Source organism: Capricornis sumatraensis, chromosome 2, assembly GCF_032405125.1.
Source record: "Capricornis sumatraensis isolate serow.1 chromosome 2, serow.2, whole genome shotgun sequence".
Classification (NCBI taxonomy): Eukaryota; Metazoa; Chordata; class Mammalia; order Artiodactyla; family Bovidae; genus Capricornis; species Capricornis sumatraensis.
This window is the reverse complement of record NC_091070.1, coordinates 159,801,158-159,862,411: the sequence shown is the minus strand read 5'-3', so window position 1 is coordinate 159,862,411 and position 61,254 is coordinate 159,801,158. Positions and strand designations below refer to the sequence as shown.

Here is a 61,254-nt window from a genome sequence, read left to right as displayed (position 1 = left end):
TCAAATAATATTTGATTATGCAGCTGAAGACATGTGTCCAGACAAAATGAATTTGATTATTCATTTTTAGAGGAAGTTACTCAAAGAATTAGGACTTCTCTGGTCGCTCAGTGGTAAAGAATCCACCTGCCAATGTAGGAGACATGCGTTTGATCCCTGGGGTGGGAAGATCCCCTGGGAAAGGAAATAGCAACCCACTCCAGTATTCTTGTCTGGAAAATTCCATGGATGGAAGAGCCTGGCAGGCTAGAGTCTATGGGGTCACAAAGAGTGACATGATTGATCAACTGAACAACAACAACTGCTCAAAGAATTGAGGGCGTAGGGGCAACATCAATAGAACATTTTTAAAAACCAAAGCAAATGATTTTGAGTCATTTTCTTGGGCTCTCGATGAGTCAACAGATATTACTGATAATACCATTATTTGAGGCATCAACAGCAACTGTTTTTTAAAACTTTTATTTTGTATTGGAGTGCAGTTGACTAACAATGCTGTGTTAATTTCAGGTGTACAGAAAAGTAACTCAGTTGTACATATACATGTAGCTGTTCTTTTTCAAATTCTTTTCCCATGTAGGCTATTACAGAGTATTGAACAGAGTTCCCTGTGCTATACAGTAGGTTCTTGTTGATTATCTGTTTTAAATATAGCAGTGTGGACATGTCAGTCCCAAACACTCAAGCAAGTTTGCAGTGATGGAAGAATTAGCCTTTGAATAGGTGGCATGGAACAATTACAGGTGAGAATATTTTCAGAGACATTGAGAAAACACTAATTCAGGACAATGTGAAACAGAATCTAAAAACACAAGTGATGGTAACGTGTGGAGCAGCAGCTATTTTGCAGAAGGATGTGAATCTATTCGAATTTATTATGCAATGACACTACAGCTGTGTATTATTGAACCAGTGGTCCCAGTGGTGAATTTCCTTCATTCACATGGTTGCCAATTCTGTGAATTTTTGTCAGCAATAGGAGTTGAATAGTTCAACTTTCCTGGCCAGATAGCAGTCTGGTGGCTTAGCAAGCATAAGTTTCATTGTGATTATTTGAGCACAGGATCAATATTGGAGTTTTTCAAGTCACCTTCATCCACTGTTATTGAATACTGGATGGCTTTGTAAATTCACTTTTGCTGAAGACATTGATGTTTCTTAATGAATTCAACCTCCTTACCTGAACTTCCTTGAAACTCTCTTCCTAGAGACGGTTGATAACTTCTTGCTATTTACTCTCAAAATGCTGGCTCTGGTGCTTACACATTTGCCTTTTAGATGCCAGTGATACCCAAGTCTTTACCTTCTGCCTGTCATTCTTTCTCCTCTTTGACTCCATCTACACCTATAGCTGGGCTTGCCCAGTGGCTCAGTGGTAAAGAATCCAGCTGCACTGCAGGAGACACAGGAGACAAGAGTTAGATTCCTGAGTCGGGAAGATGCCCTGGAGAAGGGAATGGCAACCCACTCCAGTCTTCTTGCCTGGAGAATCCCATGGAATGAGGAACCTGGTGGGCTACAGTCCATAGGGTCACAATCAGACATGACTAAAGCGACTGAGCATGCACACATGCCTATAGCTGCAACAGTCCCATATGTGCCTATTCTCAGAATTCAATGGTGGCTCAGTGGTTAAAGTGTCTGCCTGGAATGCGGGAGACCTGGGTTCAATCCCTGGGTCGGGAAGATCCCCTGGAGAAGGAAATGGCAACCCACTCCAGTATTCTTGCCTGGAGAATCCCATGGAGGGAGGAGCCTGGTAGGCTACAGTGCATGGGGTCACAGAGTTGGACACGACTAAGCGACTTCACTTTCACTTTTTCACTTTTCAGAATTCAATATCTAGCCCAGACCTCTGTTGATTTCCAAACCCATATTTCCAGTTGCCTACTGGACACATTAACTTGGATATTTCAGACGCCTTAAATTTAACATGTCCAGAGCAATTCAGGGATCCCCAAGACCATTCAGGGTTGATGATTCACTAGGACTTATAACCTAAGAAAAGCTGTTACCTTCATGGCTATGATTTATTACAGCTAAAGGATACAGACTGAAAGCAACAGAGTGGAAAACTGTAAGAAACCGGTGCAGGCAGGAGTACTAATGGTCAGACCAAATAAAGATAAGGGTAATCAAACCAGATAAAAACCAGGACCAGCTGAGGTTCTTGCTGAGGGCGAAGGGAATACACCTGGGTAATGAAGAGAAGGCAGTTATAAATACCAGCGAGTAAAGATGGCTGGCTTCAAAACATATATTTGGTTGTTATCAGTATTTGTTTATTCTGTTTTGAATAAGTCAGTGTACATATACTGCATACATGTATGTGACTAGTGATATAGACAGAGCATAATTCAAATGTGGGGCCCTTTTGGTTGACTATCATTGCATTTAAACAAAAGCCCAAAAAGGCAAAAAAAAAAAAAAAAGAAAGAGAGGATATTTTGTTCAGCATAGGGAAAGACAGCCCTTATTTTGTAATAACTTTAAATGGAGTATAATCTATAAAAATAGAGTCAAAAAATAAAGAAAATGAAAAAAAGTTAAATGTACATTATGTAAGGAATGTAAAACTCAAAGACCATGATTATGTATGTTCTGTAAAGTACTTCAATGAAATACTGTCAGTGCTCAATACATTTTAAATAGTAAAAAGTGAAGTTACAAAAAAAAGAAATCAACAGAGCAATAAGGCACATGGGCAAAACCCATGGCCCGGGAGAAACCAAGCTCAGGCTTCCAGGCATCCTCTCCCAGGAGAGTCACAACAGTGTGTGGCAACACCTGTGAAGTGTTGCCAACCGAGGAAGCTCACCCAGGCCTTGGCATCCTGGGGTTTCATTGGGAGTCAGTCACGTAGGCGTGTGGCACCCATGTGAATGATCTCATCTATTCAGATGCCAGCAGAAGCAGGCATTCACCATGAGTCACATTGTACGTGTCGTTGCTTCAGTCGGGCCTGACTCTGTGCGACCCTATGGACTGTAGCCTGCCAGGCTCCGCTATCCATGGGATTCTCCAGGCAAGGATACTGGAGTGGGTTGCCATGCCCTCCTCTAGTGAATCTTCCTGATCCAGGGATCGAACCCATGTCTCTCACATCTCCTGCATTGGCAGTCAGGTTCTTTACCACTAGCACCACCTGGGAAGCCCACTATAAACTTATGTGATCAACTTATTGGTCACACTGGTACAGCATAGCCCGAGGCTTCATGCATATGTTGTTCAGTCACTCAGCTGTGTCCAACTCTTTGCAACCTCATGGACTGCAGCACGCCAGGCTTCCCTGTTCTTCACTATCTCCCAGAGTTGGATCAAACTCGTCCATTGAATTGATGATGCCATCCAACCATCTCATCCTCTGTTGTCCCCTTCTCCTCATGCCCTCAATCTTTCCCAGCATCAAGGTCTTTTCCAATGAGTTGGCTCTTTGAATCAGGTGGCCAAAGTATTGGAGCTTCAGCTTCATCATTAGTCCTTCCAATGAATATTCAAGGTTAATTTCTTTTAGGATTGACTGGTTTGATGTCCTTGATGTCCAAGGGACTCTCAAGAGTCTTCTCCAGTATATAAAAATATTCTTATAGGGCAGAATATTCCAAGAGCTCAGAGGTTATTTCTTAGGAGTCAGCTGAGGGCCAGCCCTGAAGGCAGAACTTTCTAGGAAGTAATGTGCAGGTAACCCAGGGCTACAGAGTTAACTCTTTTCTGCACAACTTCCTAGAGCTATTCTTCCTTAACTGTGTCATCTCCCATTACCCGAGGAATCAGCGTAGAGTGCTTTGCTTAACCCCAGCATCCAATCAGATCTGCCTGTAAGTCCATTCCCTTTCCCAAATCACTTCTTACACAGATTATGGCAGACTGGACTCATCTCCAGTTTGCTTTCCTTCCAGCAGTTCTCCCTATTGCTTCTATCTGGAAATCAGGACCATGACAACTGCTGCGACAGAAGTATGCACAATCTAGGCATTGGTAATAAACGCTGTGATAGAGGAATGCTGGTGATGCTGTGACAAGAAACGGAGGGAACAGTCTGCTTGTGCCATGCTCCTGCTCGACGTACAGCGTCACCGAGAGGATAAATTCAAAAATCCCCTGTATCCAAGACCTCTTAGCCTGGCCCCTGCCTATCTTCCCACTGGTTTCCTAGGTCTTTGACTCTGTGCAAACAGAACCACTTAGAGTTTCAATAAAGTTCATGTGGTTTTGAAACCATTCACCTCAGATTGGGACTTGAACCGGCCAAAACACAGTCTTCCAACTGAGGTCACACACACGGTTTCAGGACCTAATGAAACTCAGGTTCTTGATATCTCATCACAGAAAGAATTCCTTGAGAGATAAAAGTGACAGGTAAGAGGTGGATTTATTTAGAGGGAAACATTCCACAGAATGTGGGTCATCTCAGAAGGCAAAAGCAGCCCCGAAGTGTGCTACGGTTCACTTCTACTGGCTGGGCAATTTCATAGGTTAATGAGTAGGAGGATTATTCCAACTGTTTTGGGGAAGGGGAGGAGATTTTCAGGAATTGGGCCACTGCCCACTTTCTGGTCTTTGAAGGTCAACTTTGGAACTATCATAGCACCTGTGAGTGCATCATTTAAGTTGCTGGTGTGGTATAATAAGCATATACTGAGGCTTAAGATCTAGTGGAAGTTGCCTTGTTCACCATCTTGGACCCATTTGGTTCTATCAGTTTGTGTTTCAAAAGTTGTGCTCTGCCCCTTTCCCTCCTGTTTCAATTTGACCTTGACTGTTCTGTTTCCTTTACCTGGAATGTCTACTCTTCAATATTTAGCTCAAACATCCTCTCTGATTTCCTACCTCCTAGTCAAAGATGCTGCCCTCCCTCCACCCTGCTTCTCTGATCCTCAGAGCATTCTGAAGCCTCTGCTGTATTAATTTTCCAACTGCCTTCAATGGTTCATTCGTTGCCCCTTGGAAGATTGTTAGTTTCTGACAACAATCAAGTTATCTTCAAGGCCACAGCCCTTGCACCTAGCGCTACAATCCTAATAGCTCAATAAACATTTGCTGTGAGAATAAAAGAAAGTTAAATTCTGAAAGAAGAGAGGTGACCGCCTGCTTATAGAAGGAGGGGAAGTTGTGTAGACACAAGAACTTTTGAGTTTCTATTAAAGGAAAATAGACGTTATCAGATTGAGAGAAAATGCCATAAAATAAATTTATTTTGATTCCTATGCTCCATTATATATTAGCTGTGTGGCACTGGGCAAAATTCTCTCTCCTTGGTTCAGTTTTCTCATCTGTCAAGTGAGGATAACTATTGCTCCTACCTATACAAGTTGTTAGAAGTAAGAGAAATTGCTTATTATGGCTTAGTGTCCTGTCTGGAACACAACAAGGGATATTTGAAATTAGATGTTTCTGCCCACAAAGATCAGTTTGTGTTACAGATGTACAGATCAAGGGAAGCTGGCATGGAATTTTGAGAGGCTCCCCAGCAGCCTCAACTATAAACGGTTCACTAGAAGGTTGCTCTTTTCTATCAGATCTGCTCTCACATAACACACTCCTGAGACCAACATCTGCAAAACTGCACCGTAATAAACACAGGGTGTTTGGGGAAAATAGGATTATGGGCACAACACTCAAAAAACTTCATCAGTGACCCAAAAAACAAAAGTCCTAATAAAATCAACAGCAGTGTTTTATACAGTTTAAGGGGTTAAGAAACACATAAACACTACAATAAATATGGAACTTTAACCTTGGGAAAGACTGGAAGTTTGCTTGAGGAAGGGGTGTTGGAAATGTCGTTACAGCTTGTGAGTTATTGTAAAGTGGTGGCAGAAGGTTGTCTGAAATGGAAGGGGAAATTATAATGCTAAATAGGAGCAGGCATTGCTGTAACACACATGATAAACTGAGGCTGCTGGTGGATATTTAAGGTGTCTGTGTGTTTTTTCCTCCCTACCCAGATCAGTTCGGCTGGGGGTAGTTTTTGGCATTCATCTACAGTGTTTCTCGTACATAAGCAAATGCAAATTTTGCTCTGTGATTAAATCATTCCCAAATATATCAATTACACTGAGACAAATTTGGTTGTGTGTTGTTTGTAAACCAAGTATTTAAGGAGAACTGCTCAGTAAGATAGACTATAACTCAATTCTATCTTTTGGAAACCATATCTGAGGAATGAACTAAAGGGAGCAGTTTTGAAGGGATTAGGATTCAACAATCGAAACTCAAGTCAGAGTTCTGGTTACTTAGAGGAGCCTTCAGCCACACACACTTCATCCCGCTTCACACCTCTGGTGTGGACCTCATTACAAACAGCTCCCTGTTCATTTCTGAAAATTCTGTTTGGACAGTAATTTATAGATTTTAAATTAAAAGCATGAATTGGTTTCCTCAGATCTTTGCCTTTGATAAAAATGAGCAATCGTGTGTCACAAAAGGATCAAAGCTGAACTATTTCCAATTAAAATTTTCCATGGTTTTTAAAATCAAAATAGTTTCTTAGAACATATGCCACAGTTTTCTGTGATCTGTTTTTCTTTAGGGCATTAAGTCTAGAACAAGTAACTGTTTGGAAAAGTTTGCTTTCACTAAATAATTTATAGAGATTTTCACTATGTAATATTTTTCACTTAAAATTTAAGAAATGAAACTATCAAAAATAATCTATCAACTAGTTACTTTTCCAGGTAAAAGCGACTGATTAAGGGAAAAGCCTAAAAGAGTTTAAGCTGATACTTCACAAAGCATTACACTCCTGGGCAGCTCTGAAAGGGCTGTTTCATTGAACATTTTTGTGAATATAAAATTAGAGGAGGGGAGGTTATTTTGAAAGTCAGAGTTACAAGTATTTGGGGTAAATTAATTATGACATTATAATCTGATAATAACCTCAGAGGCTGACAGGATGAGGGGCAGATACTTGTTAGGGCTGAGGACCAGCAGGGTCTTATCCCGCCCCTGGCTGGACAGTTTCCACCTCAGCTTAGACAGCAGGTACTTTAGAGAATTGGGTCCAGAGAACTGGAATGGAGGCAGGTTCTAGAAAGTCTGAGGGCTTAGGGAACATGCAAAATCTGCTTTTTTTTCTAATCAGTGCACTGGGTTGGGGCAAGGTTTGCTTTAATGGAGCTCTGTAACCAGAAAACTGCCTTAACAGACAGAAACCAGAAAACTAAACATCTAAATGCAGACACGGCAGGAGAACTAGAAAAGCTCCAGCTGCTCTGCAACCAGCTGTTCTTTTTCAACTAAGTCAAATATTCATACAAATTACTTCATTCTACTACTGTAACGTTCATTTTTCATGGCGACATCCGAGAAAGGTTAATGGTCCATTGGACCAAACAATCTTTTGGCCACTGTGACTATAGTCACAGAGCGACATGGTGCACATACTAAGAACAAGAAACCTGGCAGAAAGAGAGGCTGTCTAGGTATGTCTTAGCATTACTTGGTGGCCTTTCGTTATATTATTTTCTATTATAATATTTAGCTACTTCAATTAGATCCTTAACATCCTAAACTTGAAATGGTAGATTCAGCTCGTGGTCCCCATTCAGAGAAACAAGGGTGAATCTTGTCTATGGACCAAGTGGTCAGTACCTTTGGTGTTGAAGATGACAGCATGGTGGATTATGTGTTGAGAACTGTACAGTTTCATTTAAAAAGTCATATATAAGGTACTACAGCAGTCTGGAATAAGCTGAAATTTAGGGATTGGAAGATCTGGGGTTTTTTGATTTTGTCACTTGTTATGTGACCTTGCATTTGTCCCTTGAAATCTGGGTCTGTTACCAAGTCTCTAAAAATAGGAAGGTTAACCAGAAGTGAAAGAGACACATGTACCCCAATGTTCATTTCAGCACTATTTATAATAGCCAGGACATGGAAGCAACCTAGACGTCCATCAGCAGATGAATGGATAAGAAAGCTGTGGTACATATACACAATGGAGTATTACTCAGCCATTAAAAACAGTACATTTGGATCAGTTCTAATGAGGTGGATGAAACTGGAGCCTATTATACAGAGTGAAGTAAGCCAGAAAGAAAAACACCAATACAGTATACTAACGCATATATATGGAATTTAGAAAGATGGTAACGATAACCCTGTATGAGAGACAGGAAACGAGACACAGATGTATAGAACAGTCTTTCAGACTCTGTGGGAGAGGGAGAGGGTGCGATGATTTGGGAGAATAGCATTGAAACATGTATGTCATATAAGAAACGAATTGCCAGTCCAGGTTTGATGCAGGATACAGGATGCTTGGGGCTGGTGCACTGGGAAGACCTGGAGGGATGGTATGGGGAGAGAGATGGGAGGGGGGTTCAGGATGGGGAACACATGTACACCCATGGCGGATTCATGTTGATGTATGGCAAACCAATACAATATTGTAAAGTAATTAGCCTCCAATTAAATAAATTCAAATTTTTAAAAAGTACATAGTACACAGATATATTGTACAGCACAGGGTCAGTTCAGTTCAGTTCAGTCGCTCAGTCGTGTCCGACTCTTTGCGACCCCATGAATCGCAGAACACCAGGCCTCCCTGTCCATCACCAACTCCTGGAGTTCACTCAGACTCACGTCCATCGACTCAGTGATGCCATCCAGCCATCTCATCCTCTGTCGATATCTTCTCCTCCTGCCCCCGATCCCTCCCAGCACCAGAGTCTTTTCCAATGAGGCAACTGAGGTGGCCAAAGTACTGGAGTTTCAGCTTCAGCGTCATTCCCTCCAAAGAAATCCCAGGGCTGATCTCCTTGCAGTCCAAGAGACTCTCAAGAGTCTTCTCCAACATCACAGTTCAAAAGCATCAATTCTCAGCTTTCTTCACAGTCCAACTCTCACATCTATTCATGACCACTGGAAAAAACATAGCCTTGACTAGATGGACCTTTGTTAGCAAAATCATGTCTCTGCTTTTCAATATGCTATCTAGGTTGGTCATAACTTTTCTTCCAAGGAGTAAGCGTCTTTTAATTTCATGGCTGCAGTCACCATCTGCAGTGATTTTGGAGCCCCCCAAAATAAAGTCTGACACTGTTTCCACTGTTTCCCCATCTATTTCCCATGAAGTGATGGGACCGGATGCCATCATCTTCGTTTTCTGAATGTTGAGCTTTAAGCCAACTTTTTCACTCTCCTCTTTCACTTTCATCAAGAGGCTTTTTAGTTCCTCTTCACTTTCTGCCATAAGGGTGGTGTCATCTGCATATCTGAGGTGATTGATATTTCTCCCAGCAATCTTGATTCCAGCTTGTGCTTCTTCCAGCCCAGCGTTTCTCATGATGTACTCCGCATATGTTAAATAAGCAGGGTGACAATATACAGCCTTGACGTACTCCTTTTCCTATTTGGAACCAATCTGTTGTGCCATGGCCAGTTCTAACTGTTGCTTCCTGACCTGCATACAGATTTCTCAAGAGGCAGGTCAGGTGGTCTGGTATTTCCATCTCTTTCAGAATTTTCCACAGTTTGTTGTGATCCACACAGTCAAAGGCTTTGGCATAGTCAATAAAGCAGAAATAGATGTTTTTCTGGAACTCTCCTGCTTTTTCAATGATCCAGCGGATGTTGGCAATTTGATCTCTGGTTCCTCTGCCTTCTCTAAATCCAGTTTGAACATCTGGAAGTTCACAGTTCACATACTGTTGAAGCCTGGCTTGGAGAATTTTGAGCATTACTTTGCTAGCGTGTGAGATGAGTGCAATTGTAGTCTGAGCATTCTTTGGCATTGCCTTTCTTTGGGATTGGAATGAAAACTTACCTCTCCCAGTCCTGTGGCCACTGCTGAGTTCTCCAAATTTGCTAGCATATTGAATGCAGCACTTTCACAGCATCATCCTTCAGGATTTGAAATAGCTCAACTGGAATTCCATCACTTCCACTAGCTTTTAGTGATGCTTTCTAAGGCCCACTTGACTTCACATTCCCGGATGTCTGGCTCTAGGTGAGTGATCACACCATCGTGATTATCTTGGTTGTGAAGATCGCTTTTGTACAGTTCTGTGTATTCTTGCCACCTCTTCTTAATATCTTCTGTTTCTGTTAGGTCCATACCATTTCTGTCCTTTATCAAGCCCATCTTTGCATGAAATGTTCCCTTGGTGTCTCTAATTTCTTGAAGTGTAGTTAGCCAATAGTTTATTGTAACTCTTAAGTGAAGCATAACCTTTGAAAATTGTGAACCAGTAAGTTATATACCTGAAACACATAATATTGTCCATCAACTATACCTCAATAAAATTTTTAATAAAAATTTAAAAAATAAATAATAAATAAAAATAGGAAGGTTAATATTCTTTTTCACAGGGTTGTTGAATCAACAGAAAATACATGTTATGTACACTATGTTTTAGTAAATGTATAAAACTACCATTTAAACTTTTAAAAACTTCATATTATGGAAAGGTTAGAGACTTAAAATATATCCCTTCCATAAATTAAGGCTATTTGAATCTTTAATAATTAATCAGCAATAAATGCTGTGCACAGAGAAGTGTGTTTTGCCGATTTTAAAAAAAATAATTTACGTGTGGGGTCTTGGTTGCTGTGCAGGCTTTTCTCTAGCTGCGGAGAGCAGGGGCTACCTTCTAGCTGCAGTGCGCAGGCTTCTGTTCGTCGTGGCTTCTTGTTGTGGAGCATGGCCTCTAAGGCACATGGCCTCAGTAGTTGCAGTTTCTTGACACTACAGCACAGGCTCCATAGTTGTGATGCACGGGCTTAGTTCCTCCATGGCGTGTGAGACCTTCCTGGATGAGGGATCAAACTCTCCAGCATGTCTGCTGCATTGGCAGGCAGATTCTTCACCATGAAACCACCAGGGAAGTAAGTCCCTGGCTGTTTACTTTTTCAATAACTCACCAAACATATTATGTAGCCAAGTAAGCTCTCAGTGCTCACCAAATAGCTACATTTCCTGTGTCTTCCAGTCTTTGTTGTTAGGCTGGGGCTGTAGGCCTAGGTTCTGGATGAAGTAATGTGTAGAAAGCATGTCTCTTTCAGATCTGGTTCTTAATAGCCAACATCACCAACCGGTCTGCTTTTTCCCAGATGTGACAACACTGTGGGCCATATGATCCAGATGGCATGAAGATGGAGGCAGACTGCCCGGTCCGCACTGGTCATTTCACAAGCAAGAATTCAGTCTTTGTGCACAGCCATACCAGTTAGGTATTTTTCACTGTAGAATGGCTTACTCTATTCCAATGCCCTGTGTGAGGAATCAAACTACATCAGGTTGGAAATCAACCCAAAAAGGTGCCTATCACTATTGAGAAAGAAGAGTTTCAGGATTCTGACCTGAATTTAGTCCATTCATGCCAATGAAGCAATGTGTTTCATTATACAAGTATAAATACTAGGTTCATTAGTATTTCACACCTTTCATTAACAAATATCCCATGCTCACTATGCATTAAGCATCTTACAAGGTACAGGTATTTCTGGATGTAAAATATGAGTATGGAAGGATCTCTACCAGGATCTTTATATATTACTGGCATTACAGTACTTTCTGAGACCTCTGAAATGAGGTATTTATAAATGTTAAAAAAAAAAAAACACTCAAGTAAAATATTTTTATATAAATCAAATAATTTAATTAGTTCCATTTCACTTTCATCTACAACCAACCTGAAAAAAATGCATCCTATTTAGAGAAATGACCAAGATAATCTATCTCATTATCCTTATCTACATGGCCCAAATCTTTGCAAATTCTTTCTCTATAAGATAATAATACATGTTCTTGTGGGCAGTAATTCTTAATGCTGCTTTGCAGGTATTTTGATTGTAGAAACAAAACCCAACACCCAACAAAAACAAAATAATATATTAGTTACATAGTTCTTCCCATAGGAAATAACGCAAAGACTCTAACTAGAAGCTTGCCACAGCATTGTTATGAGATGGATATACAGTCCTGGAATAGAACAATCAGTCCAGGGTTATCACCAGACTGAACATCTGAAAAGCATTTCCCATCGCATACGACAATTTAGGTTTTTATAGCTGGTCTTTCACTCAACCCAGAGATTCTCAGTGGCAGAAAGCATTAGTTGTCTTTCTCTCCCTAGTGACTGACTAGAAGGTATTAATAAGGCCTGACACAGCAGGTACTTTATTTGCTTATGAAAAGACTTTTTAAAATTAAGGATAAACATAGGGAAAAAATATATTTAGTACACTCCCATGACTCACACGTATATTTTAAATACAATCTAGAAATAAGAACATGATTTACATCAGGCAACAAGGCATTCAAGACTTTTAGAACAGGGAATCACACAGGGGCTTGCTAGCTCACAGTCTGCAAAACCTCTCCCTGCATCCCACGTGTTTTCAAATGCTCCATTAGGGTGAGTCAAGACTGGATTCTAGGGTGCTTTCCTTCTCACCATGCACCGTGAAATATGTTTTCCCAGAAAACCTGTTACATCACAAGCCTAAGAACAAGCCTGGTCAGCAAAGGTAGGAAAAATGGAACTTTTAAGTAACAATAGTATTTTAATTATACTATGAAGGAAACAATTTGCTGTGGACTGGTCTGTGAATCTAAACATTTAATGCATTGCTTCTATAAGAAAATACTTATTTATTATGTTTAATTTTTATCTTAATTTTCTGGTAGGATTATTCTTCTATTAAATTTCTCATCATATCCTGAAGATATAAAAATTTAAGAGTAGGAAATAAAATTTTTCTCTATTTCCTTTGCCACTTCTATGCTTCAAAAATTCAAAATGGGCATGTCAGGTAAAAACAAATAAGGCACAAAATATTTCAGATTTGCATCCTGATAAACAAGAAGATTGCCGGGAGAAATCTCAATAACCTCAGATATGCAGAGGACACCACCCTTATGGCAGAAAGTGAAGAGGAACTAAAAAGCCTCTCGATGAAAGTGAAAGAGGAGAGTGAAAAAGTTGGCTTCAAGCTCAACATTCAGAAAATGAAGATCATGGCATCTGGTCCCATCACTTCATGGGAAATAGATGGGGAAACAGTGTCAGACTTTGTTTTTGGGGGGCTCCAAAATCACTGCAGATGCTGACTGCAGCCATGAAATTAAAAGATGCTTACTCCTTGGAAGGAAAGTTATGACCAACCTAGATAGCATATTGAAAAGCAGAGACATTACTTTGCCAACTAAGGTCCATCTAGTCAAGGCTATGGTTTTTCCAGTGGTCATGAATGGATGTGAGAGTTGGATTGGGAAGAAAGCTGAGCACCGAAGAATTGATGCTTTTGAACTGTGGTGTTGGAGAAGACTCTTGAGAGTCCCTTGGACTGCAAGGAGATCCAACCAGTCCATTCTGAAGGAGATCAGCCCTGGGTATTCCTTGGAAGGAATGATGCTAAAGCTGAAACTCTAGTACTTTGGCCACCTCATGCGAAAAGTTGACTCATTGGGAAAGACTCTGATGCTGGAAGGGACTGGGTACAGGAGGAAACGGGGACGACAGAGGATGAGATGGCTGGATGGCATCACCGACTCAATCGATATGAGTTTGAGTGAACTCCGGGAGTTGGTGATAGACAGGGAGGCCTGGCGTGCTGCAATTCACGGCATCGCAAAGAGTCGGACACGACTGAGCGACTGAACTGAACTGAACTGAAACAAGAAGACATTTAGGACGGTCAGGAGGACTTCCAAGCAAAAGTGAACATGGTGCTCTCATGCACCATCATGGCTAAATGCAAGACTGCCACATGGCTCAACTACTAGAACACAGCAAATACCTATAGAAGGAAGGGAAACAAACTCTAGTAGGAGTTTTATATGTGGAGTCAGGAGTTATCCAGCATGGAAACCTTTTTAACATTTTGGGAAGCTTTGTGAAACTAGGAACCATTGTTGGAGCTGAAACGTAACTGACACTGTTAAGTAAAACACATGACTTCTGGCAGATCTATGCACACTTTTTTCAAAAGTATGATGACCCTGGCTTTCATTTTGTCTCTTTCACACCTGAGATTTCAAAGTAAGTCTCAAGGGAATTTTTCTTTTCAATAAGAGAATTCAACCAACTCCAAATGGAAAAAAAAAAAACATGCTGCTTTGTAGAAATTCATCACCATGAAATGCAACATTCCCTAAAATAAGATCTAATTTAAAAACTAGAACAAGTTTCTAGCCAAGTATATCATGGAAACCCCTGAAAAAAACACCCAATTCTTGACAAATATATCACTATTTAGAAAATTTGCTTTTCTTTGATATCATTATTGCTCAGTTCAGTTCAGTCGCTTAGTCACGTCCGACTCTTTGCAAGTAGCCAAAGAATTATACCACCAGCTGTTTCTTCCTTTGGAATATGGTACTATTTCTGAAATTCTGCATAATTTCTAATATTTTAAATGGTAAAGAAAAGGCATGCACCAAGATGAATGTAGTGAGTGACTAATTTGCTTTTACTCAAGAGCCAGCTTTTTGAGACTGTAACTGCGGTACTTTCACTAATGTCTTATAAGATACTCAATGATATGCTATTAGCCCTGAAAAAGTTTTCTATACAGTGAGTGGGTGACAAAAGTACTATTTAACACGACAAATTTCAATGGGACAGCCACAACCAGGTGAGTGAATATAAATGGTTAAAACTGCTAGAAAATGGGAAGGCAGATGGGCCTCAACTACAATACCTGCAGCTAGGACTGGGTATGTGTAGGTTTCTACATGCAGAGATAAATAAGGGTTAGGTACTTAAAGCTTTCTGATGAAAACCCTGGAAAGGGCTTGGGCCCACACTTACATTATTCTTACTATAAATAACAACAATAACAACCATGAAGAAACATGCAATTAGTCTGGAAAATAAAATAAGTCTGTCCAGAGTATCATAGTATCTGGACTATAAAGTCTGATAATTTATGTTGTCAGATTCCCTTATTACTAAATATCTCATTGAAAAATTATTAAAGAATTATTGGCAATTATACAAAGCCTTTGCTGGTACAGGCGTTACAGTATGAGTACCCATCTGGTAAAGAAAATATCACCATCCAAACATCTTAAATATCAGTATCTTCTAACATCGAAGTATCCTAAGCCAATACTCTTAAACTGTTTTATCCAAAGGTACTCTAGTCATCTTACCTCTATTACCCTAAAATCAACAGTCCTTTGAAAATTGTAATATCCTTCATATTAAAAAAATCCAATGCTATAGAAATCTCAAAAATGGAATGTTAGTAATGTTAATTATCTAAAGAACTTGGCTTCATGGAATAGCTTTTGAGTATTTATTGCTCAGATGGGTTCAAAAACTTCTTAAACATAATGCTGCAATGGCTTTCATACATCTGTAACAGAATATCACTAATAAAAATTTACTGGCATGAAATACTATAACTATGGATGTGTAAAATCTTTAAATCTTAAAGCCTCTTAACATAATCATGTATATCTATGTACAAAACATACATAAACTTCACTTTATTTAAAACATATGAAAGAGGGAATTTCAAATCACATTAAACATAATAAATATAGAACTTGCTTTGTTAAAAATCTACAGTATACATTCAAGGAAAGGCTAAACTTCCAATGCCAACTATGTATGAGACAAAATTAAACATTTACAATAATCAGTTTCCTAAAAGTGCTATTTTTAAGATCTATAATAGGAAACTCATTCGAGTGCTTTGTTTTCATCCAAACATGTATACATTCCTTTATTCACAGAACCAGATGCTTCTGTTACTAAAAATACATATCCAAAGTTTTTATATCCTTTTAAATAGATTTAACATTTTAGCTCTTTGGGGAGGAACAGGGAAATCCAAACAAACAACACAGACCACCTTAAATTATTAAGAGATCACTGACTTTATAACATGCCCTGTTTCAACTCAGATGTGAAATCTGATGACCATGTTAATGAAAAAAAACTCCCTGTTCATATATCTAAGGTAAGTCATCCTTCTCTACATGAGAATTTGTGTAGGCCAAGGAGCATCCACTATAGCAACCTTCCTGTGACCCAGGCCTTGACGACATGCTCCACTTCTGATTTGTACATTCTCTTCCAACCTGATTTGGCTTAGTTTCTTCAGGGGTGATATTCAGTACATTGATTGAACTGCTGGGGAAAGAAAGGCAGATCTTAATTATTATCTCCTCCCTTCATACCTTAGATATGCCTGAATGTCTAAAATCTGATTTCTCCCTTGCCCCATGCTAAACAAAAATTTTGAGGACACACTGGTCAAGAACATACAAGTGCTTTAACATGGTCTAGTCTAATTTATCACTTTGATCTATCCACCTATTTATTTATCTGTTCAGTCTACTCTGAAGGATGCTACCCAACCAGAGCCTAAGGCAGACAGATAACATGTGAATTTTGAAAGCTAATGTCTCCCATACCACAATGTCCTAGTCTTTTTATGCTTTCTTTCCTCACTCATTGATTTGTTCATGCACGCTTGCATCCTCCATCCATTCAGCCATGCAGACATTTAATGAGGGCCTACAAAGTAGTGAAGAGTCTAGGCCCGAACAGATGGTTTAGGTTCACATCCCAGCTGGACCACTTAGTGCATCATTTCTGGCAAGTTAAGCCCTGCTGTTCTTCAGCTTCCTCAGCTGTAAAGTGGAAATAATAATAGAACCCATAACTCATAGGCTTGAGGTGGAAACTAAATGAGTTAACACACACTAAGCACGTGTGATGCTGCTCAATTAACTTTAAGTGTCAGACAACAATTTAAGTGTCTGAACACTGATACAGCCCCCTAACTTCAGAGATACTGTCTGAGGTATACTCTGCAACCAGCCTCAAAGCAAGGAAATTTAGTTAAATGACTACTTGCAAATCATGAGCTGAGCCAATGAACAATATATTTTTATCAACTAAATAGCTTAATTTTTTCCATAAAACTTATTTTCCCTAAATATTCATTTTTTGATGTGACTTTGGTTAATAACTCAACCTTATAATGTGGCAATCCTTAAAAAAAATTAAGTTGCTTCAATTCTAAAACTCTAAACCAAAAACACTGACAATTTTATACTTATTTGCTTTAAAAAAAAAAAAGGCACTTGCTTATAAATCAGATTCAGAATCCCTGCCATCTCAGATGAGATTAGATCAATGGTGAACTAAGTTTCCTACATAACTTAGTATGTGAGTTACTTTGCTGTTACTTTGCTGTAATGTGAGTTACAGCTGATATGTAAAATTCCACTCTACAGTGAAGGAGGAATGAGGATGTGCTATAGAAATTAGGCATAAATACTCCTAATTATTTTGCCATAATCTTATTACAAACCCAGATCCAAAGTGCTTGAAGAGCAGGAATTCAAATACACCAAATAATTAAAAATTTCAAGGCCGATGTCAAGCTGCACAGCTTCTTGCTTGATAACTAGTCACGTGACTCTTATTTTATCCTCAGAGGAATAGCTTAACGAAATTTTCTTAAGCTCCAAAATTCTGTTTCTATGCCACTGATACTGTTCAGTGTAGCTCTTGGGATACAAGAAACATTTTTATAATCCATTTATGCTTACATATATTTTTATATGCTGCTACTGAAGGTTTACAAAGGACCAAGTACTGTTTTAAGTGCTTTACATATACTGGCACTGAATCTCACACAGTACCCTTAATGTAGGTACTAAATGTTGGCCTTTTTATTAAACACAGAGTCTTCAAGGAGTTATAACTAAAAATAATTATGTAAAAAAGTAAAAATTCTAAATATATAAATATAATTGAGGCAACTATGCTACATTCTCCTTTAGGTACAGAATGCATTATAAGCATACTTCATTTTATTGCATTTCAACTTACTGTATACTTTGCAGACATTGTGTTTTTTACAAACTGAGGGTTTATGGCAATCTTGGGTTGTTTCCTAGTGATAAAGTATTTTTTAATTATGGTAGGCACACTGTTCTTTAAATACACTGCTACTGCACACTCAATCGATAACAATACAGTGTAAACATAACTTTTACATGCACTGGGAAGCCGGCAAGTCTGAGTGACATGCTTTGTTGTGATATCCCCTTTTATCTCAATGGTCTGGAGCTGAGTCTGCAACATCTCTGAGGGCTGCCTGCATTTGTAAATTGTGACTAGAATGTGTATCTAAATCTATACACAGAGTTTTGATTGGTCAGTTTGGGGGTTTCAATAACATTCTACACATATACTCTGAGCTTACATTATCTTTTGATTATAAATTAAACAACTTTACCTTCCCACATTTAACCCATCAGTCAACCCACTGGCTCTAACTGCAGAATACAGCCTAAATCTAAGCATAGTCCTATCTTCAGGTTATGACCCCAGAGTCCAGATGACTACGTCTCTCATGTCCACTCCACTGACGTCTTCTAACTGGGTCTCCTGGCTTACACTACTGGCTTCTACAATCTGTTTATCGCATAATAAAATGAAGTAATCTTTTTAGAACTTAGATTTTTAAAAAATCATTCTCTCACTTATAAGGTCTCCAATTGTTTTCCAATGCCTTAGAACAATCCTACTTACAAGTACAGACTAACATAGTTTACAAATGAAATCTTAAGTGCATCATGGGGGGGAGGTGTCAAGCACAGCAGGGTTGTATACAAACATATTAGTCATGCGTTGATAACTAATGAACCTGGGTGATGGGTACATAGGGACCCTGACCGTATTCTCTTTATATCTGTATATATTTGAACTTTTACATAAAATATTACCTCTCACCTTCATACCACTTGGTTTTGCTTGCACAAACACACCTGTGTCCTACTTCAGGGTCCCTACACTTGCCTGGAGGGCTCATCCCCCAGTCTTTTTTGCCCCTCCATATTTAATACTTAGAGCTCTAATCCTTTCAAAAGTCAACTATAAAATAGAGTGTCTTGTCCTTTTCTAAAACTTCACATTTTCGTTTAAAAATTCTTAAATTTTGTTTCAAAACTGGACAATTATTGGTTCAAGCGCTCTTTGGCCTCTTCAGCACTGGGCTCCATGCCAGTCTGTCACTGGACAGGCCAAGTGTACGCCAGCCCCAGCTCCTGCGTTCTGAGATGCCTGGCCAGGTCCAAGTGCCACTATCTCCTACTTTAACGAAGAGGAACGAGATCATGCCGCACATTGCAACATAGCCCTTTGCTCTTTTCTATTCTTCTCTATCTCCCTAGGAATGTTCCATCTGCTTAGTTCAAAATTAATCTTGAAATAGGCTCTAAGGTAGTGTTGATATTATACCTTAGAAAATGATTTAACAACTTAAGACCAAGGAAAATACTGAAATGCAGCAGTTAAAAGCAGTTATCTGGCTTTCCTGGGGGGTGTGGAGCAACTCTGCCTGTCCTGTCACCCTTGGACACAGATCCTCGTCACCAGTGAAGGGAAGGTAGCTTTTCTCAGGTCTTTGTCCTTCCACATCCATAACATGGGCATACCACATGAGATGCTTAAAGAGGTACTCTACAGAAACTATCAATGCAATATCCTTCTATTCAATACAATTAAAATATTAAGTAACTCCTGAGATAAGATTGTACTTTAAGTTGTATTTTACCCGTGAAATAAAAAGAATCACATATATATATGACTCCGCTCCCAGAAGACAGGGACCAGAGCTACCTTGCTCACCACTGTATTCCCCACATTAATAGGCATCTCTATGTAATGGGTACCCAATAAATATGTGTACAATGAATGAGTCAATCTACTCAGTTCCTCTTCAGAGCCTTTACTAGTCCTCATCCTAGACAGGCCAACTCTTCCTTCACAACGCCTCTCTAGCACTGTAACAAGTGTGTGAGGAGATCACCTACAGGCCAGTACCTATGTTCAGATGCACAGGAACGTGTCTGGCAAAAGTCTGAAGTAGAAGGAGAAGCAGGAAGAGACTTAGTCAGTTTAGACGTGCAAACTGGAGACCCGCTAGGCACACCGTGAGGCTTCTTTTGCCGTGACCTCGAGTGTAATGTAGGGGTGTCCCGATCAGAACCTGTTAAAAAAAAGAAGAAAAAGAAGGAAGAAAAGAAGGCAGTACATATGAGGAAGCATTAGTAATAAATACTCTGAAGGTAATCAACTAGGATCCTAGACTAGGTTCCTTTGCAGCTCTAAGGGAGGTGTGAGAACAATCTGAATATCTTCTGTACGTATGAGTGTAGTTTAGCTAATCTGGTGAACTTTGCTACGTTCAGTCCACAAACATTTAGGAGGATCTAGTTTAAAAAATATTTCTAGATTGTGGATTTTCAAAACTTGACATTACACCCACAAAAGTTGTCTTCGGTATGCAAAATCCTCCTGTCATTTCTATTTTGGTTACAGTAAATTAAAATATCAAAGTTGACTTTTATTCCAATTCGAGAGTTCTTACTGGTGACTGCTAAAGTTATATATTAATAACCTACAGCACTTTATTTACATGTATTTTCAGATTAAAAAGCTTATGAAGTACTCACTTCCTGAGAAGGCACTGAAAAGTTTCACATTTTCTGAGTTCTGGTGGTCAAAGGTAGTCATATTTAAAAACTGTTGCTTTAACCAACTGGCTCTTTCTTCTTCAAATGCCTTTCTCTACCGTAACAAGCAAACCAAAGAAACAATGATCAGTATTTCAACATTCACACAGTTGCCATTTCGCACGATTTCTCTAGGTATTTGTGCTTGCTCTCTGACTATCTCTATATATTAAGTCAAAGGAATTAACCCTAGAAAACTAAAATTAAATCTCATTTAAGAAAGCTGTTAAAAATAAAAATTCACCTGTTTCTCCTAACAAGTCAACTACTATTTTCACATCAATTCTGAATAAATTTTCAAGAGTATAACACAGAAAAATAAGCACATTAGCATAACTTTAAACATACAGAATATCAGCATAACTTTTGAACATACAAAACATGGTAAATATAAGATTACAAACAACAGAAAAATACCCCATTGTAAACTAATCACTTGGAGAAGAAAAAGGCTTCACTGAGCACCGCTCTCTTCCTCAAGCCACGGCCCAGGGCCTAGCAGCCCTCATCACTTAGGACCACAAGAGGGCGTATGGGAGACCTCCCCCTTCTGAAGGCGCAGGGGATGGATCCTAAATTCTCCCTCACCTCTCAGGTCTCCGTTTCAGGGAGATGCTGAAGCAGAGAATGGGGACGGGTATGCAAAGTAACAACAGTATCTCTTGGACTGGCATGGAGAGAGGTGAGGGATATGAGCTCAGAAACAGAGGTGACCCCGTAAGATAGGAGAAAATGCTGGCACAAACTGTCCGTTTCCTGAGGAAGATAACAGCTATAGATAACACAGAATTTCGTAATGAAGGAGGAAGGCGTCAGCTACTTAAGATAACATACAGTCTTTCATTCATAAACATTAATACAAAATCATGGATCACCAGACATTTGAAGAAAAGTAATAGCATAAAAGAAAAATGCCAGGAGAAATAAAGAGAACTGGCCATGGGTAAAGCTCAAGGCAAGTTTTTTTAAGATGACACAAATTATCAGACAGACTTACAGACATCTGTAAAATATAATACGAGACACAAAACAAAAGATACACTATAAAACTTAAAAGATAAATTGTGAAGTAAAAACTCAGTGGATGAAGTGAAAAATCAAACTGACCTTGCTGAATACCAGGTTGGTGATGCACAAGATAAAAGAGAAAATATTCCAGAATTCGGAACATAAAGTCAATCTATAGATGTAGTCAGAAGGGCCAAATATTTGTCTAGCAGAAGTTCCAGAATGCAAGACAAGTCAGAGAAGGAAAAAATACAGAATTGAAGAAAATATCCCTAAACTGAAGAAACAGAGCATCTTCAGGTTAAAAGGAGCTACCCAGACCTACCCTGGTAAAATTTCAGAACTCTTAATTTAAGAACATAAAATTTCAAAAGCTTCCACAGAGGGGGAAAAACAGCACAGCTGTCTAAAATTAACCCAGGTTATTTTATAACCAGGCTGCTCATGAGCAAAATCAAACAATGGAAGAATCAGAATAACTCACAGTTTTGAAAGGAAAAGTTGGAAAACAATTCTATATCCAGGCAAACCAATCACGTATGAATATATTTTTGGATAGTCCAGAATTCAGAATATTTTTCACTCACACACACTTGTGAAAAATTTACTCAAGAAGGTAATACAACAGATTGGAAAAGGAACCCAAGAAAGAGAATATGAGATAGAAGTTGAACCTGATTCAGAAATCATAAAGCAAGCACACACAAAAACGTCAACGAATTTACTACAGATTCTCTTCTGTGTGACAGTTTTAACAACAAAGAATACTATATAAAAGTGTCCAAACATATTACTTGGCTATAGAATGAATATTTATATAATCACAGTGTTATCAATGTTCTTTCTGGTTTTCCATTCTTAAATCTCAATCTTGGACAAGTACTTACACTTGAATTTGTATTAAAAATCAGAATATAAATGTGGTAACACTTGACAGTGAAAAACAGCATCACTGACAAAAACTGAGGAGTCGAGGGGTAAGAGCAGTGCAACAAGGGTAACTACAAGGATGCCCTCACCTTCCATTTCAGGGATAAACTCATCCTGTCTAACGTTGAGCAAACATGGAATGCAAGCATTAAACAAATTTACTTAGAGTAAAAAAATCAACCAGGAGAAACAGTTCTTTAAAAATTAGCTTAAAAAAGTAACAATATTATGAAGAAATCATATGTATATGAGAAATAGTGTAGATGGGAGGTATGGTAAGGGCACTAAACTCCTTGTGTTTCATAGTGGGGAGTCAATAGGCTGACTCTAAGAAAAAAAGGCTGAATTTTATTCAAGCTAAAATAGTTTCTCCCAGAAGAATCATAAACCTTCAATAGTGGTACCTCTGAGGAATGAAACTAAGAGGAAGGAAGGATACTCTCACACCTTGTTGCTTTTTGGAATGAGTTTATTTTTTTAAATCATGTCCAGACATTACTTCTCTAAGTTTTGATAGGGAAATAAGGCATGTAATACACTACTAAATAAAAAAGCGAGCTGCTGAAGTGCACACACACACAGTTCATCCCTGGGTAAGGCAATGGCGATATACTGTACTCTCCTTTCCCTTAAAAAAAACCCCCAAGACACTCTCTCGGTTGAACTCTTTCCTGACTTTACACCTACTAACAGTGGAGAGATGACAGATGCCCAGAAGAAACCTCCTATGTGAAGTGAAACTCTGAACAGCAGAAAGCTACCCAGAAGGCATGACAAACGCCTAGTTTTTTTAATATAAAATTTTTTTCAATTCCCAAATCTGAAGGCAAAATGATATACCTCCATTACAGCTTCCGTTTCAAGCTATTTTGTGAAATCACTGGTAAAATACTTAAGGCAATGTACAGCAAAGAAACAAAAAATAAGAACTTCAATGCATTCTAGTGAGGCTTCTCCAGGACCTTCAAACATTCTACAAGGAAGGCCAATTGCTTAAAATACCTCCAATCCTAGGCGAATAGCTGCTTCTGTAAAGCTTCGTCTTTCCTTCTCGAAATTCTTTTTCTGCTCTTTAAATAGGGACCACTCTTCTTTGAGGCGTTCCTTTTCTTCCAACAAGTAACAGTCTCGTAGCAGTGAAGTGGTGTCATCATCACATGCAGTAGCGAGCTGCTGCTATTAAATTTTAACACATAGTAAGTTCCAGAGGGTCCCTGCAACACTCCAACAAGTTGAAATGAAAGCAAGCAAAAAAAGCAGGCCTAACTGCAGGGGAAGGAGAGAGATGATAAAAGAATCAGAAAGTCAATGGAAATGAGAAGCCTCATTTCCCAAATGCTTCTACTCTAAAAGGCAAAGCATCGACTAATGATGCTTTGTGGTCTACCTGCTAGCAAGCAGAGAACTTAGACTGTAAAACATACCTTACCAAATAAAGGAGCAAAAATCTAGTAAGATTCAATAAAATCCTGACCCTTCACAGGGAAGAACAGCTTTAAAAGGTGTCCTGCGTTTACCTGTAAAAGTTGCTGCTGAGTTTTAATCATCTCTTTACACTGCTGAATTTCCAACTCGAGTTTTTCAGTTTCTTGTTCATGGTCTTGTCGTGAGATTACATCTTCGTCATTAAAACCTTCTAAGTGTACCTTTGAAACTAATACAAAACCAATAATTTGACATAAACCTTATAGTCTCCATTTTAGTTTATGGCATTTGGGGACATATATTTAAAAATCCAGAAATAAATTTAAAAATCAGAAAGGTTTTCCCTTTCTGGAATCTCAAAGGTTTTCTAAAAGGTAGTTATTTCTTTTGTCCTTTAAAAACTCCACTAGCTATAATAAAATAGAATAAAAGGTATATTATTTAACACTAAAATATTTTTTTAAGTAAGCAACTGTAATGAGTTCGTGGTAACTATAAATTCATGCTATTTCTGGATTAAATGATATCCTTACTTACAAAATTCTATTTCCAACATTTAACCTGTAATTTGTATTCATTCAAGATGATGTCCTAATTAGAAATGCAAACCTATGTTCCCAGAAAAATTAACATTCATAAACTATACTCTTTTGATACTTCCTCAAAGATCAGTGCAAGATTACAAATCTTGCTGTTATTAAATCTGACAAATATCAGGTCCAAAAATACTTGCTATTTACTAATAGACAGTGATAAATGAAATCAACAAAACCTCATGTAAATTAATTTTGATACTTTAATTGTTCTGACTTCACTTTTTAAGACAATTAGCACTGAGATTGTCATTTCTGACCATTTAGAATAAATTTTCTTTAAGTAGACTGCACTTACTTAACAGACGTCTTAATTTTCTTGATTTAAAAACATGAAAGCTTGAACAAATATAAAATGTTAAGGATATACTCATCAACATCAATCTACTATGTATCTATAATGACAGGAAGTGGTTATCTAAAAATAATACACTGTTGAGTGAAAAAAGAACAGTGTAGAAAAAAACAAGTAATATTCAATTTATGGTTTGTAGACATTTAAAATAAGTATTTTGCAAATGCAGAAAGGTCTAGAAAGGTATGCACAAAGCTGTTAAGTGTTACACATAGGAAACAGAGACCTGACTGTTCTCTTGGGTTAGCCAAAAAGTTTATTTGGATTCTTCAATAAGATCTTTTTTTTTTTTTGATGTGAACATTTTATTTCATTTTTATTTTTTTTTAATTTTAAAATCTTTAATTCTTACATGTGTTCCGAAACATGAACCCCCCTCCCACCTCCCTCCCCATAACATCTCTGTGGGTCATCCCCATGCACCAGCCCCAAGCATGCTGTATCCTGCGTCAGACATAGACTGGCGATTCAATTCTTACATGATAGTATACATGATAGAATGCCGTTCTCCCAAATCATCCCACCCTCTCCCTCTCCCTCTGAGTCCAAAAGTCCGTTATACACCGCTGTGTCTTTTTTCCTGTCTTGCATACAGGGTCGTCAGTGCTATCTTTCTAAATTCCATATATATGTGTTAGTATACTGTATTGGTGTTTTTCTTTCGGGCTTACTTCACTCTGTATAATCGGCTCCAGTTTCATCCATCTCATCAGAACTGATTCAAATGTATTCTTTTTAACGGCTGAGTAATACTCCATTGTGTACATGTACCAAAGCTTTCTTATCCATTCATCTGCTGATGGACATCTAGGTTGTTTCCATGTCCTGGCTATTATAAACAGTGCTGCGATAAACATTGGGGTACATGTGTCTCTTTCAATTCTGGTTTCCTCGGTGTGTATGCCCAGCAGTGGGATTGCTGGGTCATAAGGTAGTTCTATTTGCAATTTTTTAAGGAATCTCCACACTGTTCTCCATAGTGGCTGTACTAGTTTGCATTCCCACCAACAGTGTAGGAGGGTTCCCTTTTCTCCACACCCTCTCCAGCATTTATTGCTTGCAGATTTTTGGATCGCAGCCATTCTGACTGGTGTGAAGTGGTACCTCATTGTGGTTTTGATTTGCATTTCTCTGATAATGAGTGATGTTGAGCATCTTTTCATGTGTTTGTTAGCCATCCGTATGTCTTCTTTGGAGAAATGTCTGTTTAGTTCTTTGGCCCATTTTTTGATTGGGTCGTTTATTTTTCTGGAATTGAGCTGCATACGTTGCTTGTATATTTTTGAGATTAGTTGTTTGTCAGTTGCTTCATTTGCTATTATTTTCTCCCATTCAGAAGGCTGTCTTTTCACCTTGTGTATATTTTCCTTTGTTGTGCAGAAGCTTTTAATTTTAATTAGATCCCATTTGTTTATTTTTGCTTTTATTTCCAGAATTCTGGGAGGTGGATCATAGAGGATCCTGCTGTGATTTATGTCTGAGAGTGTTTTGCCTATGTTCTCCTCTAGGAGTTTTATAGTTTCTGGTCTTACGTTTAGATCTTTAATCCATTTTGAGTTTATTTTTGTGTGCGGTGTTAGAAAGTGATCTAGTTTCATTCTTTTACAAGTGGTTGACCAGTTTTCCCAGCACCACTTGTTAAAGAGATTGTCTTTACTCCATTGTATATTCTTGCCTCCTTTGTCAAAGATAAGGTGTCCATATGTGTGTGGATTTATCTCTGGGCTTTCTATTTTGTTCCGTTGATCTATATGTCTGTCTTTGTGCCAGTACCATACTGTTTTGATGACTGTGGCTTTGTAGTAGAGCCTGAAGTCAGGCAAGTTGATTCCTCCAGTTCCATTCTTCTTTCTCAAGATTGCTTTGGCAATTCGAGGTTTTTTATATTTCCATACAAATCTTGAAATTATTTGTTCTAGTTCTGTGAAAAATATGGCTGGTAGCTTGATAGGGATTGCATTGAATTTGTAAATTGCTTTGGGTAGTATACTCATTTTCACTATATTGATTCTTCCGACCCATGAACATGGTATATTTCTCCATCTATTAGTGTCCTCTTTGATTTCTTTCATCAGTGTTTTATAGTTTTCTATATATAGGTCTTTAGTTTCTTTGGGTAGATATATTCCTAAGTATTTTATTCTTTTCGTTGCAATGGTGAATGGAATTGTTTCCTTAATTTCTTTTTCTACTTTCTCATTATTAGTGTATAGGAATGCAAGGGATTTCTGTGTGTTGATTTTATATCCTGCAACTTTACTATATTCATTGATTAGCTCTAGTAATTTTCTGGTGGAGTCTTTAGGGTTTTCCATGTAGAGGATCATGTCATCTGCAAACAGTGAGAGTTTTACTTCTTCTTTTCCAATTTGGATTCCTTTTATTTCTTTTTCTGCTCTGATTGCTGTGGCCAAAACTTCCAGAACTATGTTGAATAGTAGCGGTGAAAGTGGACACCCTTGTCTTGTTCCTGACTTTAGGGGAAATGCTTTCAATTTTTTACCATTGAGGATAATGTTTGCTGTGGGTTTGTCATATATAGCTTTTATTATGTTGAGGTATGTTCCTTCTATTCCTGCTTTCTGGAGAGTTTTTATCATAAATGGATGTTGAATTTTGTCAAAGGCCTTCTCTGCATCTATTGAGATAATCATATGGTTTTTATTTTTCAATTTGTTAATGTGGTGAATTACATTGATTGATTTGCGGATATTGAAGATGGATTCTTCAATAAGATCTTATGGACAAACCTGAATGAAGTTTTTGGCCAACCCAATACCTTATATACTTCCTGATATTTTGAATCAAATGTCTATTATTTTGAAAATAATTTAAAAATGAATTATTTGCAACCTAAGAATATGCAAGTATCTATGAATAATAAGAAAAAGGTATATATTTATACTATATTATGATTAATATTTCCTGATTGCCAAGATATAGTAGAAGACCCAGTTTACTTTATTCAACTGTCTTCTGCACTCTGAATGGATGGACAATAAGATGTCCTTTTTTGAGAGATTCTGAGAGCAAAGCCTATTTTCTCAAACCGCACATCTGGAAGTAGGCAGAATTTTGCTTTTCAAATTGCCAGGCTAAGCTAAGGACTTTAGTCTGAGCCCATACATGACTTTCCAAGTCGGCTTCCTGAGTGTCACAGCTTACTCTATCTGCATTCAGGCGGTACTTACCTTGGTTATCAAGTTTTTCTACATGACTTTTCAAAATTCTCCACTGTTTTCTGATGCTGTTGGTAAGCTGCTCTCTCACAGTCTCACAGGAAAGGTCCCATATACTCTCTCTACTCAGCTCCCCAGCATCCTCTTCACCATCAGAGATAACCTACAAGTGGCCAGAGATGAGAGGGAAAGACCAATATCTTAAAAATGATTTGAGACACTCAGACAAAAATCATCAGACTGATGGTCAGAGACATATATCAAAATCATTTCTATGTTGTATGTGCAACATAAATGACCTAGTTCTTAACATAAATGTCTTAAGAAAAAATAATTAATACTGGAGATAGAAATTCCCCAATTCAGGTCTCTTTAAACCTGAATTTGAAGTCAAATACAGTTAGTGACAAAGGCATGGAGCTGTGTGAGGAAGAGCCTCACAACCTGTCTCATGCTGTGTGAGGTGCTCTCACATGTCAACTGGTCCTCAAATCATGTTAGCATGTGAGGAAACTGAGGCTTAGAGAGGTAGACTATCCCGATGTCACACCGCTCTAATCCAACCTGCTTCCAATTTTGGCTGTTCAAACAACTAAAACTGTGAAAAAATCTCCAAAGTAAAAGCAACTAGTAATCCTATTTTTCTCAAATACTTTCTAAAATGAAACTGGAAATATTTTTCTCTGTATTCTACCAGGACATTAAATCACTGTAAAATGTAGTAACCTTTACTGCTATGATCAAATAGAATCAAAGCAGGAGAAAGAACACTACCTGCATCTACATAAAATGGTCCTAATTTGTTATTAACATTCAGGAAAATAGATACATATACTTAACTAATTTGAACAAGAAAAAAAGAAGAAAAGAGAAGATAAAAACAAAGAAGGGCTGATTAGACTGTTCCCACATGCAGGGACACCAGAAGTGAGGTACTGACGGAGTCTGAAGAACTGTATCAATATCTGAAGTCAGCAATGGACTGACAGAGGTCAGGATCTCCCAGGGAGCACAGATGAGGGAAAAGCCCAGGGTATGGCTCACTATGACTCTGGTTCTTTCCAATCAACATTCTGGAGCTAGCTGACAATAATTTTTCCAAGGAGCTACACCATGTCTGCTATACATTTCAAGGAATACCAGAACACTACAAATTCATTATTAAAATTAATAATTGCCAGATTGAGTGTAAAACCATTAAATGAAGATTAAAAAACACTTAGCAAAAAAAAAAATCACCACACTTAACTTGAATTTTGGGTATATATTTTGGCTACAATTAAGTCAGCAAAATAAAAAATGAAAACTTGGATGCTAACTAGGCATTCCAAAGTTTTACTAATGAGCCAAAATCTTTCCCTACAAGTAAGGAATAGCTGAATTACTTTTAGGAGAAAGTGGATCTAGAGAAAGATCTTCTAAAACTAAGAAATATACAAGAAATTATTGTTTCTCCAAACTGCAGCATTTGAATTATGAAAAACTATACAGGATACTATCATTTGTATTAAATTTAATTTAATTTTTAAATAAATTTAGTTTAAAAGACACTTGCTCCTTGGAAGAAAAGCAATGACAAACCTAGACAGCGTATGAAAAAGCAGAGAGACGTTACTTTGCTGACAAAGGTCCGTCCAGTCAAAGCTATGGTCTGGTAGTCATGTATGGATGTGAGAGTTGGACCATAAAGGAGGGCAAATGACAAGGAATTGATGCTTTTGAACTGCTGTGTTCAAGAAGACTCTTGAGAGTCCCTTGGACTACAAAGAGATCAAACTAGTCAATCCTAAAGAAAATCAACCCTGAATATTCATTGGAAGAACTGATGCTGAAACTGAAGCTCCAATACTTTGGCCACTTGATATGAAAAACTAACTCATTAGAAAATACCCTGAGCTGGGAAAGACTGAACGTGGGAGGAAACAGGAATGACAGAGGCAGAGATGGTTGGATGGCATCAATGACTTGATAGACCTGAGTCTGAGCAAGCTCTGAGAGATGGTGAAGGACAGGGAAGCCTTGTATGCTGCGGTCCCTGGGGTCACAAAGAGTCAGACACAACTGAGTGACTGAACAATAACAACAACTATCATTTCAGAAAGACCTCCTTCACTTACCACCTACTTTTGCTGACTAAAAGTTGGTAATGAGAGGTGAGGAAAGGCTGGGCCCAAAACTGAAAAACTAGAGGAGTTATAGAAATGATGCTAACCCTGGCAAAGTGTTAGCGAGTTATGAACTGACCCAAAGTGATGGAAAACCTTTCAGAGAAAAGGTTAATTAAGGGAATATAAGATGTCAACATCAAGCAGATCTCAAATTGGAGAGTCTAAAAGAACATTCAGGTTCTTCTTTAAAGAAGAAAAAAAAAGGTAGAAGATGAGCTTATCAGTTAGACTGATTTTTGATACTACAAAATAATCCTCAGATACAGGTTAAAAACGGGCTTCCCAGGTGGTGCTAGTGGTAAAGAACCCGCCTGCTAATGCAGGAAATGTAAGAGACATGGGTTCGATCCCTGCATCAGGAGCATAACAACCCACTCCAGTATTCTTGCCTGGAAAACTCCATGGACAGAGGAGCCTGGGGGGCTACAGCCCATGGGATCACAAAGAGTTGGACACGACTGAAGCAACTAAGCATGGCTCAGCACATGTTAAAAAACAAGTCTGGTGACTTATTGGTAATTTTAGCACTTTCCATCAAAATCGTCATTTTCACATTTTAGTTACTAATGTGAACTTGCCTGAATTTAAATGTCTATGTAAAGAACTAAGTTTAAAAAACTTTTCACCAATGTGTGACTTGTTTTTTTCAGACCTCTACACAGTGGGCCCTTATCAAATGATTTCCCTAGGCTTTCTATCTCAAAAATACCTACTAAGGGCTAATTCAAATGTGACTTTCTGTGATGCCTTCCATAGTTGTTGTTTTATACACTGTATCACCCTATGTACCTGCTAATGTGTATAATAATCACTTCTCTATATACCTCTCTCTCAAAAAGAGCTTCTTGCAGGATGCAATGGTCTGAAAGCTTGTGTTCTCTCAAAACTCATGTGTTGAAATCCTAACCTCACAGCATTAACAGGTGGGTGATCTTAAGTAAGTGAATAGATCATGAAGGTGTAGCCTTCATAAATGGGGCCCCTGAGTTCTCTCGCCTCTTCCCACCAGATGAGGACAAAAGTCAGCAATCCAACCAGGAAAAGGGCCCTCACAGACACCCACTCGGCTGGCATCCAGATTTTACATTTCAGTCTCCAGAATTGTGAGAAAACTTTTTGTTTTTTATAGGCCAACCAGCCTACGGTACTCTGCTTTAGCAGCCTGAACTAAGACAAAGTGAACAGTCAAAATCTTCTAAGCTTTTCCTTTCCAGGGATTAGAACACATAAAACAGACATTCAATAAATTCATGGACTAAGTGATCATTTGGTTCACAAAGTTAGTAAGAGTTTCACTCTCTGAAAAGTAAAGCCTGAAGTTACTGAAAACTGAAGCTACTTAAAGACACTTGGCACAATGCTTAGAAGCAGGGGCTGTGGAGTGAGACAGCCTTGGATTCAAATTCTAGTTTTATCATATGTTGACATTAAACTGGCTTTTGTGCCTCAGTTTCCTCACCTACAAAAACAGGGACAATTACAGTACCAAAGCCATCAAATTATTGTAAGACGTAAGTGAGACAATGTGCTTTTCAGGGTGCGTGGCACAGATTGAGTCCCCAGAAAATCATTTCCATCATTTCCCAGGACACGTCAAGATACTTAGAGGGACATTTTTGGGGGTTGTCAGAGTGACTCGGGGTAGCATAGCAGTCCAAAATATCAACAGTGACCTATCTACTGTTTTACTTATTCTAATGAGCCATCTGAAGACTATATTAAGAGAGGAAAGAGCCACTTACAGTTCCTGTACTATCATCTGCTCTTTCTCTAGGTTTCTGCTTTTGGGGAGAAAGAAGAGAAATCATTTCCTTTTTCATTTGCTGAAGAACCTTCTTAAGTTCAGCATTTTCCATTAGGATTTGTTTCTGACGATATTCATAATCATTCAAGAGAATTTTATACATTTCATCTTCATTCCTGAGAAAGAAACTGTCAGTATGAAAACGCAGTAGAGAAAGGGAAGTCTGGTGAAACGTGTCAGTTTCAATCGTGCTTTACCTGGCTTCGGTTTTACCCGTCCTCCAGGAGCCTCTTTTCCCATCAGCTCTCCCCACATAATTTAAAACTTCCATAGCTACAAACATGAACACAAAGAACAAAACCAATTCTTACATTACATGTTTAAGTGTTTAAAACCCTAACACTCTATATGCATGAGGGACATAAGTTAACCTGGTATACAGATTAGGATTTGGGCTCAAACAGCCCAGAGTTTAAGTTTCCATTCCATCATTCATAAACATCTTGGCAAGTTACTTAACTGCTAAGCCTGTTTCTTCATCAATGGGGTAGTAATAATGAAAGTATCTAAGAACTGTTGTGAAGATTGAAAGAACCATTGAAGTACTTAACATAGTAAGTACTTACTAAGCGTTAATTATCATTATTAAATTTTATCATCAGGGTTGACAAACTATGGCCTGTAGGCAACTGCCTGATTTTTTAAATTAAATTTTTATTAGAACATAGCCTCACCATTTGTTTATATATCTTCTATAGCTACTTTTGCACCACAATGGCAGAGTGACCAAAGACCATAGAACCCACAAACGCCAAAATATTTACTACGTGGACCTCTACAGAAAAAGCCTGCCACGCCTTGTATCTTGACCACCACTGACATCATCATCAAAGCAGTCAAGGTTCCTAACAGTATTAATGTGTCTTCTGTCCCAGGTGGAGATGAAAGCAGTTGACATAAAAAGGAATAAGATGAGAATAAGTATTGTAATTTTAGAGCTGATTAAAAAATCATTACAGAATGGTCACTTCCAGTTGGGTTTGGAACAGGAAAAGAACCGCTACTGCTGCTACTGCTAAGTCACTTCAGTCGTGTCTGACTATGTGCGACCCCAGAGACGGCAGCCCACCAGGCTCCCCCGTCTCTGGGATTCTCCTGGCAAGAACACTGGAGTGGGTTGCCATTCCCTTCTCCAATGCATGAAAGTGAAAAGTGAAAGTGAAGTCGCTCAGTTGTGTCCAACCCTCAGAGACCCCATGGACTGCAGCCTTCCAGGCTTCTCCTTCCATGGGATTTTCCAGGCAAGAGTACTAGAGTGGGGTGCCATTGCCTTCTCCGAAGAAAAGAACTAGATACCCATAATAAAATGGCTCTGCTACAGAGTTAAATATTTAATAAACTTCTCTAAGCGTTACATTTTATACTTCTAGTATTTCATCCTGCTCTTTGTTATTTCTTTCATGAATGATTAAGAGGTTAACCAATCTTAAAAAGTATTAAGTGTCCAAACTGAGTTTAAGATTTATAATCTCAGAATATGTTTTTCAATTAATTTTAAGCAAAAATGTTCAAATAACTGTAACAGTGCTCCTGTACTGAATGACAGTGACACAGTCAACACTGAACCGCTTGCTGGTAACAGGCTTAGCCACCATGTGACAGCTTGAAACATCTGCTCATCAGCTGTTGTATGCAAGTCCAAGTTCAGAATAATGCATAATGTGGGTTAGATGAAAGCATATAGTCCACTTGGAAACCATTCTTCAATAAATCAATGCACAGATTTCCTGTTCCCTGAATCTTGGCAGGCCTGCATAACTTTATCTGTGTAGCTCTACTTTTGTGTGTCTGCAGTTCTCTTTTTTTGAAGTATAGTTTATTTACAATGTTGTGCTAATTTCTGCTGTATGGCTAAGTGACTCAGTTGTACACACATACACGTTCTTTTTTGTATTCTTCTCCACTATGGCTTACCCCAGGAGACTGCATATAGTTCCCTGTGCTATACAGTCGAATCTTCTTGTTTACCCAATCTGAATAGTTTGCATCTACTAACCCCACACTTCCAGTCCATCCCTCTCCTTCCCACCCTTCCCCTTGGCAACCAGAAGTCTGTTTTCTATGTCTGTGAGCCTGTCTCTGTTTTATAGATAGGTTTATTTGTCCCATATTTTAGATTCCACATATAAGTGATATCATATGGTATTTGTCTTCCTCTTTCTGACTTACTTCACTTAGAATGATAATCTTAAGTTATATCCATGTTGCTGCAAATGGCATTCTTTTTTATGGCTGAGTAGTGCAGTTCTATTTTTTAATCTACACTATTTACCTTTTGAAAGCATGCATAAACTTAGATGAAATAAGTGTTAAATTAAAGTTTCAAAAGAATAATAGAAAAAAGTATATTTTAACAAACTTGAACTTTCACTGTCAAACTGTACTTCAAAGATGCATAGCTAAAGTAACTGAAAAGAACTCCAAGTGACATGAATGATTTGGCCTGATGAACAATTTTATGAAATTAACTAAAAAAATCATACTTTTGAGACTCAGGAACTGATCCTAATTTTAATATTATCACAGTTCTTTGCTACGAAAGATTAGTGTGTCCTCTGGCTTAGCTTTCTTCTGTGGATTAATCCTACATCTGTCACGTTAAAAAAAATACATGCAATTCTTATATGCAACTAAAGTAGCAAAGCAAAACCACTATTTTTCAAGTAACCAGCTGTCTCAATTTCTAGTTCATATGGATATATACCATCTACAATCAATTATATAAAGAATGAAAATGACACTTCAGGAATTACTGAGCTCAATTCCTCTACATTTCTTAGCGTAATACTAATTTATTTCCCTTTATCTTAGCCAGCTGCTTTTTACCAGGTTTTTTATCCTTCTTGTTCATAACAAGTTGATGTAAACGTTCCTTTAGTTTATTATATTCACGCTCTTTTCTCTTCATATCATGATTATACTGAGTAGCTCGACTTGCAATGATATTTTGTAATTTCTGCACCTAAAAAAAAAAAAAGCATTTTCTATTAAATGAGTCCCTTTTGGATTGGTAAACTCAGTTAAAATTTACAAATTCAAGAGAGAGAAGTCATCCTAGAATTCAGCTCCTCAGAATAGTTTAAAAATTATAGGATTACTCTTCCTTCTCTATAGCCACTGGAAACCACTCTTTAAAACATCATTAAATAAAGCACATAGAGTGCTTATTTTTTAATTCTGAAATTTCCAGAGCTTATAACTTTCTAAATTATCTTCTACACCTTTCACCCTAGGTATATAGATTCTGATCATTTAAAAACCACAAACGCTTATGGAAGTATTAATGTGATTAAAGCTTCATTTGAAACAAGTAGATCATTTGTAAGGACTTCCTTTTACCACTGACTTGAATCATTTTATTCTTTCTCAATCTGTGACAAGCCCAATTAGTCATGGCATGTGGCAGCAGATAAACAGGTTTGTTTTTCTCTGATCAGAAACAGTTCTCAAATTAGAGTGAGGCAAACAGCAGACAGAATCTGGTTCAGACATTTGCTAAGTACATATTATATGCCAAGCACTACTGGTCAATGTTCGTATCTGCTACGACTGCTTAGGCAGCCCTGGATGGGAAGTAAGTTCTTTAAAGACATTCTTTATCTCTACTAGAGATGATCATGTTTAACTTAGTCCTTACGAAAGAAGAACGATAGTCAAACCATTTCAAGTATAATCACAGATTAAGTCAAAATTTTCCGTGAAATAACTCAAGGAAAAGTATACATAACCTTGTGGTTTAGGTAAGATACTTCATTACCCAATTACTAAATATACTACTACATAATCAAACATGCCAAAACAAACCTGTCTAAATCACTGTAAGGTTCTTCAAGAAATATGCTCCCTTAAAAGTCTAATTATCATCAAAGTAACATATACAACACTGAAAATGTTCTGCTTTTACAGTGATCACGTGGTCAGAAACCAAACCACAGAGCAGTAAAAACCTAGTGATTTCTTCTTATATAAATTCAAAGATAATTTCAAATGCATTATTAGTTCTATAGGTCCAAATACCAAGTAATCAATAAGGCAAAAATGAGATTAAATTATAATGTCTTCAGCCTAGAAATTAGATTTTTAATGTGAATTGCTTTTTTCAAACAGTAACTCGTGTGTTCATTTAGTCAAGTAATTGTCTCACTAGATGGACAATGTCAATATTTCAGATAGTTCAGGAAGAAGCATTCAAGATACAAGTAAAGGTATGACAGAGAATAAAAGATGTGCATTTAAAGTACCCCTGTGTCTGACAAAAAGTGGCGTGCGTGTTGAGTCCAGGATGGATGGTACAGAACACTGGATGTCACAAGCTGCGCACTGACACATTAAGCCAGATAAGCCCCTAGGGGAGAGGGAGCTGGAGAAGGTTCCTGACCTCTCAGCTGAGTACGATGCAACACTATACACACAGAGGTCTGCCATACCAATCTGATACAGGATGAACAAACGGTTCTTTCTTGTTATAAAGTTAAGTGACCGTTACAGTCACCTCAAATTACAAACAACAACAAAAAATTCACTTCAACTTTATCTGCAACAACTGACAACTCACCTCATCTTTCTCATTTTTCAGTAGCTGATGCAAATTCCTATTCTTGCACTGTAACTGTCTGTCTCTTTCCTGAAGACCAATCATTTCTCTCCTGGAGGTTTCCAGTTGTTCCTAAAACATTCGTATGCAATTTTGACTAAAATTAACATTGGATTCAGAGGAACTGAATCCTTAAAAGATTAGTAAAAACAAGTTACATGCCCTAGGATTTGTTACCTAAAATTGAAGTTTAGCAGCACACAAAATATTTAAAACAATTATAAAGCTTGATACTACAGTTACAAATTTTAAATTTGGATAGCAAATTTTAATTTAAATACCAATTTTAATATAAATGCAAAAGACCTTCAAAGTGGATCCTTCAAAAGGCCCTTCACCTATTTCAGTGATATTGCCACTGAACATTTTCATAATTTCTTTTTAATACTTTTTAACACTATGACACACTCTTAAGAAAGATCCAGAAATGATTTGGAGCTAAGTCTGAAGACAGGTGACTACGCAAAGAAAAACACTCCAGGTCAGAAAAGGTGGGAATGCAGCATATCAGTCCTGCCTTGCAAACAGTAAACTCTCTCAAAACCTTTCCCTAAGGGCAATGGCAGCATTGCCAGAATCAATATGGGATTAAAATGTGTGTGTGTTAGCCACACAGTCGTGTCTGACTCTTTGTGACCCCAGAGACTGTAGCCTGCCAGGCTCCTCCATCCGTGGGATTTTCCAGGCAAGAGAACTGAAGTGAGTTGCCATCTCCTTCTTCAGGGGATCTTCTTGACCCAGGGATTGAACCTGGGCCTCCCACATTGCAGGGGGATTCTTTACCGTCTGAGCCACCAGTGAAGCCCTGGATGTTCACTTGCTATTCATTTCACACATTTCCAGAGGAACTGTACCAAAGTATGCATGAAGCTGCTAGAATATTTTTTTAATCCTCTAATATTTATAAAATATAAAAGGCACTCAAGTGATGTCACAACTAACCACAAACAACTTGTATGATCTCTGGAACAATGGACCTCAAGAAAAATTTAGGAATAAAGCTTAGATAGCTAGAAGGCTGCCAAAATTTCCTATCATGCTTAAAACTTGCTATCATGCCAGACCATCTGGCACTGGGCCAGCTGACATATCCCACACACATCAAATCAGATTCTCTCAGAGTCATTCACACTTTACATGAACTTACCATCTTCTCTGCAAATCTATTTCTTATCCCAGTGAATCATACCGCCATCATCAGTAAATTCAAATCAGAGACCTGAACAGTATCTTTAATTCATGACTCTCTTTTCCCCAAATTCAATTTTTCATAAAATTCTACTCATTCTACTTCTTGAGTTTTCCTCATGTCTCACTTTTACTCTCTTCACTGGCACTTTCTCAGTTCAAGCCCCAAACACCCCTGGACTGAGCGATTGCTAAGGACTGCTAAGAGATGACCTTTTCACCAGGCTTTCTGAGCCTTTTCCTCCATTTCTCTATCTTCTACACCTCCTCCTCTAATCTCTTCAACCAACTCCAGATGGATAGTCACATCCTTCCTTGTGTTTACATTCCTTGGTGCCTCCAGGTTTCTGCACAATGTCTTTCATACCTGGAGACAGAGTCCCAGCCTCATGTCTTACTATTCTTCATCATATATCACATAGATCAGCCCCTACCGAGCTGTTTGATGTTCACTGAAAGGAAAATACTCTTATCTCCATGCTTTTATATGGGTCATACGCTCTGCCTAGAATGGCTTTCCCAACACTAGTGAATTTTTTTTTATTAATTTATTAAATTGGAGGCTAGTTACTTTATAATATTGTAGTGGTTTTTGCCATACATTGACATGAATCAGCTATGGGTGTACACGTGTTCTCCATCCTGAACCCCCCCCTCCCACCTCCCTCCCCATCCCATCCCTCAGGGTCATCCCAGTGCACTGGCCCTGAGCACCCTGTCTCATGCATCAAACCTGGACTGGCGATCTATTTCACATATGGAAATATACATGATTCAATGCTAGTATCTCAAATCATTCCACTCTCGCCTTCTCCCCCAGAGTCCAAAAGTCTGTCCTTTACATCTGTGTCTCTTTCGCTGTCTCGCATATACGGTCATCATTACCATCTTTCTAAATTTCATATATATGCATTAATATATTGTATTGGTGCTTTTCTTTCTGACTTACTTCACTCTATATAATAGGCTCCAGTTTCATCCACCACATTAGAACTGATTCAAATGCATTCTTTTTAATAGCTGAATAATAGTCCATTGTGTATATGTACCACAGCTTTCTTATCCATTTGTCTGCTGATGGACATCTAGTTTGCTTCCATGTCCTGGCTATTATACAGTGCTGTGATGAACACTGGGGTACACATGTCTCTTTCAATTCTGGTTTCCTTGGTGTGTATGCCCAGCAGTGGGATTGCTGGGTCATATGGCAGTTCTATTTCCAGTTTTCAAAGGAATCTCCACACTGTTCTCCATTGTGGCTATACTAGTTTGCATTCCCACCAACATATGTAAGAGGGTTCCCTTTTCTCTGCACCCTCTCCAGCATTTGTTTGTAAACATTTTGATATTAGCCATTCTGACCAGCATGAGATGGTACCTCATTGTCGTTCTGACTTACATTTCTCTGATAATGAGTGATGCTGAGCATCTTTTCAAGTGTTTGTTAGCCATCTGTATGTCTCCTTTGGAGAAATGTCTGTTTAGTTCTTTGGCCCATTTTTTGATTGGGTCATTTATCTTCCTGGAATTGAGCTGCATAAGTTGCTTGTATATTTTTGAGATTAATTGTCAGTTGCTTCATTTACTATTATTTTCTCCCATTTTGAAGGCTGTCTTTTCACCTTGCTTATACTTTCTTTCATTGTACAAAAGCTTTCAAGTTTAATTAGGTCCCATTTATTTATTTTTGCTTTTATTTCCATTACTCTGGGAGCTGGGTCACAGAGGATCCTGCTGTGATTTATGTCAGAGAGCGTTTTGCCTATGTTCTCCTCTAGGAGTTTTATAGTTTCTGGTCTTACATTTAGATCTTTTATACATTTTGAGTTATTTTTGTGTATGGTGTTAGAAAGTGTTCTGGTTTCATTCTTTTACAAGTGGTTGACCAGTTTTCCCAGCACTATTTGTTAAAGAGATTGTCTTTTCTCCACTGTATATTCTTGCCTCCTTTGTCAAAGATAAGGTGTCTATAGATGCATAGCTTTATCTCTGGGCTTTCTATTTTGTTCCATTGATCTATATTTCTGTCTTTGTGCCAATACCATACCATACCATGACTGTAGCTTCGTAGCACAGTCTGAAGTCAGACAGGTTGATTCCTCCAGGTCCATTCTTTTTTCTCAAGAATGCTTTGGCTATTCAAGGTTTTTGTATTTCCATACAAATTGTGAAATTATTTGTTCTAGCTCTGTGAAAAATACCGTTGGTAGCTTGATAGGGATTACACTGAATCTATAGATTGCTTTGGGTAGTATACTCATTTCACAATATTGATTGTTCCAATCCATGAACATGGTATATTTCTCCATCTATTTGTGTCATCTTTGATTTCTTTCATCAGTGTTTTATAGTTTTATTTATATATATATATAGGTTTTTTTGTTTCTTTAGGTAGATTTATTCCTAAGTATTTTATTCTTTTCATTGTAATGGTGAATGGAATTGTTTCCTTAATTTCTCTGTTTTCTCATTGTTAGTCCATAGGAATGCAAGAGATTTTTGTGTGTTGATTTTATATCCTGCAACTTTACTATATTCATTGATTACCTCTAGTAATGCTCTGGTGGAGTCTTTTAGGGTTTTTTATGTAGAGGATCATGTCATCTGCAACAGTGAGAGTTTTACTTCTTTTCCCATCTGGATTTCTTTTATTTATTTTCCTTCTCTGATTGCTGTGGCTAAAACTTCCAAAACTATGTTGAATAGTAGTGGTGAGAACAGGCACCCTTGTCTTGTTCCTGACTATAGGGGATGCTTTCAATTTTTCACCATTGAGGATAATGTTTGCTGTGGGTTTATTATATATGGCTTTTATTATGTTGAGGTACGTTCCTTCTATTCCTGCTTTCTGGAGGGTTTTTATCATGAACGGATGTTGAATTTTGTCAAAGGCTTTCTCTGCATCTATTGAGATAATCATATGGTTTTTATCTTTCAATTTGTTAATGTGACGTATCATATTGATTAATTTGCGAATATTGAAGAATCCTTGCATCCCTAGGATAAAGCCCACTTGGTGATGATGCATGATCTTTTTAATACATTGTTGGATTCTGTTTGCTAGAAATTTGTTAAGGATTTTTGCATCTATGTTCATCAGTAACACTGGCCTGTAGTTTTCTTTTTTTGTGGCATCTCTATCTAGTTTTGGTATTAGGGTGATGGTGGCCTCATAAAATGAGTTTGGCAGTTTACCTTCCTCTGCAATTTTCTGGAAGAGTTTGAGTAGGATAGGTGTTAGCTATAGAATTCAGCTGTGAAGCCATCTGATCCTGGGCTTTTGTTTGTTGGAAGATTTTTGATCACAGTTTCGATTTCCATGCTTGTGATGGGTCTGTTAAGATTTTCTATTTCTTCCTGGTTCAGTTTTGGAAGGTTATACTTTTCTAAGAATTTGTCCATTTCTTCCAAGTTGTCCATTTTATTGGCATATAGTTGCTGTTAGTAGTCTCTTATGATCCTTTGTATTTCTGTGTTGTCTGTTGTGATTTCTCCATTTTCATTTCTAATTTTGTTGATTTGATTCTTCTCCCTTTTTTTCTTGATGAGTCTAGCTAATAGTTTGTCTATATTATTTATCTTCTCAAAGAACCAGCTTTTGGTTTTGTTGATTTTTTGTATAGTCTCCTTTGTTTCTTTTTCATTTATTTCTGCCCTAATTTTTTATTATTTCTTTCCTTCTACTAACCCTGGGGTCCTTCATGTCTTCCTTTTCTAGTTGCTTTAGGTGTAAAGTTGGGTTATTTATTCAATTTTTCTCTTGTTCCTTGAGGTAAGCTACATAGAGTTACATAGGGAAGAGAAGCGGGAGGAGGGAGATAGAGATGACCAGGAGGAGAGGGGGAGTCAAAAAGGGAGAGGCCAATCTAGCCAATACTCAGTTCCCTAAGTGTTCCCCACAGCCCAGAACACCCAGAGAGATTCACAAAGTAGAGAAGAGAAGGGGCAGGGAGGAGATAAGAGGTGACCTGGGGGAGAAAAGGGAGAGTTAAAAGGGAAGAGCAATCAAGCCAGTAACCTCATCCCTAAGTAAAAATGGGTACTGAATTTTAAGATTCTTAAAGGTACAAAATTGACAATACCAAAAAGCAAAGATTAAGAATCTAGAGTAGATGTTAGACTCTCAAAAATACAATATTAAAAATACAAAACAAAATCAATCACAAAAGTTATAAAAAATAAATATATGAAATATGCTTTAAAAACAGGGTCTTTTTTTGCAAGTTAATAGTAGGTTATAATAGTAGGTTATAAAATTAAAGGAGTAATAAAGAACTTAAAAAAATTTTTTTTAATTTTTAATTAAAGAATTATAATAGTAAAAATATATCTAGAAATTTCTCTGGAGCTGTTCAGGGCAGTGTGAGGTCAGTTCAGTTTCAGATAGTTCTTTGTTCCAGCTAATACTTCTTCTCAAGGTCTACAGGCCCATTCCAAGCTTCTTAGTCAATGCTAACTACAGGGTTTTAATCTGTTGCACCTGTCACTTCCAGAGCGGTTCCCTCTTCTTTATTTTGGTTTCCTTTGTTTCCAAGTCTCTTCAGTGTCTGATTTCCACCCTGACACAAAAGGGCGAAGGTGGTCACTTATTAAGGCCTACTTTGCTGTGGGGAGGGAGGAACACTGCACACAAATATCATTGGCATGTGTGGGGAATGCTCACAGTGTATGGACCACAGTGGGTTTGCCCCAGCTCACAGGAGCATGTGCTTTCCCGGTCTACACTGCTCAGGCTCCAGGTTGCTCTGCAGGGGAACTGTCTAAACCGGGCCCTGCATCTCCTGCACTTCACAGTCTAAGCTGCTCAGATACAGGTTCTCAGGTACTCCACAAAGCCACAGACTCGGTTGGGTATGCGTTTTGTGCCCTTTCCAGGTCTGAGCAACTCAGGCAGCCAGATGCTTGGCGTGCACTGTCCCAGGTGGGCTGTGTGTCTTAATCACCTCCCAGGTCCCAGCAGCTTGGTTTCCCAGTTACGCCGCGAGAACACTGTCTCAGGCATGCTGTGTGTCTCCTCTGGGGACCTGATCTCTGGCTGCGACCCTTCTGGCAGATGTCAACCGTCTTGGATCCCAGCAAGACTTGGGTTAGCAACTGGGAGCCTGCTCACTGGTGGAGGATGCTGGTCTCTGGGGCCGAGACTGCCCTTTGTCTTCTGGCTCTGGCTGTCACCAGCCTGCCTCTCTGCCTCGGGTGGGCGGATGGGCCAATCTGCAGCTGGCTAGCTCTCTTTTGGTATTTGCGCCATCTTTTGTTATGTGAGCAGGCCAGGCTGCACCTTAGGTTAGAGCTTTTGCAGGCAGGTTTTTTTTTTTTTCCTCTTTCTGGCTGTCCCCCAGTGTGGGTTGCTATCTCACGTTAGCTCCCTCAGATTGTCCTCGGCATTCAGGCCCGGTCTTTACCCTAAGCAATGCAGCCTGTGCCTCCCTGTCCAGCCCATGCTTGCTGGTGGCGGACACAAGCGTCTGGGCTAGTTCTCCACTGGGAGTTGCGGTTAGGCACATATTCTGTGGGGGTTTTTTTCCTTCCCTTCCCAGTTATGTTGCCCTCTGAGATTCCAAAACTCCCCACAGACCAGCCAGTGAGAGGGTTTCCTGCTATTTGGAAACTTTTCCTCCTTCACAACTCCCTCCCCAGGACAGGTCTCCACCCCTAACTCTTTTGTCTCTCTTTTTGTCTTTTATATTTTGTTCTATCTCCTTCTGAAGAGAATGGGCTGCCTTTCTGGGTGCCTGGTGTCCTCTGCCAGCATTCAGAAGTTGTCTTGTGCAAGTTGCTCAGCATTCAAATGATCTTTTGATGAATTTGTGTGGGAGAAAGTGGTCTCCCCATCCTATTCCTCCACCATCTTAGGACCGCCTCCACTAGTGTATTTTTATTCATTCCTCAAATCTCAAATCGAGTGTTACTTCTCTCTGTAGCATTCCTTACCTCCCACACCAAGAATGAGTGAAGCAAATAATTACAGATCAACCTGTCCCTTTACAATGGACTACAATCTCCTTGCAAACAGGGACTGGGTTCTACTCATATTTGAAACCCAGTGACCACCACAAAAATACTCCATAAATTCTGCTCAACAAACTGAGTGAACAATAATCAGATCTAGAAACTTTTCTAGGATAGATCAGCAACTTCTCCCATTGTACACACATTTCTGTCCATAGCTGATCCAAAATACCTGATTTTGGCCCAGGTCAAATCCAAAATTAGAAGATTTCTTAAAAAACACTCTAGGCTTTGGGTCGTCCCAATGAATGATCATTTCTTAAAGGAAAGGTTCAACAGTCCCAGATTATCAATATTATTATGTAATTACTCACTAGCTATTTATAAGACAGTGAACCAAAGGTGCCAAGATAAAGTTTTAATGCAGAATTACTCCCTTCTAGGACTTAAAACTTTGGGTCTAATTCATTTAAGATCTTCCAAAAGTTTCTCTGATAGGTTGGAGGGTATCAACTATCCCCTCTATCACAGTTCCCCAATCAGCCACGGCATACAGAATGTACAAAAACCTAGTATTATTATAATAGAGAAAATATACTGTTATATACGTATATGAGCTAAGATGACAACATACAGTAGTATTTGGCAATGACAGGCTGGTATGGGCAAGGGCTGCTGAGAAGCTAAAATGCTTCCCTATTATATATATTTTATATTATATACTAGAGATTCTATTATTTTCCAATAGAGCTTAGAGATTCAAAATGCTGAGCAGGTTGTTGCTGTTATCTATTCTTGGAGTGGGGTAGAAGATACAGAAGAAAAATAAAAAAGGAAACCCATTATAGAACAATATCTTTTAAAAAATTTTGCTTTGAATTGACTATTACCTCCTTTATAATATACAATCATAAGTCCCTACCAGACTGTGATTTGAATACCTTCTTTCCTCTCAATAAATGAGAAATTCATTTATTAAATAAATGAATAATACTTTTTTTTGAAAAAAAAGGAATACATCTGTTCCTTTAAAAGGAAAGAATGAACAAAGTAGAGCCAGCAATAGATGTTCTATAGTTCAAGGTAGCAGGTCAATGTAAAAAATATTTCTTTTGTTCTGAGAAATTAGCAGGTCTCTGAAAGCATTCTTCTCTGGTCCTCTCTAGAGTCCCAGGGACTTCTAAGACTTAGTAGTTATCTGGTCTGCTTTCATTATTGAGCTTCAGCACCTGTGGCACAGATCACCTCAAGAAAATTATTCTTGAAATAAACTGATGCAGTATCTCACAGTAAAATTATTTTAAATTAAGCATTTACTTTATTAAGCAAGACTGGATAGGGTGGGGGAAGGTCCTCATTCTATTTTCCTCAGATGTAAGTATTTCCTGAACTAACTTTTCAAAGATTCAGCAAGACACCAAACAGTTCATAAAATCATTGCCTTCGACATTGATATCAGGAAGCGGCACAGTTGATCTGTACAAACTATGCTCACTTTCACTCAGCAATTTAAAAAAATCCTAAAACTTAAAAAAAAAAACCACTAAAATTTGTTTGATAAAGTCCAATGAAAATTTATAGTATCAAACTACATAACAATGGCATTGAAATACATACTGAAATGTAATTTCTACCTTAAGTTTTGCATAGCAGTTCTGTAGATGGTCCATATCGCTTCCCAGTTTCAAATTCTGTGTTTCCACATTTTCCTGAGCTAGAAGGTTCTTCCGCTGAAGTACAAGTAGCTCATTCATGCAATTTAAAACAGCAACTATATTTAATTCTCTCTTTGTCTCTTTACCTTTGGATTCTTCATATAATGAAGGAAAACCGAAAGTAGTCAATTCCTAGTAGGAGAAAATGTTTTCCTAAAAGTTGGTTACTGACAACTTAGTAAATAACAAAAGACAGAAATCTCTTCTGAGAAAGAAAACTATCCTAAGATACTTAAGAGAATAGTACCTATGCCAAAGGACAAAGAATTAAGAGACCTGGGCTCTTTCAGCCTCTGCTCTACAATTACCTGTGATCTGGAATAGGCACTTAGGTTTCTACATGTAAAATAAGGGTAAGGCTCCCCCTGGCAGAGCTCCTGGAGTGATGAGGGAGCTGACCGGCTCCAGACAAAAGCATTCAGCTGGTATCTAGACTAGATGGTCACCAAGGTTCTCTGCAAATCTTATATAAGTTTCGGGCCAATATGTAACATATGTGTGCTTAACAAGTTTACCACTCTTATGTACTACTGTATAACATGATTTCTGTTATTTATTGTATCTTACCAAAAAAAAGTTACCTGATCAAGATATGAGATACTTTGCTCAATATTCTCTTCTGTGCAGAAGGCACTAAAATAACTGTGCACATTTTTTGATAAAGGTATTGAAGAACATAGCACTTGCTGTGAGTATAAACTTGATGGAGACATCTTTGTTTCTGAGGTATATTGATAGATAGTTTTGCTTTCTGAAAGAATCAATAAAATGCATTTACATAAATAATTTGCAAAAGTGCATGCAAAGCTAATAACATGATCTTCATTACCAAAGACTGTGAACTACAGAAACACAGTTTTTCCAAGTTAAGGCAAAGCTGGTTTTTGTATGAAACCTATACAATATTTTCCAAAAAATATACAATAAAGTGGTGCTCTTAGAAGGCATGTTAAGTTGCAATATTCTATCTTAAAAATTAACAGTACTTTAGATTTATAAAACTGCTAGGCAAAACCTACTTGTCTATGCACTCAAACTTTATGTGATTAAAGGAATAAATCAGAGAAATATACTGAGGTAGCCAATGAATTTATTTCAAATGCAGAAAAATCTCCTCCTCAAGTAATCAACTATTCAGCCAAAGCACTTAACCCTACTAATAAGGCACAATTCTTAGCTCTCCCTGATGATTTTACTAAAGAAAGATGAAAATTATATATTTTACTCCTATTTATGTCTCTCTCTAGGTACATCTTCAATATTTCTGGCAGTTATAGTGTCACTGAAAATTAACATTTGCAATTACTGTTCTAGCTTACAACTATTCTAAACTCTGTTACCTGAAGACAGACCTGGATCTGTAACAGTCATCCAATCTCCCATAGCAATCACCAGAGCCAGGATACCTGAGGAACCAATTCAGCAGTGACACATTCAGCCCAGCTGCTGTCAGGCTTCTATGTAGGCATTTCCTTAGAAAACAAATCACAGAATAAGAGCATCGAATTAAACATATGAAGGCAAATATAAAGTCAATGTGTCAGAGATAGTCATACGTACTTCAAACCAGGATTCTGTATTACTCTCATGTACTATCATATAGAATACAGTAAAGCACAATAATAAAAATTGTGTGTGTGTGTGTGTGTGTAAGTTCAGTTCAGTTCAGTCACTCAGTTGTGTCCAACTCTTTGCGACCCCATGGACTGCAGCACACCAGGCCTCTCTGTCCATTAGCAACTCCTGGAGTTTACCCAAACTTGTGTCCATTGAGTCGGTGATGCCATCCAACTATCTCATCCTCTGTCGTCCCCTTCTCCTGCCACCTTCAATCTTTCCCAGCATCAGGGTCTTTTCAAATGAGTCAGTTCTTTGCATCAGGTGTCCAAAGTATTGGAGTTTCAGCTTTAGCATCATGATTTTCTTTAGGATGGACTGGTTGGATCTCCTTGAAGTCCAAGAGACTCTTAAGAGTCTTCTCCAATACCACAATTCAAGATTCTAGCTTGTGCTTCATCCAGCCCAGCATTTCACATGATGTACTCTGCATGTAAGTTAAATAAGCAAGGTGACAATATACACCCTTGACGTACTCCTTTCCCGATTTGGAACCAGACTGTTGTTCCATGTCTAGTTCTAACTGTTGCTTCCTGACCTCCATACAGATTTCTCAAGAGGCAGGTCAGGTGGTCTGGTAGGAATGGCAAACCACTTCAGTATTCTTGCCTTGAGAACCCCATGAACAGTATTAACAGTGTGTGTGTAAGGATCAAGGTTAAAAGGCTTCTCAAGTTATAGTAAGGTATTCACATTACTTCACATATACAAAGTACATGATCTGACTCACAATATAAATCTAAGGTACAGAATTGTACTAGAATATTGGAGTGGGTTACCATTTCCTACTCCAAGGGATCTTCCCAACGTGGGGATCAAACCCGTGTCTCTTGCATCTCCCGCGCTGGCAGGCGGGTTCTTTACCACTGAGCCACCTGGAAAGCCCTAATAAATATTTCCAAATTGTATCCTTTAAAGTAAAATTCCTACTTTACTTTACTTTTTTGAAAAGAAAAAAATTTCTTGGCCAGCATTCCCATTTGTTTGTTTGAAGTTTTTACTAACTAAATTAGCAAAACTTTTAATTAGTGTTGGCATGGATGCAGTGAAATGAATACTGCCATACACTGCTCTCCAGAAAGATTAGATCAATTTATACTGCTGCTGCTGCTGCTAAGTCGCTTCAGTCATGTCTGACTCTGTGCAACCCCACAGACGGCAGCCCACCAGGCTTCCCCATCCCTGGGATTCTCCAGGCAAGAACACTGGAGTGGGTTGCCATCTCCTTCTCCAATGCGTGAAAATGAGAAGTGAAAGTGAAGTTGCTCAGTCCTGTCTGTAGCAATTCAACAATATGTATCAAAGTCTTAATAATGAAAATATATTTTGATCCAGAAATTCCACTGTTAAAACTTAATCCTAATAAAATAACATCTTCCACAAAGATTCACCTACATATTGTTCCTTATAATATGAAAAAGACAGAAATCACTTATATGTTCTACAACAGGAGATTGGTTATATAATACATTTATATACTGGAACACTGTGCATCCTTTAAACACAATCATTCAGAATTAGAGTGGCTAACAAATACACAAAAGGCAAGAAAGGTATATGAATCAAGTAGACTAAGTCTATGAAACACATAAACTTTTTCGTCTACCATTCATACTTCTATTTTTCTATAGAGATAACAGAAGTAGTAAATATTTCTCCACCATGAAAAATTCAAGTGAAATTATAAATGGCAACTGGAAATTGATTTCAAGGTCAGGGACAGGAGGAGAGAGGTGAAGACGGGAGGCAAACTGGAGAACACACGTCAATACTTTGGACAGCTGCTTCCCAGCCACAATAAACTGGCCAGATGAGAAAGCAACTCCTATGTTGGTACATCATTTCGAGAGATGTTGAGATGCTGGATTTCTCTGTGAAATCTCCAAATAATATTAGCAGCTAATTACAAACATGAATTATCCAAGCTACCCTGTGCAAAGGCGGAATGGCTAGAAGGGGGAGATCAGAGCACCACACATTTTGATCTGAGAGGTGGTTACTTAGGTACACATATCAGTACAATTCGTCAAGCTGTACACTTAAGACCTGTGCACTTGACTGAATAGAAGTTATACCTCAAACACCACCATGTTTTAATAAGCCAAATAAAATGTGTCTTTAGGCCAGATCTGGACTATAGCTGGAGAGTTTATCATACCACTTCTCTTTTGAATATGAAAGATGTGGGAGAATATTCACAATATGATGTTAAAGTGAGACGAAATCTTTCACTCATTCAGTAAAATTTTAACTGTGCTACTACATGCTAGCATGCTTTTCCAGGCATAGGGAAAGCCCTGCTCTCAGGAAGTCCACATTCTGGTGGGGTAGAAATAGATCAGAAGTAAGCAATAAATTACAGTAACATCACACTCATTGTGATGAGAATAAGGAAAATAAAACACTAATGAGAGAATGAAGGGGGTGGGGGGAATATCTGGATCAGTCAAGGACAGCTGCACTGAGATGCTGATGTCTGAACTGAGACCTAAATGATACGGAATCATCAACCACAAAATATAGCCAATGACCAGAGAAGCCCAGGTGGAGAAAACAGCACATAAAAAACCCAGGATGGAAAGAACCTGGTACATATGAAAACCTTAAAAACAGCCAGTACACCTGAAGCACAGTAACAGAGGTACAAAGCTGGATTTCCTCTAAACAGCAATGAAAAGCAATGTGATCCCCTTTAGGCTTTAAAAAATATCATTACGACCACTCTGCCCTATGAGATTACAGGGGGCAACAGTGGGCACTGAAGAAATCAAGCTACTACAATAATTCAGGCAAGAAGACCAGAGTTACAGTATGTCTCTTCAGTGAAAGCAGAGACACATGGATAAATTAAGGATGTGTCCTGGAGACAGAACCTTCAGGATTTATAGATGGATTGGAACAAGGTCAAAAGAGAGACAACAATTCCTAGATCACACAGCAACAGAAAATATATACTCGTGCAAATCACTATATGTGATTTGCATACATATTATGCAATTCACAGTTATGTGATATCACATATCACAATTACGTGATAAAATGCCACATATTATACACATAACATATTATGATGTCATACACATAAACATAGAAGGTTTTCTAGGCTAGCACTTATCTTTTGCTATTTTGCTACTTATGCGTTTTGGGAAGAACACCTTGAACTGACCTTAAATGGGTGTCTTTAGCAACAGGAAGAACAGGGTAAGAGTTGAATCTGCACTTAGAAAAATTATCTCACTTTTGGTTTTCAGAAATAGTAGCTATAAGCAAAACAGAATCCAAGAGACAATAAACCCAACAATTCTAACCTGACTTTGGTTTGGGTAAGTTACTTTAACTTCTCCAAGCCCTAGTTTCCTCACGGGTAAATTGCCATTATCTTCTAAGGATTGAGATAATGCACATAAAATATTTATTTAGCAACTGCCTGGCATATGGGACACATGTAATTAATATCAGTTGTTATCATCATCATCCCAACATGGATCTGATTGGTATAAATGACAGGATTCTAAAATGCATTGCTGCTCTAAGACTTCAACATAAATCCTCAGAAGACCTGAGACACATCACTAGAAAACCTACCACTGGCTCTAAGTGCCTTTTCTCCTCATACAGAAAGATTATTAAACACCAAGATATGTCTAATACAATTCGTTGTTGTTCAGTCATAACTCGTGTCTGACTCTGCAATCCCACAGACTACAGCACACTAGGCTTAAACCTCCACTATCTCCCAGAGTTTCCTCAGGTTCATGCCCATTGAGTCAATGATCTGCTACATATCCACACTTTAAAACTGTAACTTAAGTGAGTTACTCTTAAGTGTGTGTTTAGCTCTCCAATGTCTATAGGTTTCAACAGTAAATTGTTCCCTGTCCTGCTAAAAACATAGTTGCAAATATTCAGGTCTAGTTAAATATCCAAAGTGAAAACCAAAACTACTCTTCTGTTCAATGAGGTACCAAATTATACACACTGAGGCTTGTGATAAAATGTCACCTAGCCAGTCTTTTCAAGAATAAGCAAACTATGCTATACGTGTCTCCTGAGAAACCTGTATGAGGGTCAAAAAGCAACAGAATCAGACATGGAACAACTGAATGGTTCAAAATTGGGAAAGGAGTACGTCAAGGCTGTATGTTATCAACCTGCTTAGTTAAATTATATGCAGAGTGAGTTCAGTTCAGTCACTCAGTCATGTCCGACTCTTTAGGACTCCATGGACTGCAGCACACCAGGCTACCCTATCAATCACCAATTTCTAGAGCTTACTCAAACTCACGTCCATCAAGTCGGTGATGCCATCCAACTATCTCATCCTCCATCGCCCCACTCTCCTCCCACCTTCAATCTTCCCCAGCATCAGGGTCTTTTCCAATGGTCGGTTCTTCCCATCAGGTGGCCAAAGTATTGGAGTTTCAACTTCACCATCAGTCCTTCCAATGAATATTCAGGACTGATTTCCTTTAGGATGGACTGGTTGAATCTCTTTGCAGTCCAAGGGACTCTCAGAAGTCTTCTCCAAAACCATAGTTCAAAAGCATCAATTCTTCAGTGCTCACCTTTCTTTATAGTCCAACTCTCACATCCATACATGACTACTGGAAAAACCAGAGATTTGACTAGATGGACCTTTATTGGTAAAGTAATGTCTCTGCTTTTTAATATGCTGTCTAGGTTGGTCATAGCTTTTCTTCTAAGGAGCAAGCATCTTTTAATTTCATGGCTGCAGTCACCATCTGCAGTGATTTTGGAGCAAAAAAAAAAAAAGTCTGTTACGGTTTTCAGTTTCCCCACCTATTGGCCATGCAGTGAAGTTTTCTGAATGTTGAGTTTTAAGCCAACTTCTTCACTCTTCTCTTTCACTTTCACCAAGAGCCTCTTTAGTTCTTCTTTGCTTTTTGCCATAAGGGTGGTGTCATCTGCATATCTGAGGTTATTGATATTTTTCCCAGAGTGTGCTTCATCCAGCCCGGCATTTCGCATGATGTACTCTGCATGTAAGTTAAATTAGCAGGGTGTCAATATACAGCCTTGACATACTCCTTTCCCAATATGAAACCAGTCCATTTCTCCATGTACAGTTCTATTACTTCTTGACCTGCACACAGATTTCTCAGGAGGCAGGGAAGATGGTCTGGTATTCCCATCTCTTGAAGAATTTTCCAGTTTGTTGTGATCCACACAGTCAAAGGCTTTGGAATAGTCAATAAAGATGTTTTTCTGGAACTCTCTTGCTTTTTCAATGAACCAGTGGATGTTGGCAATTTGATCTCTGGTTCCTCTGCCTCTTCTAAATCCAGCTTGAACATCTGGAAGTTCATGGTTCATGTACTGCTGAAGCCTAGCTTAGAGATTCTGAGCATTACTTCGCTAACATGTGAGATGAGTGCAACTGTGCGGTAGTTTGAACATTCTTCGCCATTGCCTTTCTTTGGGATTGGAATGAAAACTGACCTTTTCCAGTCCTGTGGCCACTGCTGAGTTTTCCACATTTGCTGGCATATAGAGTGCAGCCCTTTCACAGCATCATCTTTTAGGATTTGAAAGATCTCAACTGGAATTCCATCACCTCCACTAGCTTTGTTCATAGTGATGCTTCCTAAGGCCCACTTGACTTCACATTCCAGGATGTCTGCACTGGGTGAGTGATCACACCACTGTGGTTATCTGGGTCATGAAGATCTTTTTTTGTACAGTTCTTCTGTGTATTCTTGCCACCTCTTCTTAATATCTTCTGCTTCCGTTAGGTCCATCCCATTTCTGTCCTTTATTATGCTCATCTTTGCATGAAATGTTTCCTTGGTATCTCTAAGTTTCTTGAAGAGATCTTTAGTCTTTCCCATTCTATTGTTTTCCTCTATTTCTTTGCATGGATCACTGAGGAAGGCCTTCTTATCTCTCCTTACTATTCTTTGGAACTCTGCATTCAAATGGGTATATCTTTCCTTTTCTCCCTTGCCTTTAGCCTCTCTTCTTTTCTAAGCTATTTGTAAGGACTCCTCAGACCACCATTTGCCTTTTTGCATTTCTTTTTCTTGGGGATGGTCTTGATCACTGCCTCCTGTACAATGTCATGAACCTCCATCCATACAGTTCAGGCACTCTATCAGACCTAATCCCTTGATTTTATTTGTCACTTCAGCTGTATAATCATAAGGGATTTGATTTAGGCCATACTTGAATGGTCTAGTGGTTTTCCCTACTTTCTTTCATTTCAGTCTGAATTTGGCAATAAGGAGTTCATGATCTGAGCCACAGTCAGCTCCTGGTCTTGTTTTTGCTGACTGTATACAGCTTCCCCATCTTTGGCTGCAAAGAATATAATCAATCTGATTTCAGTGTTGACCATCTAGTGATGTCCATGTATAGAGTCTTCTCTTGTGTTGTTGGAAGGGAGGTTTGCTATGACCAGTGCATTCTTTTGGCAAAATTCTGTTAGCCTTTGCCCTGCTTCATTCTATACTCCAAGGCCAAATTTGCCTGTTACTCCAGGTATTTCTTGACTTCCTACTTTGCATTCCAGTCTCCCATAATGCAAAGGACATCTTTTTTTGGTGTTAGTTCTAGAAGGTCTTATAGGTCATAGCACAATTCAACTTCAGCTTCTTTAGGATTACTCATTGGGGCATAGACTTGAATTACTGTGATACTGAATGGTTTGCCTTGGAAATGAACAGAGATCATTCTGTCGTTTTTCAGATTGCATCCAAGTATTGTATTTCAGATTCTTTTGTTAACTATGATGGCTACTCCATTTCATCTAAGGGATTCTTACCCACAGTAGTAGATATAATGGTCATCTGAGTTAAATTCACCCATTGCAGTCCATTTTAGTTCACTGATTCCGAAAATGTTGATGTTCACTCTTGCCATCTCCTGTTTGACCACTTCCAATTTGCCTTGATCCATGGACCTAACATTCCACATTCCTATGCAATATTGCTCTTTACAGCACTGGACTTTACTTCCATCACCAGTCACATCCACAACTGGGTGTTGTTTTTGCTTTGGCTCCATCTTTTCATTCTCCAGTAGCATACTGGGCACCTACCAACCTGTGGAGTACATCTTTCAGTGTCCTATCTTTTTGCCTTTTCATACTGTTCATGGGGTTCTCAAGACAAGAATACTAAAGTTGTTTGCCATTCCCTTCTCCAGTGGACCACATTTTGTCAGAATTCTCCACCATGACCCATCTATCTTGGGTGGCCCTACAAGGCATGGCTCATGGTTTTACTGAACTAGAGAAGGCTGTGGTCCAATTAATCAGTTTGATTATTTTTCTGTAACTGTGGTTTTCATTCTGACTGATAGATAAGGATAAGAGGCTTATGAAAGTTTCCTGATAGGAGAGACTGACTGAGGGGGAAACTACACCTTGTTCTGATGGGCAGGGCCATGCTCAGTAAATCTTTAATCCAATTATATGCAGAAAGAAAGAAAGAAAGTGAAAGTGAAGTCACTCAGTCGTGTCTGACTCTTTGAGATCCCGTGGACTGTAGTCCACCAGGCTCCTCCGTCCATGGGATTCTCCAGGCAAGAATACTGGAGTGGGTTGCCATTTCCTTCTCCAGGGGATCTTCCCAACCCAGGGATCGAACCCAGGTCTCCTTCATTGCAGGCAGATGCTTTAAGCTCTGAGCCACCAGGGAAGCCAATTATATGCAGAGTATCTGTGAAATGCCAGGATGGATGAAGCACAAGCTGGAATCAAGATTGCCACCAGAAACATCAACAACCTCAGATATGCAGATACCACCACCTTTATGGCAGAAAGTAAAGAGGAAGTAATGACCCTCTTGATGAAGGTGAAAGAAGAGAGTGAAAAAGTTGGCTTGGTATCCAGTCTCACCAGTTCATGGCAAACAGATGGAGAAACAATGGAAATAAGTGACAGACTTTATTTTGTGGGGCTCCAAAATCACTGCAGATGGTGACTGCAGCCATGAAATTAAAAGACGCAAAAAAAAAAAAAGAAATAAAATAAAAGACGCTTGCTCCTTGGAAGTAAAGCTATGACCAACCTAGACAGCATATTAGAAAGCAGAGCCATTACTTTGCCGACAAACATCCATCTAGTCAAAGCTATGGTTTTTCCAATAGTCATGTAGGGATGTGAGAGTTGGACTATCAAGAAAGTTGAGTGCCAAAGAACTGAAGCTTTTGAACTGTGGTGTTGGAGAAGACTCTTGAGAGTCCCTTGGACTCTGCAAGGAGATTCAACCAGTCCATCCTAAAGTAAATCAGCCCGGAATATTCACTGGAAGGACTTTTGCTGAAGCTGAAACTCCAATACTCTGGCCACCTGATGTGAAGAACTAACTCACTGGAAAAGACCCTGATGCTGGGAAAGATTGAAGATAGCAGACGGAGATGACAGAGGATGAGATGGTCGGATGCTATCACTGACTCTATGGACATGAGTTTGAGCAATCTCCGGGAGTTGGTGTCAGACAGGTAAGCCTGGCGTTCTGCAGTTCATGGGGTAGCAAAAAGTCTGACACGATTGAGCAACTGAACTGAACTGAATCTCTAACCCCCAATTCTCTTTATATACCTTGGATTAGAGTAGCTGCCCAAATTCCCAAAATCATGAATGAATTTTATGAGCAAGACATAAGGATTAAGAATTTAATATCTGGTGAAAGATACTTCATTCATTTAAGATGGATGGGAACAGTCATGAAATAAAGAAAAAAATCTATAAAGTAACCCATAAGTAACAATTTTTTATCCTACACATCAGAAAGACATAGTTTTGTTCCTTCCTAGTGAATAACATATATATAGGCACATAATAAACTTTCACATTTCAAGTACTCCTCAATGTACATTCCAATAAATCTTCATAAGAGAAAACCTTACTAATTGCAGTAAAATTGCAAACTTCAGTAAAAATGTTATCTCACTATTTCTGAAGAACTACTTCGGCATCCATCTATGTTGCTATGGGACCCAAGTACAACACAATATACCTCAGTGTAAAATAAGCAAGGGTAATCTGGTCTTTTCTGGGTGGATTATGCTAAAGTCAAGAATTATCAGGTAGCCATTTTTTAGGTTAGAATCCTGGCAGAAAACTGAGAAGCAGTGAGACAGCATATTAAAAAGCAGAGACATTATTTTGCCAACAAAGGTCCGTCTAGTCAAGGCTACAGTTTTTCCAGTAGTCATGAATGGATGTGAGAGTTGGACTATAAAGAAAGCTGAGCATCAAAGAATTGATGCTTTTGAGCTGTGGTGTTGGAGAAGACTCTTGAGAGTCCCTTGGACTGCAAGGAGATCCAACCAGTCCATCCTAAAGGAGATCAGTCCTGGGTGTTCATTAGAAGGACTGATGTTGAAGCTGAAACTCCAATACTTTGGCCACCTGATGCGAAGAGCTGACTCATTTGAAAAGATCGTGATTCTGGGAAAGATTGAGGGTAGGAGGAGAAGGGGACGACAGAGGATGAGATGGCTGGGTGGCATCACTGACTCAATGGACATGTGTTTGGGTAGACTCCAGCAGTTGGTGATGGACAGGGATGCGTGGCACACTGTGGTTCATGGGGTCACAGAGTCAGACATGACTGAGTGACTGAACTGAACTGAGACAGTTGAACGTAACGATTTACACTGTTTCTGAAAGAAAATGAGGATTTTAGTAAGTTTCCAAAAAGAAATCCATCATTCTTCATGTTAAATTATTTTCTTTCATACGTATTTATCTATATTACAGATAGGAAACTCGGGCTCAAAGAAGTCAACAAGGACTGCCTGTGGTCACACTTGTAATGGGTTGTGAAGTTCAGTTCAGTTGCTCAGTCGCGTCTGACTCTTGAAGCCTAGACACAAATCTCCATCTTTAAACTGGTGCTCTTTTCACTCTACCATTCAGGCTTTCAACACCGTACACACAAATCCATTGATTAATCTCTCTATGTTAAAAGTAGAATATAATGAAAGATTTTCATCAAGGTTCTTTAAAAGACTGAGTACCTCTAATTCATTTTAAGTGATTCCACTCAGAACACACAATTCTTAAAGGATCTTTCCTACTATTTAAATTGAGATACACTTCTGAACTTCTCCCCTGCTGTGCTACCAATAATAGCTTTTTACTCACTTATGAACACTCTGCTTTAAAAAGGCATAAAGACAATGCCTAGAAATGAGATCAGTTCCACAAAAAGTTTAATGAGGGTGGAAGTAAGTCATTTTACCATTTATCCCTAAAATATTAAGACATCATCAAATACAAGTTTATGGGTCTTTAGCAAGAACATTTGTGGTTCTAGGTTAATTACATGTGTTTTTTCCAATAGAAATGTTCCTTGCCTGATTCTTCTTCCTTCTTCCCCAAAGACTCAGGGTTGCACAATATATATCAACCACGTATAGAATTTTAGAGTAGGCAGCCTGTAGATTATTCTGTTCCGTTAGATTATTCTGTTCCTTCAGTGTGGGCTGTATTTAGTGACTAGCTTCTAATAAACAGAATAAAGCAGAAGTGATTAGATTTTACTTTCATTAGGTTATAAAAAAGGTCATGCCTTACATTTGGGGTCATTCCTGGTAGCTCAGATGGTAAAGAATTTGCCTGCAGTACAAATTGGCTTTGATCCCTGGGTTGGGAAGATTCACCTGGAGAAGAGAATGGCTACCCACTCCAGTGTTCTTGCCTGGGAAATTTGAAGGACAGGGGAACCTGGCACACTACAGTCCACAGGATCTCTAAGAGTCAGACACAACTGAGCGACTAACACCTTCACACTTTCACTCACTCAAGGTATCTTGGATCCCTCTTTCTGGAGAAAGCAAGCTGTCACAGCTGTCCTGTGGCAAGCAGCCCCATGAAAGGCCAATGTGGCAATGAACCAATGTCTCCAGCCAACAGTCAGTGAGGGCTCGAGGCCAGCCAGCAGCCACGCGAGTGAGTCTGGAAGTAGATCCTCCCCAGTCAAGCCTTGAGATGCCTGCAGCCTTGGCCAACACTTACAGCAGCCTAGTGAGAGACCCTGGGCCAGAGGCACCCAGCTAAGTGGCACCCAGATTCCCAATGGACAAAAGCTTGGAGATAAATGACTTATTTTAAGCTGCTAAATTCTGGAGTAATGTGTTATGTATGCAGCAATAGATAACACAAGTTTATATACACATATATGTATTAAATTTTTGAGTCCCTTCCATAATTATGTTTCTTGCTGAAACATAACTAAAGTGACACCATGCACAACAAAACCAACTCATCAGGTTTATGACAATGATACCATGCAGTATTACAACTAATCATTTCATACATTTTTAGTTTACTAGTTTATCAACTTCTAAACTAGGGTGAGAAATGTATTCATCTCTGTATCCAACAGTTCCTGAAACACAGGAGGTGCTCAAGCAGACATTTATTACATGAACCAAGTCCCACATCTGGCACACTCACTTCGGCCTGTATGCTCCACTTGTGCTTTCTTCTTTCACCCGCCCCCAAACTAACATTTCTTCAAAGCCCAGATCACCCACCATCATCCTGTTCACAGAGTCCAAGGAACTCTATTCTCTGGGTCCTTCTAATTTATTTCACTTTTCCATCTAGACTCCTGAGTCACATTCTCCACTTCTGTACCCATCTCCCATTTTAATAGAATAATCAATGAATACCCAAGTAAATAACTGATGATAAATTAGCACATTCACTCCAGCAAGCAGAAGTGGATAAACAAAAACAGCAATGGAAGAGAAGCACAAGATGTGAGTCCTTTAGAGAAAAGAACTACTCTTCATCATCTCCCAAATCTCTCCTAACACTTCTACCCACGGAAAGAGAGCTTGGCAGAAACCTAAGTGATGTTTTGATTACAAGATTTCCTTCACACAGTACACTATTTTAACTGTTCTTTTCAAGTTCACTTGAAATTCAAACTTGAGAAGGCACAACTGCCTACCTAATCAGAGTTCTAAGACAAACTTCAATCAAGTGTCAGATAATATTGCTTTTTTCATTATACAGGAAGGTAGTAACATGATACTATCTGGACTTCTAAACATTACACAGGATTTTCCACAAATAACCAACTAAAGTCTTTGCTAAAATCTCACAGAGTTACCCAACTTTGGGTTAAGAAAATAAAATTCTTAAAGTCTTTAAACATTAGTCCTTACAAATTCAGCCATAAAACTTTAGAATTTAGTTATCTGCATACTTTAATAAATGCTATTACTCTCAAAAACCAAATACTTTATGATTACACGGAAAAATACTATGTTCTACTATGATTTTATTCCAAAGTAAACTATAGCTTTCAATTCAATTATTAATACCTGTTACCTCACATAAAACTATTCAGATATGCATATCAGTACAGATAAATCCTAAATTCAACCTCTTAGAATCTGCTTTTTACAAATTTAAGATCTAAATGATTTCATCTGAGTGGCATAATAGTATAGATTTTTCCACAGAAATAAACTCTTCTCCATAAATTAAATTTTAATATATTTCTGAATGGCTGAAACTCAAAATCTGATATCCCTTTAATTACCCGCCTTGTTGCTGAGTTTGTGGTTCTGAGGACCTATAGTTGGGGACACAGTGCAAGTACTGTGAGCCTTGCAGGCCTGGGCAGACAGGTCATATCCTGACCAAGTCTCTCAGCTGGTTTCCTTACCCAGAAAACAGGGTGACACTACCTACTTTGCAGGGTGGTTATGGGTATTTAGTGACATAAGTGGTAAAAACTCAGTACCGAATACCTAGGGAACTGATCTAACAAACACATGTCAGGTGCTGTTCTAAATGCTATAAAAATTTATGAAGGCAACCTTCGCAACAACCCTGAGTCATCACATTATTTCCCTTTTCAGTGATAAGGGACGTGAAGTACAGAAGAGCTACGTAATTTGCCCAAGGTCACACAGCTGGCAAATGGCAGAATCGGAGGCTATTGCCCACTCCACATGCCAGAGCCCAGGTTGCTGCTTCATGGATGAGAGGCCCAAGAACAGTACCTGCTACCACCACTCATTAGAGCATTTGGGCAAAACTGCACAAAATAGTGTACAGACACAAACTGCAGGAAAATTTTTCCCGTGTATCCTTTGGAGCTGAGGGAGACAATTGCCGTAAAACTCCAAGTCAGAATCTTCCATTAGAAAGCTACCCTCTTAGCAGCTTAGGGAGCAGGAAGCTACGTCAAATCCCTTATAAACACCTTGACCCAGATACTGCTGCAGTATGAGAAACAGTACTTAAAGCACAGGGTCCAAAGTCAGACCACCTGGTTTCAAACTCAGTTCCAGGACTTACAAGGTAAGTGGCTCTGAACAGAAATATCTGGACCTCATTTTCTTTATCTGCAAAAGGAGAGTAAAACCAGTCTTTACCTCAAAGGATTATGATAAAAAATCCAAATTAAATAATTATGGTTAAGTAATAAACTTAGCTTTAAATGTACTTATAACTTTATTAAATAAGTATATTCATGCAAAGGACTTAAAACAGGGTCTTGGGTATATGGTAAGTGCTCAATAAATGTTAGCTATTAGATATTTTACTAATTTGGAATATTTCCATGATATTTAAGTTTAAAGAAAAGGCTGTAGGACAATAACATGATCTTATTTGGTTTTTTTAAAAAATCTGAAGAATCTTCAAACTACTATACAATTGTGCTCATTTCACATGCCAGCAAGGCAATGCTCAAAATCCTTCAAGCTAGGCTTCAACAGTACGTGAACAAAGAAATTCCCAATGTACAAGCTGGATTTAGAAAAGGCAGAGGGACCAGATATCAAACAGCAAAATCTGTCAGATTAAAGAAAAGGCAAGGGAATTTAGGAAAAATATCTACTGCTTCACTGACGAGGCTAAAGCCTTTGACTATGTGGATCACAACTAACTGTGAAAAATTCTTAAAGAGATGGGAATACCAGACCACCTTACCTGCCTCTTGAGAAACCTGTATGTGGGTCAGGAAGCAAGTCAGAGATGAACATGCAACAAAAGACTGGTTAAAAATTGGGAAAGGAGTACATCAAGGCTGCATATTGTCACCCTGCTTACTTAACTTCTATGCAGAGTACATCATAAGAAATGCCAGGCTGGATGAATCACAAGCTGGAATCAAGATTGCCAGCAGAAATATCAACAACCTCAGATATTCAGATAATACCAACCTAATGGCAGAAAGTGAAGAACTAAAAAGAGCCTCTTGACGAAGGTGAAAGAAGAGAGTGAAAAAGCTGGCTTAA

The 61,254-nt window shown here is 38.5% G+C and overlaps 1 protein-coding gene across 1 annotated transcript; it reads right to left on the bottom strand.

Moving 5' to 3' along the window:
* Window positions 1–15,913: 15,913 nt before the first annotated feature.
* Window positions 15,914–46,785, bottom strand: SSX2IP (SSX family member 2 interacting protein). Its single transcript, XM_068965630.1, has 13 exons — window positions 46,743–46,785; window positions 45,984–46,153; window positions 45,322–45,534; window positions 36,512–36,622; window positions 34,783–34,918; window positions 32,154–32,229; window positions 31,895–32,072; window positions 27,997–28,147; window positions 23,950–24,086; window positions 23,435–23,608; window positions 20,435–20,549; window positions 19,803–19,968; window positions 15,914–16,088 (listed from the first exon to the last, which is right to left on the bottom strand). The coding sequence occupies exons 1-13, from the start codon at window positions 46,783–46,785 to the stop codon at window positions 15,914–15,916; spliced, it is 1,845 nt and encodes a 614-aa protein (XP_068821731.1).
* Window positions 46,786–61,254: the final 14,469 nt, after the last annotated feature.

Bases quoted from the DNA above. Each gene is read 5' to 3' on its own strand.
- SSX2IP (XM_068965630.1), bottom strand. From the start codon at position 46,785: ATGGGAGATTGGATGACTGTTACAGATCCAGGTCTGTCTTCAG. The intron at 34,919-36,511 runs GTGAGTTGTCAG...TTTTTTTTTTAG, and splicing joins TGAAAAATGAGAAAGATGAG to GTGCAGAAATTACAAAATAT. The intron at 23,609-23,949 runs GTAAACGCAGGA...AAAATTTAATAG, and splicing joins CTCAGCAGCAACTTTTACAG to CAGCAGCTCGCTACTGCATG.